This window comes from Phoenix dactylifera, unplaced genomic scaffold (genome assembly GCF_009389715.1).
Source record: "Phoenix dactylifera cultivar Barhee BC4 unplaced genomic scaffold, palm_55x_up_171113_PBpolish2nd_filt_p 000577F, whole genome shotgun sequence".
NCBI lineage: Eukaryota > Viridiplantae > Streptophyta > Magnoliopsida > Arecales > Arecaceae > Phoenix > Phoenix dactylifera.
Genome location: NW_024067979.1, coordinates 1 through 71,268, shown reverse-complemented (window position 1 = coordinate 71,268; position 71,268 = coordinate 1). Strand labels below are relative to the sequence as shown.

General features: G+C 42.7%; 4 protein-coding genes and 1 long non-coding RNA gene across 8 annotated transcripts; 1 reads left to right on the top strand and 4 right to left on the bottom strand.

Annotated features, from left to right (window-relative positions):
- Positions 1 to 5,313: 5,313 nt before the first annotated feature.
- Positions 5,314 to 6,975, bottom strand: LOC120106598 (flavonol 3-sulfotransferase-like). The gene has a single exon (XM_039119569.1). It carries the CDS (start codon positions 6,565 to 6,567, stop codon positions 5,497 to 5,499), a length of 1,071 nt encoding a protein of 356 aa, XP_038975497.1. The 5' UTR covers positions 6,568 to 6,975; the 3' UTR covers positions 5,314 to 5,496.
- Positions 6,976 to 9,591: 2,616 nt separating this feature from the next.
- LOC120106597 (flavonol sulfotransferase-like) lies at positions 9,592 to 11,039 on the bottom strand. The gene has a single exon (XM_039119568.1). The coding sequence runs from the start codon at positions 10,857 to 10,859 to the stop codon at positions 9,786 to 9,788; it is 1,074 nt and encodes a 357-aa protein (XP_038975496.1). The 5' UTR covers positions 10,860 to 11,039; the 3' UTR covers positions 9,592 to 9,785.
- Positions 11,040 to 23,484: 12,445 nt separating this feature from the next.
- Positions 23,485 to 24,817, bottom strand: LOC120106596 (flavonol 4'-sulfotransferase-like). 2 transcript variants are annotated; one of them, XM_039119567.1, is made up of 2 exons: positions 24,692 to 24,817; positions 23,485 to 24,652 (listed from the first exon to the last, which is right to left on the bottom strand). In XM_039119567.1, the coding sequence occupies exons 1-2, from the start codon at positions 24,812 to 24,814 to the stop codon at positions 23,666 to 23,668; spliced, it is 1,110 nt and encodes a 369-aa protein (XP_038975495.1). In that variant the 5' UTR covers positions 24,815 to 24,817; the 3' UTR covers positions 23,485 to 23,665. The 2 variants fall into 2 exon arrangements, with proteins under 2 accessions (XP_038975495.1, XP_038975494.1); XM_039119566.1 differs by having other exon boundaries at positions 23,485 to 24,817.
- Positions 24,818 to 35,548: 10,731 nt separating this feature from the next.
- LOC103707563 (uncharacterized ATP-dependent helicase YprA) lies at positions 35,549 to 59,646 on the top strand. Of its 2 annotated transcripts, none has more exons than XM_039119564.1 (24): positions 35,549 to 35,776; positions 36,029 to 36,754; positions 37,656 to 37,776; positions 37,881 to 37,978; positions 38,610 to 38,747; positions 38,962 to 39,030; positions 39,121 to 39,243; positions 39,338 to 39,487; positions 39,678 to 39,809; positions 39,905 to 39,984; positions 40,169 to 40,263; positions 40,375 to 40,442; positions 42,669 to 42,764; positions 42,905 to 42,975; positions 52,319 to 52,426; positions 52,573 to 52,648; positions 53,941 to 54,077; positions 54,169 to 54,328; positions 54,443 to 54,634; positions 54,729 to 54,845; positions 57,796 to 57,951; positions 58,735 to 58,905; positions 59,005 to 59,117; positions 59,467 to 59,646. In XM_039119564.1, the coding sequence occupies exons 1-24, from the start codon at positions 35,627 to 35,629 to the stop codon at positions 59,606 to 59,608; spliced, it is 3,489 nt and encodes a 1,162-aa protein (XP_038975492.1). In that variant the 5' UTR covers positions 35,549 to 35,626; the 3' UTR covers positions 59,609 to 59,646. The 2 variants fall into 2 exon arrangements, with proteins under 2 accessions (XP_038975492.1, XP_038975493.1); XM_039119565.1 differs by having other exon boundaries at positions 54,455 to 54,634; positions 59,467 to 59,645.
- LOC120106595 lies at positions 48,819 to 49,149 on the bottom strand. 2 transcript variants are annotated; one of them, XR_005508707.1, is made up of 3 exons: positions 49,108 to 49,149; positions 48,944 to 49,019; positions 48,819 to 48,855 (listed from the first exon to the last, which is right to left on the bottom strand). It is a non-coding gene; the product is annotated as an uncharacterized LOC120106595 (long non-coding RNA). The 2 variants fall into 2 exon arrangements; XR_005508706.1 differs by lacking the exon at positions 48,819 to 48,855 and having other exon boundaries at positions 48,928 to 49,019.
- Positions 59,647 to 71,268: the final 11,622 nt, after the last annotated feature.

The window sequence follows — 71,268 nt, the reverse complement described above, 5'->3', positions numbered from 1 at the left end:
TTCAGTTAGAAAACAATAACATATACTTAAATCTTGTATCACAGTTAGTACCTTATCTCAAACCTTTTTTGCTCCGTTTTTGCTCCATATTAGGAATTTAGTGTGTACGACGTTTTAGTACCTCACCTCAAACCTTGTACATCAATGTCGACATAACACCTTATTGTGTACCGTGTTAATTTAACTGTATGTGCAGACAATTTATCTGTATGCCAAAACAATTAAATTGTGTGCAGAGTAGAATTTACTGTGTGCACGGTTAATATAATTGTGTTCTGGAGTAAAATAACAGTCTTGAAACATTTGTTTTAAATCTTATGCAATTTTCAGAAGGGTACAATAGCGAGGGAAACAAGAACATATGCATACAGCACATAAATATAAGATGAGTGCATTTGTATTTGATAAGTTTTGATCAATGTTTGGACTGATGTCAAGTAGAAATAGATCTTAGACTAATGTGTTGTAAAAGATGAACGTAAATATGTGCATTTTTATTTTTTGTGTAATAAAATAATAGATAATATGATTATGTTGATTATGTTCAGATGATTGCCTTCCTTTTCTGCTTTTTGTCGTGCTCATTGCTAAAATGTCTATCATGATGACTTATTATAGGTTCTGAAAGAGTTTCATAAACTGTGCCGGCACAGTTGTAATATGGTTATGAGGCCATAAACAGAAACATAAGCAGGACATGCTTAAATATCTATCACACTTTCAGAAAATCAGTGTGCCAATTGAATTTATGTTCCTCCAATTTGGTAATTCTATTTGGAAATTTGTTTAAAATCGAAGGTTGTACTCCAAATGGTTGATAATCGAAAGTAGGTACATAACTTTTCATTATCAACGGGCACCAAACTGACGATAAAGAGTACCGACAAATCTAACAACTAAAGTGTATCGGAGTTTGAGAAGATTTAGCGTGCCATTTTGCTCCATCTCCACATTTCAATTAGGAAACATAAACATAGGCTTAAATCTTGTGCCAAAATAGTTCAAGTGCTTAAAAGCGTATCAGAGTTTCAGAAAAATGAGCGTGCTATTTTGGGAGTTCAGTTAGGTCCCATTATCATTTTGGATATCAATAATTATAGTTCCAGAATTTCAGAAATTGCAGCATGCCATTTTCCTTAAAAGCGTATTGGAGTTTCAAAATCCTCTGTGTGCCATTTTTGGGAATTATTCCATTGAAGCAATAACAAATACTTAAATCTTGTATTACAATTTCAGATATTATTGTTCCTATGCTTAAAAGTGTATCGGAGTTTCATAAAATTTAGCGTGCCATCTTATGCAACATTTTTTGAATATCACTTAACTGGGTGCACAGTTTAATTAACTATGTTCGCAGTTAATTTACCTGTGTTCGGAAACAAAGAAACTGTGTGCAGAGTAGAACTTATTGTGTGCATAATTGAAGTAACTGTGTTTCGGGGTAGAATAACAGTCTTCAAACTTTGCCAAACCTACTATTTCATCAAAATTAGGTGTTCACTGCTTCATTAAGAGATGTAGCAATGTAGATTTAGTGTTTACTCCGTTTTAGTACCCCATCGCAAACCACTTTCAACAATTTCAGAATGATACTTAACTGTGTGTGCAGTTTTATTAACTGTGTTCGCTGTTAATTTAACTGTGTTTCCCAACAAATAAACTGTGTGCATAGTTGAAATAACTATGTTTTGGGATAGAATAATGGTGTTCAAATATTACTAAACCTTCTACTCATCAAAAATAGGAGTTCACTGCTTCATTTTGGGATGTGCCAATCTAGATTGAGTGTTTATTCCCTTTTACTACCTCATCCCAACCACTTCTACAACAATTTCCTAATAACACTTAACTGTGTGCAAAGTTCTATTTACTATGTTCGCAGACAAAATAACTGTGTTCTGAAACAAATAAACTGTGTACAGTATCATAAACTATGTGCACAATTGAAATAACTGTGTTCCGGGGTAGAATAACGGTGATTAAACTTTGCCAAACCTTCTACTTATCAAGAATAGGAGTTCACTACTTCATTTTGGGATGTGCCAATCTAGATTTTGGCACGCTGCAATTTCTAAAATTTTGGAACTAAATGAATTTCCAAAATGACACGCTGCACACATTAAAGTTTACCGCAATAGTGTTGTAAGTGTGTGACGGCACATAGTTTAGTCACTTTTTGAGAATCTATAAGTTACATTTCAGCATCTGAGCAATGAGCATGATAGCAAGTAGAAAATTTGGCCAATCATCTCAACATAATCTAATTTTCTATTTAAATGTTATATGACACAAAAAAATGCAAATGCACTCATCTTACAATCAACTTTTACAACACATAGAAAACTATCTCTTCCTACTTAACTACATTCTGTACATAGATATTTTCTTATTCTTGCTATTCTTGTAGGCAAGAAGCCATATAAAATTTGGAGATCTTTGAGATCGGTTTGAAGTGGATGTGTCGTATGCATATGTTCTTGTTTCCCTTGCTATTGTACTCTTGTGAAGATTGCATTGGATTTAAAACAAATGTTTCAAGACTGTTATTTTACCCCGAAACACAGTTATATTAACCGTGCACACAGTAAATTCTACTCTATTCACAATTTAATTATTTTGGCATACAGATAAATTGTCTGCGCACATAGTTAAATTAACTGTGCACACAGTAAGGTGTTATCCCAACATTGATGTATAAGGTTTGAGGTGAGATACTAAAACGTCGTACACACTGAATTTCTAATATGGAGCAAAAATGGAGCAAAAAAGGTTTGAGACGAGGTACTAACTGTGATACAAGATTTAAGCATATGTTATTGTTTTTTAATTGAATTCTCAAGATGGAGGAAAATGGCACGCAGAGATAGTTTTACTGTGTGCACTGTATTCAAGCTTACTAACTTAATTACAATAGTGAGTTAACTTTATTTTTCTTTTCTTTTTTTTTTTCTTTTCTTCTTTTTTTTCCTTTTTTTTTTCTTTTTTTTCTTTTTTCTTCTCTTCTTTCCGAAGCTTCTTCTTCTTTCTTCTTTCTTCTCTTCCCTCCTTTCTTCTCCTCTCGCGAGGCTGGTGACGCCGGAAGAGTGCCGAATCGTTATTTATTTATTTAGTTATTTATTATTTTATTTTATTGGAATATATTTATTTATTATCTTAATTATTTATTTATTTATTCATTCATTCATATATATATTTTTATTTATTTATGCATTTATTTATTTTCTTTTTTTCCCTTTTTTTCTTTTCTTTTTCTTTTCTTTTTTCTTCTCTTCTTCCCGATGCCTCTTCTTCTTTCTTCTTTCTTCTCCTCCCTTCTTTCTTCTCCTCCCGCGAGGCCGGCGGCGCTGGAAGAGGGCCGAGGCCGGTGGTGGCTCGGTGACATGGCCGGTGGAGCACGGCCGAGATCCTTTCTCCTCCATATCATCTCGCGGGCGGCGATGGTGGAGAATAAGCGCGGGTGGAGGTCGAGTTCAAGAGAGGCGACGGCGGAGACGGCGGTGGAGAGGGAGTCGAACTTGGCCTGGAGGTCGGAGATCTGGTAGGCGGCGGCCGAGTGGGCGGAGGTTGCGGAGAGGAGGGCAAAGACGAGGGAAGCGAGGAGGTCGGGAGTGAGGGGGTGCGGGAGGAGGAGGGCGGCGGCGACGAGGAGGAAGATTAGGGGTGAGGCGGCGAACTGGAGGGCGCCGAGGCGGTGGACGGGGGAGCGGTCGTCGGCCACGGTGGGGGATAGGAAGGCATAATGGGGGAAGAAGAAGGTGAGTTTCAGTTTGGGGAGAAAAACTGGGTACTTTAAGGAGGGGTATTTTCGTCTCATAAAAATACTCTCAAGGACCGAGAATTAAACATACTAAAATTATTGGACTGGTTGTTATAAGACTAGTTAACAGGGATTTATTGTTATACTAGAGTCTTTTGAAAGGTGGGGAATTAATTTCTCCAAAATTAAAAGGAAATACGTGAAACCAGCTGTCTGGTGCCACACAGGAGGCCCTACCCACAACTTATTTAATAGAATTAGGTTGTGGCCTCTATCTGTTAGTTTATCTTAACTGCAATGATCTAGAGCACTGCATTTAGTATGTTAAGATTAAGATTTTCTAACATCCCCAGAAAATATGTTTGATATTGTGAAAATATAGTTAGGTCAGTGGGTTGGCCGGAAGAGGTTTGGGCCCAATAACCCGTGTATGCTTTGCACGTGATAGCGGAGAAGAAGACTCCGACTACAAGCCTTCTTCCCTCCCGACGCTGCAAGCTCCAGGAGTTTGAGGGCAAGTTGAACATGACTAAAATCCTAGGATCTCATCTATAAAAAAAACATCATCTTCCTCCTATGGACTCCACTACTGAAATTGCGAATAATCATGGTCGATTACCAAGCTTTTTGACGATTTTTTCCTTGGATTGCTGCCGGAGAAGATTGTTGGATCACCCTTTTGGCCTTGCCGAACTTAGGTAAAGCCTCAAGCTCCTCTTGTTCTTTTCTTTTTTCGATGTTCTAGAGCTTGATTTGGGCCGGCGAGTGCCTGATGGGCTTGAACAGGGTCTAAAAATATGGTACTTGTTGATGCCCCACCACCACCTGAAAATGTGGTATTGTTGATGCTCCATCATGGGCTAGAAACATAGTATTGTTGATGCTCGACAACGGGTGGAACGTAGTTATGGTAGTCCAAAGCTGAGAACCTAAATACTATTGTATTTGATCTATGTTAACTTGAGATAATTATTTGATGTGATTTGTTATATTTAAAGATGTGTGTTTGTTACGCTTGTTTTATGATTGTGGTATTTTGTGGCATGGATTCCATATAAGTAAAAATTAAGCCTGTTATATTTTTTTAGGATCTCACAATGCATAGTTTCGGTTGAGTTGAGGCGGATTTCGAGTTTCAAAGTTATTAGTTAATTTGTTTATTTTCCGATGCTGATGAACGTTTGAAATGTTTATAATCGAACAAGTTAGTTATTTGATCACGGTAGATTTATTTAGTTGTATTAATTGGCCATTAATTAGTGATTAAATTTGTAGAATTATTTGAAAATTGTTTATTTTAGATAGTGTATGATCTTTAGGATATTACTTTAGGATTCTTATGGCCATGTTACATAACTGAACCAAGTGATGGGTTCAACATCACCTAATTCGGTCAATATCTGCCTTTAACAATCATTTGCATTTTATAACTAAATATAATTATAATTTTATATTTTTGTTACTAAAATTTTTAGCCATGAAATCTATAATGATCGTCTATTTTTGATTACCAAAATTTTTTAACGATGAAAGTAAAAAATTTTAGCGCATGGGCATGCGGTGGGAGAACTAAAAGACAGTTTTTCACAGCTGTACCTTACAGACGGATCAAGGGTCAACAAAAGTTGACAGCAAGAGCCGGGCCCCAGGCGCTACGGCCATGACAAGCAACATGTGGGGGTTACGGGATTACAGCAGCTTATTAGATAATCTCAACTCTAAATCACACGCAACTGCGACTAGAATAGAGCTTGGTCATCACCATTGATGGCCGCCGATGCTTCCACAGCTACACCACCAAGGGTCAGACCGGACCCCTCAAGCTTTTGCTCAGTGATGCGGTCCAACTTCCGCGCCATCTCCGGACTCATGTGATTTCTCCAATCCCCCGCCTCTCCTTTCCTGAAGTAGGAATCATTAGTTAGGGGGAAATCGGGATGCAGTTTACCCGTCTTGTTGACCTCCAAGCTCTTCAGCTTGTCAAAGCTGCACAGCTTTATGACCTCCTCCACCACCCCTTCCTTCTCTTCCTCTGGAGAGAAGGGACACCCCATGAACTCGGCCAACCTCAGCACACTCCGCAGCGGATCCTCTAAGATCTCCTCGTACTTCAAGAACAGCACCTTCTCTGGCCTCCTCTGGCTCTCCTCCCAGTACTCGAGAACATGCTCCCAGACCGACCCATAGGGGCAACTTCCCTCGCAGAACATCTCGAAGGCCTTGGTAAATGGAATTGGCTCCATAGATTGCAGCCTCATCCTATTACTGAAGTACCACCGCGACACCAACACATCCTTGGGGTCCCGGCACACATATATGACCTTACAACATAAGCTCTTGATGGAGTCTGGCAGCAGAGGGTAAGGCAAGTGGGTGTTGAGGATGCGAGGGGATGGCATGGCATCTAGTTCTGAGGCTTGGCCTTTGGCGTAGGTTCTGTCCATGAAAGGGACGCAGTCGTGAGGATTTTGGCCAAGGAGAGGGTGGTGGTCAAAAGGGTATTGGGTTCGTGTCATGATGGCGTAGGTGAGGGCTTTAAGCCAGGTGGTGCCGGATTTGGGGTAGCTCAGCACGAAGAGGTCGTCGGGGCGAGCCTTGAAGTTTTGTTGCATGTCCATGATGCCGGGGAGAACGGGTTCGGGGATCCAAAAGCCTTGGAATTTTCGGGTGCGGACGGGTGCCCAGCCTTCCTCCAAGGGGAGGGCTGAGATGAGGTCGGCGTAGTTTGAAGGAGGTCTTGGATCCGCCACCTTTTTTTCTTGAGGCTCCATTGGAGTGGGGCTGTTGCAAAGAGGCAGTTGAGCAGCCATTGAAGGAAGGATACTATGTTATGCTATGCTCTCGATTGGGCTTCTTGCAGGGATTATGGCAGTGGTTCTCTGAGGGCTACCCGCGATGCAATATATAGGAGCAGATAAAAGCACCATTGAGTGCTGCGCATGTGGCCAGGTAGCAGGAAGAGTTGGGCGTTTGATGCGGACGCCAGTACCGAACCGCCTCTTACACGAGATTACGGGTCGTCATAGGAAGATGGTCCAGTCACTTTCGTTGTAGCTGGATTGATTTGATTTTATGTAATTTTATTTTAGTTGATTGGATTTATTTGCATATTGTTATTTTAGAACTTTTATGCAATTATTTTATTTGTAGGATCTTTTTGTTATTTTGTGACCCTATATATATGGATCCATACACTTAATTAGGGTTAATGGATGATTGAATAAAAAGCCTGCTTTTTTTTCTTCTTCTATCTCCTCCTTCCTCCCCTTCTCTTCTTCTTCTTCTTCTTTTTTCCTCTCTTTTTCATAGCCGTCCTGCATCAGCGATCACCCCCCGTTTCAGGCAGGAGGCCACTATAGTGACATGTGTAGCATATTACATCTGGCTATCAAGTAATGCTTAGATATTTGGAGAGAGCTGCCCTCCTTCTCCCTCCGAGGTTCGTTGAGCCCGATGCCAAGCAATTGAGATTCTTCAGGCACATCTGACTGGCGTACCACATGCTTAGCAGCATGTGGTACCCGACACATTTGATACATTCTCTTCAACACACACAAAAAAAAAAAAAAAAAAAAAAAAGGTAATGGGAGCAGATGATGCATATTCGATGGCTCGAGGGGAGGAATTAAGATGCTGCAGCCATTTCCTCTACTTTTTCCAGCGTGCCATGGAGTGAATTGTGCGCAGCCTGACCCGTGAACCACACCTACCCCAAGTATGCCGCCACCAACCTCCCGGACCACCATATTGATTTGACAAGTCTAATCTGAAATTTATATTAAAATAGTAAAGGAACATAGGGAGTGTGAGGGCTTTATATCACAACTTAAATATTCACCGATGCTCCAAGGGCACTAACTAAGATGTTGTTTGGAATGCGATCCCAAAATCAGCCGTTACTCAAAAGGTGATTAAATCATTATATTTGGTTGCACTCTTTTGATTTTATGGTAGTTTTTGCTGCTGAAAATTAGTCCGTCTTAGACACCATATGAGAGACACGGTGATGCCGGAGAACTCGCTACTTCGGTCGAAGATTTGTAGCGGACCAGTCTATCAGGATCCTGGTTGAATTAGCCATACTTCCACCTGAAACGCACAAATGAAAAAGCCCTCTTATTGAAGTGTGTTCTATGATTTTGCTACTTTTTGGGTGGCTTGGCCTATGAGTTCAATGCTGGATCTGGTGTGTTGTGGGGGGGGGGGAGGGGGCCTTGAATTTAGTCCCACATCGGCTAGAGCGGAAAGGTTCCGTGCCTTATAATGAGGAGGGCGAAGCCTTTTCCTCACGAGGGCCCTTTTGTGGGACAAAACCGTGAGGGCAATCCCCCCGTCAGCGCTGGACGCGCGGGCCGGAAACGTCTCCCTCCGTCAGCGCTGGACGCGCGGACCGGAGCGCCCAAAGCGGACAATACCTCGTGGGGGACGCGGTCTCTTTCTGCTCGGCTCGGTTGGGACTAAGGCTGTTGCCGGGGTGAAAATCCCGCAACAGATGGCGCTAGAAGGAGGGCCGCCTCCTCTCTCCATTGACTACCCTCCAGGACTGTGGGGGCCCGTTGGGGTAAAACCTGGCCGGAACCTTCCCGCTGGGGGGGCTATGTTGTGGGGGGAGGAGGCCTTGAATTTAGTCCCACATCGGCTAGAGCGGAAAGGTTCCGTGCCTTATAATGAGGAGGGCGAAGCCTTTTCCTCACGAGGGCCCTTTTGTGGGACAAAACCGTGAGGGCAATCCCCCCGTCAGCGCTGGACGCGCGGGCCGGAAACGTCTCCCTCCGTCAGCGCTGGACGCGCGGACCGGAGCGCCCAAAGCGGACAATACCTCGTGGGGGACGCGGTCTCTTTCTGCTCGGCTCGGTTGGGACTAAGGCTGTTGCCGGGGTGAAAATCCCGCAACATGGTGTAACCAATAATTTTTCATATCTCACACCCAGTTGAGAATCTTAAGAAGAAAACATCTTTTTTTTTTTTTTTGCTAAAAGCGGTGATTCATACTATACGGGTACGAATACACCTAGTAGAGTCTGCATACAAAATATCTCGGAATACACCAGGCAACTCATCCTCACCAACCCATAGGGAGCCGCCTGAGTGGCGCGCAACGTACGCCGCCACCCAGTCTGCCGCCCCGTTGGCCTCTTGATATACATGCACAGCTCGAAAGAGAACCCCCTCCCTCACCATCGACCATATGTCTCGGAGCAATGGATGTACTCCCCTATTGCCGTGAGGGCCCTTCCGGACCCAACTGATCACAGTGGCCGAGTCTCCCTCCAATAGAATGGAACTCGCCCGAAGAACAAATCGCGCATATCGCAACCCCATCCAAGCTGCACGCAGCTCTGCACCTGGGACCAAGATGTCGAAGATTTGACAGCCTCCTGCTGCCATCGTGCTGGAATCCGGGCCCTTGATGACAAATCCGGCTCCTCCCCTCCTGCCTCCATCCTGGACTGAGCCATCAAAATTGACCTTCAGGAAGCTCGGGGGTGGGGGCTCCCAGGTTAAAAACACCACATAAGGAGCTGCCAAAGCAGAATGGCGGCCCCAGATGTCCCGAGCTGTCAAAGGTCCATAGTCCGTATCTGCGTGAAAGAACGCCGCTGCCTGTGCTGCCCGCTCCATCACAAACCACGGAAACAGACTGATATCACCAAATGGTCGTAATAGTCGTACTTTTGGTGAAGAAAACGTCTTTCGATTGCTCTAAACTCATGACTTCTCCTCTCGTCTCTCACATTGCGTCAAATATATTGCTCTACTTGGGTAATAGTCAATGTTACGAAGACAGCAAAACTTTTGTTTTTTTGTTTTTTTGGTGATAAAGAACAGCAGAATTCAATGACGCAAGACAACCATTTTATTACAGCCTTCCAAACACGGCATAGCAGCAATCATCCCACGAGCTGTGGAATGGCCATAGTAGCTTCTAAATGCACATCGGGACTACAGAGAAGTTTAAAACACAATCACCAATCCATGAGCACCAACAAGTTATTGGTAACAACTAGTAGAGTCTTCTGAGGCACATCTATGAATGGCCTGCAGTAGCTTCTTCCGCTCCCGGACCTACTCCAGGGATGGTCAGACCGGAGCCCTCCAGCTTTTCCAGGACGATCTCATCCAACTTCTGAGCCATCTCCGGGCTCCCATAGTTCCTCCAATCGCCTGTTCCTCCTTTCCTGAAGAAGGAAGCGTTGCTTACCTTGTAAACCGCTGCTTCTTGAGACCCCTTCTTGTTCGCCTCCATGCTCTTGAGCTTCTCAAAGCTGCAGAGCGTTATGATCTCCTCCACCACGCCTCCCTTCTCCTCGTCCTCGGAGAACGGGCACCCGAGGAACTCCGCCAGCCTCTTCACGTTCGCCGCCGGCTCCTCCAGCATCTCCTCGTACTTCAAGAACAGCACCTTCTCGGGCCTTCTCAAACTCTCCTTCCAGTACTCCAGAGAATGGTCCCATATCGGGGAATAAGGGAACTTCCCCTCGCAGGCCATCTCGAAGAATCGGTCGAAGGGAAAGCCCTCCCTCCCTTTCTCGGCACTAGCCTTCTCGGCGAAGTGCCAAAGCGAGACGATGGCGTCCTTGGGGTCCCGGCAGATGTATATAATCCGGCAGCCGGAGCTGGTGATGGAGTCCGGCAGCAAGGAGTAAGGCATGTGGGTGGCGAGGACTCTCGGGGAGGGCAGAGCTTCGAGCTTGGAAGCCTGGCCGGCGGCGAAGAGATCGTCCATGAAGGGCACCACGTCGTGGGGGTTGAGGCTGTGGAGAGGGTGGCGATCCCAGGGGTAGTGGGCTCGGGTCATGGTTGCGAAGGCCAGGGCTTTGAGCCAGGTGGTGCCGGACTTTGGGAAGGACATGAGGAAGAGGTCGTCGGGGCGAGGCCTGAAGTGTTGGCGGATGGCCATGATGCCCGGGAGGTGGCCTTCCGGGAACCAGAACTCCAGGTACTTTCGGATGGGGATGAAGGTTTGCTTCACCGGGAGGGATGAGATGAGCTCATCGTAATCCCGGACAGGTGCAGCTGCTGGAGCTGTTGAATGGTTTTCTTTCTCCAGCAACGCTTCCACATGTTTGAATGGAATTGGAAAACAAGGCAAAGAAGACATGTTTGGAAACGTCTCTCAAATGTTGCCTTGATGAGAGCCTGATCATCTATTTATGCTCGTCTTAGACGGTGATTCTCTTGTTATATGTAAGGATGGGTCCAGGGTTTCTCTTTCTTTCTTTTGAGGTAAGAACTTGACGCTTTCGTGCTGTGCAGCAGCGGGTGAGATCCAAACCTGCACCAGCCCTCCGGAGTGATTATTCGGCACCGTAGAGGATTTGAACTCTACGATGTTTGATAGGGATACGTTGTTTGTTACAGGAATTAATGGTTCTAACTTTAAATACAAATTTTACATAAAGTCGATAAGTTCAGACTGCAGAACACACACTCTCGTTAAGCTAAGCTCAGGTGAAGGGCAAATGATATCCAAAATTCCCAAAGAACATATATATTGAACCCAGCAGTGTTAATTTCTGGTTCCATCTACATAACCAACGTAATCGGTGGATATGAGGATGGACTCCATCTGCTGTTTCTAAACCAAGTAGTTGGTGCCTTGGTGATGTTTGTAATTGGGAGAAGGGGATGGTTGTAGTGGAAAACAGGTGCATGTGGCTGTAGCCTGGAGAAACTCTGATACCATAAGAAGCCAGAATTTAAAAAGGCTATCACATTTGTTGTTGCAGAATTCAAGATGGAGCTTAATTGTTTTTTTTTTGTTTTAGGGATATGCTGTTTTTTTTTTTTTTGGGTACATCGTGTAGGTACAATCCACAAAAATAAAAAAGAGAGTAGATAATGCAAAAAAAAAAAAAAAAAAGCAGACACGTGGTTCTCCATGTGGCTACTATTTTCAATGCAAAACTACACACGCACCAAAGGAAAGGTACAACGTGGCACGTGCAAGTTGTCAGTTATCACGATAAAAAGCCAAGAAAATGCCCATAAAGTTGACGGGTGCTGTGTACATTTGTGAATAATATAGTGACGTGTGTTGGAGTTATCCACCGTCTCGTTTCTTTCATGCGATGATGTGTGTGGTGGGCTCGTCCTATTAATTTTGTTTGGCAAAAGAAAAAGAAATTCAAATGGTTGCCCTTGAAATTCTGAGGAATGCGCTGACGGTGAGACCACCAACTTAATTACATAACCCGAGCAGGTCGAGGCACTCCAGAAAGCTCTTTTTTTTTAAAAAAAAGAGGACTAAAAAGTTATATCAATAGTAATTTATAGTGATATTAAATGGACGGATCTGCCATAGTTTTATATTTTTATTATAGGACGGAGCTTATTATAGTTTCTTATTTTCCATCCATAATGAGATTTACCAAAATATCACATTTTTAGCCCACGACGAAATCTGCCGTAGTAATAAGATAAGCCCAAAGTCTTTGTATATTCAATCCAGTTCACATCTACGTATTAATTCCTTTTCATTATTATATTTCTTTTCATGCCAGGGCAATCAATATAATATAGTTAGTCCATAATGCCATGCATCTTTTGATTCAATTAGTGAAATTGTTTGAGGCTGGCTTGGTGGGATGATGCAAAATTACTTTGCTCAACCACCCACCGAATGCCAGACTACTACGTCATCTCGTCTGGTTCGAAGAGTTTGAAGGAGGGACCAAAGAGAGATTTGATAAAAACTGGACATCAATTATTTTTAACCTACTGATTCTACTTAATTATAGAAGCATTTATATTTTTTATAAAGCTAGTGCCAACAAATTTGGAGCACTATGCGCTTTTTTATATAGAAACAACATTATAAGTTCTCAAATTCATGCTTCGAAGACTTTTATGCAGCACCTAAGTTAAGATACACCGTTTCAGTATTGGAGCCTATACCGCTAATACGTTAATGCTATACTAGTATAGTACTGCATCGATTCGGCATACCGAAAATTAATACGCCATCCATATTATATACAGGTACCTAGCCGATATGATATTGTATATTCTAGATCATCCAATTAGGTACAATATGGTATACAATAACTTTAACCGGACTATAATCTGTAATTTTATAAGGACAATCTTAATAATTGATAATTTAAGATGGTCCTTGTTGGAACGGTAGGATTGTTTTATTGTGGCCCAAAATAAATGATCGGTCATTTTTGTTAACTTTAATAATTTATAAATTATATTTATTATATTGCCTTTTTTTACTATCCTAGTGTCCCTCAGAGTTGTTTGAAATGTCGCATCCTCAGTATAATTTAGTAAAAATAGGTAAAAGGTCATTTCACGAGATCAAATGGCGCATATTATAACACGAAGGCTTTGTAACGGACAACAGGACAATTATAAAGAAGTGGTCTCACTTCTGATGACTTCGCCATGCACAACGAAAAAGACGGTAGACCCAAGTGGAGTGCATGATTCGAAATATATATTTATTGTCCCAATCTCGTGATGGATCAAGCAATTATTATCCAACAGCTCATTTGCTAACAAGTCCCGTTCATGTCTCAATGTATTTGGTCCATTTTTATGGACGAGAGACACGCACGACGACCTGCAAATCTTCACATATATTTTGCCTGCGTGTCAAAATTAATGACATGGGCCAAACCGCTCATGACATGATGAATTTTCTATTTGAATATGTATTGAGCATCATTACATCCATATCATAATTGGTTTTTTTAGCAGATACAAATACAGGTATTGATATGGTTCGGACGCTAAAAGTTTTATTCATAATTAGAATATAAATCAGCCTCCAAAGTGATTTACACGCCTATTGCTTATCAACAACTTTATAATCATTTTGTGATCTTGATGAAATGATGGTGGCTTCACCGATTTCCTAAAAGAAAATGACATCACAACAAGCATGTAGGGCTGGGCCAGGTTCGAATGGTCTAAAATGGTTTGGACCACCTGGAGAGCTATCATAAATAAATTTCTTTGAAAGAAAGATAGAGACGAGCATGGACCCATGATTGCCAAACTATCTTGGTCCTCATGCTCTCCTGCTGGCATTTATGCATGGTAACCCACCATAGCATAATCATAATTTCGGAAGCCAACCCCGACTTCCAAATTGCAGTCTCCTTTGAGATTGTCATTATTTGCATTTGTCTCCTTCTGGAGCAGTTGCGACCTTTACTGGAAGAGATGGGAGGTTGCCATCATCATAATCCTCCAGGGTCGACTTGCAGTAGAGTTGTCCACCCTTTTTTCTTGTTTTAATTAAAAAAAAACTACTATGATATTAAATGGAAGTGAACCACTGGAGGGAGAGGGGTAAGGAACAATCCATGATCACCCATACTCCTTTTGTTCTTTTTACTAGATAGTTGTGTTGATGATGATCATGCCTTGCAAATTAAATCGCTCATAAATAATGAGATGAGCCAAGAGATTTTGGTAAGGATACCATAGATTTAATGCTATTCCAACTTGTTCTATTGATGCTTTCCTTTGGAATATTAAATATAGCCCTTCTAAAAGTAACCAATATAGTGGGGTTGTTATGAGGTCTTATATTACTTATTAGATAAGGTTGGCCAATATGTTTCAAAGTATTTTTTGGAGTCCCAGAATAATTTTTATAAGAGTTTCTACCTGAGGCCATGAGCGTATACAAACAGCTGCCCCAAAGAGATCTATGACAGCTGGAGCAATTGTGTTTCCTACCTAGCAGATTTTACGCTTCCTTATATGATATATTTTTCTTGGCATCCACCACCTCTTGTTTCATCAAGATTAACTTTGATAGTAGTGTTTAAAATAGAGATGATTTTGGTGGAGCTAGCTTGGTAACAAGAAGTGTAAGTGATGCACTAGTTTCAGCAGGTTGTGTCAGATCATTCGAGACTATGGTTCGGATGCCAAAGTTACATGCTGCATGGAAAGGTTTGATATATGTTAAAAAATGGTTGAGAGCTTCTCATATGTTAAATAATGGTTGAGAGCTTCTCAAATTATTATTGAGGAGGACTCTTTCATGGTTATTAGGCGGTTATCAAGATCATTTACCACAGACACCAAATTTCACTCTCTGTTACGGAATTGCTGGAGAATGGGAGCTACTCTATGTTCGTATGAGTTGTCACATGTTTATAGAGAAATAAATAGTACTACGGACTGGATAGCGTCATATATGGTCAACCATATAGGAGTTATATTGGGGACTTCTATAACAGATGTTTCTTCTGAATTCTTGTATATTTTATATTCTGATTAATTCCCACCGATGTATTTGGATTAGATTGTTATAATAATGTTGCAACGACGCAGTGTTTAAAACCCTGCATATTCTTGTAGACCGGGATTGCCAGGTCTCGATCGGATCGCTATAGTAAGCCTGGCTGGAGTGGCATTAGATGGAGGGTTCCAATTAAGCGGACGTGAGAAATTATTCCCTCCCTTATCCCTTCTCTTCTTTCTATTTCTTTATCCCAAGCAGCAGCAAGTTTATATGTCTGAACCTTCTAAACTTATCCTCCTACCAAGCATTCTAGGATGTGAACTGTCCGCAAGTTTATTCTTCATATTGAATTATATGCTTTGATCTTTTTTGAGAATAAAAGTTTTATTTTGTCCTTTGCAAGTATGGTTGGAACTAGGTTGAGCTGGAGAAAGATTTCCTCATGCCCAGGTCTAGGCTCGAGAAAACATTTTGGACTCCAAGCCTAGCTGGCACGGGTAGTGTTTCCAGACTCGAACACAAAGTTGATTCAAGCCCAGCATGGAGCATGGATGGGTCTGACCCAGAGCCCGATTGGCCCAACATGGTTCCAACAACATTAACTTTTCTTTTTAAAAAAATATGTCAAAGCATCGCCCTATCATGAAGTCATAGCACAAAAGCCAGTTATTAAGTGGAGGACTGGCCTGAACTTCTGAACCCATGTTGTACTCACGGAGTGGCTTCTACTTAATAACCCGTGGCCTATATCCTACTTGACCCTAAAATCCTTAATTGGGGACCCGTACGACTAGTAAGGCCATGACATACATCAGGCCCGGCTCTGAAATCACCCATTATGTTCTCGTAATCTAACAAGCTTAAGTATTGGATCGAGGATTAGACCCATGTGGCACTCCTTTAATTAGCAGATACTGGGGAAACAAGAGAGTGGGAGAAGATAAATATAAGAGAGAAGGAGGGGAGAGAGAGAGAGAGAGAGAAGGCGTTCAGACGAATAGTAAGGGGAGATGACTCGGCCACAGTGATTGAATGGATCCAGGGGGCTCGACCGGGATGGGGTCGGACCACCCCCTAACCAGAGATATTTGGAAGATAGCTAGTGATGGGGTGGCCTTGCAGGCCAAACATGTATATAGAGAGGCAAACGAGGCCGCGAACTAGGTTGCTGCTTATGCAGCCAACCACGCGGGAGATATACTGTGGACGACTGAGGTAGAGTTGCCTAGGGCACTCCGGAGCATTTTGTTTTCTATTAGATGTGTTCGTACCCGAGTGATATGAACTGCTTGCTTAAGCCAAAAAAAAAAAAAATTAGCAGGGAGAGAGAGAGAGGGGGGGGGGGGGGGGGAGAGGTTAAGAAAAAAAAGGAAGAGAGAGAGCCGAAGCAAGAGGGGTGGGGCTTAGGGCTGAACCTTGGCTCATCAGGCATGTAAGGATCCATATTTTTGGGCCTGGACCGGTCAATGGGCCACAACACGTGCTTGGCACATGTGCCAGGGAGTCTTCTACTTCTTCGGTTCGATTCCTCCTTCGATTCCGCCGAAGGTCACTTTCAACTCAATTCACAAGCCTGATCTAGCTGCCGGTGTTCTAAATCTAGAACAGAATTAATGAGAGCAATGTATCTCCAGTCTTATCCCTTAGTTTTTATTTATTTATAATAGTTCGGTAGGAACACAGAATGTTGTTGGACATACATATCCCCATAACTGACATGCTACGTTATTTACCTTGTGAATCTGGAAAAAGCAAAGAAACCCCTAATTTCATCTATTAATCCTGACCTGTTGCTTCCCAAACAACGCACGTTGGATTAGGTAAGGCCAGGTTTTTAACCTGGTTATTATACCCCGTCCAACTACTTGGTCCTCCTCCTTTTTGGTGACGCTGGCGGTTAGTCTTTTCAAGGCTCTTGGTGTTTTTGTTTTCGTTTTTTTTTTCCCCAACAGAACGACAAGTTTATGGCAAGAGGTCAATAAATTTCGGCACCATATACATCTTATCATGCTAATAGATATCAATAGCAAAGAAAAGAAGTTTTAGACTGATTTTAACTCCTAAGACAAGGAATATGAGCAGCCATTATTCCCACAAGCGGCCTTGCACATCGGTGGGTAGCCTTTACCTCCAAACCTTATTAATTTGGTACTAACCATTTTCCATATAGTTTCTTATGATTTTATAATTTTTTATTTTTAACTTTATTTTTCCCGAGAGAACGGGAGGATGGAATGCTTGCAAAAACAATACTATTTTATCAAAAGAAGTCGACGGGTACCAAACATGCCCAACAATGCTAAAGTAGGCATGCAGAAAGGAAGAAAAACTTTAGTTATAAAGGCATGCAAATCGCATTGTCCTTAAAGGCATGCAAACCGGGCCCCCCCAACGCAGCCGGGCCCACGAGGCCGGGCGCCGGGGTCGCAGGCCGGTGGGGGCGGGCCGGGGCGCGATCCGCGACGCGGGCGTGGCCCACGCGGTCGGCGCAACCCGCGCTGTTGGCGCGCTTTGCGCCAGCAGCACGCCGGGTTCTGGGGACGCGCCGGGCGGTGCTGGGGTTGAACGGGCCCAGGATACGCTGGGCCCGTGCGATGATGCGCGCGGCCGATGGCCGCGCGGTCTGCTGGGGAATCGCGGGCGCTGGGCCCTCAGGCCCAGCCCGCGGTTGGCTCTTTGGGCCACGCCATATTAGGCCCACAGGCCCACTCAGATACGGGCCTGGGGGGTCAGACTGGACTTGCGCTGCAGGGCCAGAGCGAGGAACCAGCTGGGCCTTTTCGGTTTAGGCGTCCTCATCAGGGAGCAGATTTGGAGATGGGTCCCCCCGCACACGACGATCATGCTCTTCTCACCTTGGGTGTGACGAGTGGGGTTCCGCCTGGGGACGTGCGGGTGGGCACTGACCATGATGGAGTCTTCCGGTTTGGCCCTTGGCCTCCGGTTAGAGATGAGCAGCGGGAGGATGCATCCAGTGGGAGCGGGGCCAGGGACCACATCGTGCCGCTTTCGCAGGGGTGTCAGGCCGAACCGATGGTAACGGGAGGGGGCACGGACCACACGATTGCTGTGCAGCGTATTAGGTCGGCAGTCATGCAGGTCGTATCTGCTGAGCAGCGGGAGGGCCCAGGTAGCACGCTTGAGGCTGGCCCCGCGGCCCAGGCGGAGGATGGGTCAGAGGCCGACTACGTGGACTGTGATCCATGAGGATCCTAGCCTGGAATTGTAGTGGGGCGGCCAAGCCGTCCTTCATGTCATCCTTCAAACGGTTAGTGCAAGTTCATTGTCCGGAGATCTGCTTCATCAGCGAGACCCGGCTATCTGGTGAGGGGCTTGTACGCTTGAGACGGCGCTTAGGGAGGGACTGGGAGTCATACGCAGTCGATTCTCGAGGGCTGTCGGGAGGTATCCTGCTACTGTGGAGGCGAGGGGTGGCGACCTTTGATGTCTTCCACAACTGCCCCCAACAGGTAGTTATGGTTGTTTCGGCACCGGATGTTGCCCCATGGGTTTTGTGTGGGGTGTATGCGAGCACGGATTATAGGGTCAGGAGAGTCCTCTGGCAGGAGATTACCAGCCTTACAGCTCAGGGTGTCCCGACAGTTGTAGTTGGCGACTTTAATTGCATATTGAGTTCGAGCGACAAGAGGGGCGGGGCAGCCTTTATGGATAGAGCGGACAGGAGGGAGTTTCGCGATTTTGTGTCGCGTACTGGCCTAGTGGACTTAGGGTTCTCTGGACCTCAGTTTACTTGGTGCAATAATCAGCTCGGCAGTGCTAGGGTTTGGGAGCATCTAGATAGGGCCTTTGCGTCCTCGGACTGGATCCTCCGTTTTCCTACCTGCAGAGTTAGTCACCTACCTCGGATCGCCTCAGACCATTGCCCCTGCTGATTTCCACATCATCGGGACCTAGTCATCATAGCCCCTTTCGCTTTGAGAAGATTTGGCTATCATACCCCCAGTCCTGGGATATTGTCCGTGAGGCATGGCGCATCCCGGTGCGTGGAGACGCTATGCACCGGGTGTCGCGCAAACTAGAATTGGCCAAGAGGCGTCTTCGGCGGTGGAACCGTGAGACTGTGGGTGATATCTTCCGGAGAGTAGAGGGGGTAGAGACTGCGATCTCTGAATTGCAGCGGAAAGAAGATCTAGAAGGTGAGCTCTCGGTGGATGACATGGGTGATCTCCGGGGGCTTCTAGCGACCCACCACTCACTACTACGGCAGCACGAGATCTTCTGGCGACAGAAATCTCGAGTTCAGTGGGTACATGAGGGTGACCGCAATACTAGTTTCTTCCACCGGTCTACGATTATCCGGAGGCAGCGGAGCACTATCCACTCGCTGCGAGACGGGTCTGGACATCGGGTGGAAGGTGAGCCTGCCATTCGCCAGGTTTTATTGGACTTCTTCCGTGATAGATGGACGGCGGATGAGGAGTCCGGCGACAGAGACCATCCCATGAGGATGGATGCGAGAATCGAGGATACTGAGAACGCAGCCCTGGTCCGACCAGTGTCCGCTCAGGAGGTTCAGGAGGCAGTCTGGGCTTTGGCTCCAGACAAGGCTCCGGGTCCGGACGGGTTCCCCCCGTTCTTTTTCCGACAGTATTGGGGTATCATTCGGACAGCAGTGGTAGAGGCTATTCAGTGCTTCTTCTCTCAGGAGATGATGCCGGATGACTGGAAGGCTACCTTCATCACGCTCATTCCGAAGCGTCAGGAGGCGGCGGAGCCCGGCCATTTCAGACCCATTAGTTTGTGCACAACCTTGTATAAGGTTGTGGCCAGAATAATGGTCCGTAGGATGAAGCCCTTACTGCCTGGCATTATCAGTCAGGAACATGGGGCTTTTATAGCTGGCAGAAACATCTCCCATAATGTTCTGTTGGCCCAGGAGATGATGTGGGATCTGCAGCGAGCATCGAAGCGACGTAGCTTGATGGCTATTAAGCTGGATATGGAGAGAGCTTACGACAGGATCGGATGGAGATTTCTTCAGCAGGTACTCGAGGCGTACGGCTTCCACAGACAGTGGATCGGTTGGATCATGGGGTGTGTCGGGGGGCCAAGGTTTTCTATCTTGGTCAACGGCACACCTTCCCCTTTCTTCGAGTCCACCATGGGGCTGCGCCAGGGATGCCCTCTATCGCCTTATTTGTTTATTCTTTGTGCTGACATTTTGTCTCGTGATTTGCAGAGGGTGTGTGCCCGTAGAGAGCTCGAGGCCTATGTCCCCGCCCCGGAGGCTAGTCCTCTTTTCCACTTACTTTTCGCTGATGATTGCCTTCTTTTGGCCAGGGCGCGGGTTTCTGATGCACGGGTCCTTCGGAGGGTAGTGGCGGACTATTGCGCGGCGTCAGGTCAGAGAATTAATTTCTACAAGTCAGCAGTCCACTTCAGCCCGAGCACGGAGAGCAGGGTCAGACAGGAGATCCGAGGGATTCTACAGATACCTCAGCAGGAGGAGACATTGACCTATCTGGGAGTTCCTATCACAGGCCGCAGACTGCGGGTGGCAAAGTGCTCCTACCTAGTGCAGCGGGTGGAGAGCAGGTTGGAGGGATGGAGAGCGGCCTCCCTGTCTATGATGGGGAGACTGACCTTGATCAGATTAGTGTTGGGGTCCATGCCAGTATACCTCATGGCCAACACCGTGGTTCCGAAGACGACCTTGCTGAGGGTCGCGCGACTGCTGCGATGTTTCCTGTGGGGGTCATACGGCGGAGGCCACGGGGTGCACTTGGTGGCCTGGGAGCATGTCTGCCGGCCTACCAGTGAGGGTGGCCTCGGGGTGCAGTCCCTACTGGAGCGGCGCGAGCTTTTCATTGCTCGGCATGCAGCTCGGTTCTTGTTACAGCCACACGGGCTGTGGAGTCAGGTGATGGCGGCCAGATATGGCCGTGGGGGCTCAGAGGCGGCACGGAGAGCGCGACGAGTCTCCTTCATGTGGTGTGAGATTGGGAGGTATTTGCCGACGGTGTCAGCAAATACCAGGTGGCTGATTGGCGATGGGCGGAGTATTGATGTGACTGCGGACCCATGGGTGGATACTGTTCCACTGAGGTGCTGGCCGACCATGATCGATGCTGAGGCAGTGGAGGGGTTGCGGGTCTCCGATCTTCTTGCCCCAGGAGAGTCAGCATGGGATGACGCTAGGCTATGTCAGCTGTTCGGAGGATATCTAGCTGAGAGGATCCGGTCCCTTCCGGTGCCAGGTTGCGGGGGGCATGATGTCAGGGTTTGGGGCACCTCTTGCCGGTTCAGTGTCAGTCTGGGAGACCTCGCCGATGTTATCCTGCAGGAGCATGAGCCGGGGCAGGACTATGCTTGGATCTAGAGGTCTGGGCTTCACCCGAGGGCGGCACTCTTCTTATGGAAGGTGGCATGAGACCGCCTTCCGACGAGAGCAGTGCTGAGCAGGCGAGGTTGGGAGATCCCTGCGGAGTGCGGGACATGTAGTGTTGAGGAGTCGACCGACCACGTGCTCTTCCAGTGTATGTGGGCGAGGTCGGCATGGCTGTGGGCAGGGTTCCCACAGGAGATTTGGTGTGGGAGGCCTCAGTTTGTACAGATGATGCAGCAGTGGCTGGCCCGGCCTCGGACATGTCAGGAGGCTATTCGAGCGACCTGCACAGCACATCAGATCTGGCTGGCGAGGAACGCCCGCACCTTCGGTGAGCGCAGGGTGTCATCGAGGTTCGTTGCGGAGTTCGCGCGAGTCCAGGCATTGGAGATCAGACTTTCTTCAGATAGACCTCTGATAGCTCGGGACACCTGGGGTTCCCTCTCTGCTCCGGCAGCTCCTCAGCAGGTGTTTTTCACCTGGGAACCCCCACCCCCGAGCTTCCTCAAGGTCAACTTCGATGGATCGATCATGGATGGAGGCGCGCGAGGAGGTGCGGATTTTGTGATACGGGATCCGCACTCCAGAGTGGTGGCAGCAGGAGGCTGTCAGTTTTTCGGTATGTCGGTTCCCGGGGCAGAGCTACGAGCCGCCTGGGTGGGTCTTTGTTATGCGAGGCAGGTACTGCAGGCTGGCGCGATTGTCTTGGAGGGCGACTCAGCCACAGTTATCAGTTGGATCCAGGAGGAGCTGAGGGGTGGGGGCTCAGACCATCCCTTGGTTCGGGATATAGGGACGATGTGTGGGCTTGGGGTGGTCATCCAGGCCAAATATGTATTCAGAGAAGCTAATGGGGCAGCCGACTGGGTGGCTGCCTTCGCGGCTCATCATTCAGGGTACACTTTTTGGGTGGGGGAGGGGGAGCTGCCACTGGCTCTCCGTGAGTTAGTCTTTTTTGACTTTATTGGGTGTATTCGTACACGTACTGTATGAAAACCCGTTTTTAGCAAAAAAAAAAAAAAAAAAAAAGGAGGTAGATAGGCATGCAGAAAGAAAGAAAAACTTAGTTATAAAGGCATGCAAATCGCATTGTCCTTAAAGGTAGATAGGCATGCAGAAAGAAAGAAAAACTTAGTTATAAAGGCATGCAAATCGCATTGTCCTTAAAGGTAGATTTTGCATTCTCTGGATCAGCGACTCGATGCAAAGGATTTCAACACGTTTACCCTCCAGGATTCAACTATAGCGGCACATTTGCAAGGACATGCTCTCGAGTACAAAAGTTAGATTGAATTGCTTTCGGTAAATCTTTGCTTCAAGAATAAATATATGGCTATATTTTTCAGAAAAAGAAGAGGGAGAGAAATAGAAAGGGCATTTCGAGAGAAAAAAGTATAGAGAGAATCATATTTCCGAATAAAGGGAAATCACTTATTGAGAGAAGAGTTTTTATGATAGCCTAGTTAACTGAACCACGATAGCGAACATCCAATAAAAATAGCGACCATTCATATGTGCAATGGCAATAATTCCAATAGATATAGGCATATAATTGCGAGTTCTAGTCTTCTAGATGGACAAGAACAAAAATATTCAAGATATTTTGAAACATCCAAAACATCTCAGGTATTTAGAAGTAATGTTATGTTTTCAGCTATACCATTTTTTTTATTTTTTCGGTTCTATTGCGAATGGTATAGAATATAGGAGAAATGCGGGTGGTGGGGGCCTAGCCATGTGACATGACTGTATGGGCTCTAGAACAGTGCCTTAATATAATACATGAGGTATCGGCACACGACAAGAATGCCATTCCTTTGCAATGGAAGTTATAAACCCCTAGCTAATAAATTTCTCAAGAGAGGAGTGCAAACCATCTAGTATTGCGAAATAACTTTAACTTATTTTTGCGCAAATCCTTTACAACCTTTTGAAGAATTCCATTCAAGGAAAGATTAAGTGAAAGTTCTTTTTTATCTTCACCTTCCTTCCAATTATAATCCCAAAATTAGACGAACATGCAAAAGCAGATATATAAAATGTTTTTTATGTTTTTTTTTCCTTCCCTGCACCGCCTCTGCTCATTTAGGTTGGGGCATGAAGTTAGGATTTTTTTTTTTCAATAGAAAAAGAAGAAGAGGAGGTTGCAGAAGAAGATCGGTAAATTTATAAAAAAAGAAAAAAGATTGGTAAGTTCCATGGAATTTCATTGAGATCATAAAATATGATGAAGGCATACTTTGCTTTTAATCTTTTCTAAGAAAAGATTAACGAAGTTTACAAGGACGCATTTGGAAGAAAAATCACATCCCACGAGCTGTGGAATCGCCCGCTGCAGCTTCTAATCCCCCTAAGCTTGGGAGCTCCAACCGGTCAAACCAGATCCCTGAAGCTTTTCCTCGATGATGACGTCCAACCTCCGAGCCATCTCCAGACTCATATGATTCCTCCAATCGCCCTTGGTTCCTTTCCTGAAGAACGAGGATTTGGCAACTGGATAAATCGGCCCGTGTTTCCCGTCCTTATTCACCTCCAAGCTCTTCATGTTCTCAATGCTGCACAACCTTACAATCTCCTCCACCATCCCTCCCTCCTGCTCCTCTTCGGAGAACGGACACCCCACGAACTCCGCCAACCTCTTCACGTTCGCCACCGGATCCTCCAACAACCCCTCATACCTGAGGAACAACACCTTCTCGGTCCTCTTTAAGCTCTCCCTCCAATACTCCAACGAATGGTCCCATATGGGCCCAAACGGAACCTTCCCCTCGCAGAAAGTCTCAAAGGCTTCCATAAATGGAATTTTCTTCATCTGCGGAGATCTCGACCTCTCCACGATGAAGTGCCAATAGGAGACCAAGGCATCCTTGGGGTCCCGGGCAATATAGATAATCCTGCAGCCGGAGCCCGCGACCGAGTCCGGGAGCCAGGAGTAAGGCATGTGGGTGGCGAGGATCCTCGGTGAAGGCAAGGCTTCAACTTTGGAGGCTTGGCCGATGGCGAAGAGTTCATCCATGTAAGCAACGCAGTCGTGAGGGTTCAGGCTTAGGAGAGGGTGGCGAGCCAGAGGGTACTGTTTTCGGGTCATGGTGGCGAAGGCGAGGGCTTTCAGCCAGGTGGTGCCGGATTTGGGGAAGGATATAAGGAAGAGGTCGTCGGGACGTGCCTTGAAGCGCTGCTGGATGGCCATGGCGCCCAGGAGAAAGCCCTCCGGGTACCAGAAGCCTTGGTATTTTCTGGAAGGAACCCATCCTTTCTCCAGTGGGAGAGTTGAGATGAAGTTATCGTAATCTTCAATACGCCGTGGAGAAGGGTGGTCCTCCTGTTCTTCTATAACCTTGAACGGAGAAGGGTGGTCCTCCTGTTCTTCTATAACCTTGAACGGAATGGGGGCACAAGAGCGAGGGGGATAAGTGGCCATGGCAGGATGGAGGAAGCTCCAATGCTGATCTTCTGCTCTTATAAGCAATAACTTCTGATACAATAATTCTGTCGCCATGTTCATGATGTGACCGCTAGCCAGACGTTTTTTTTTTTTTTTTTCCAGAACAAATTGGAAGCAAGCGTCACGGCTGATTTTTTTTTTTTCTTTTTCTTGCAGGTTGTCCTCAAGAGCTATATGAATTATCATTTCCACCAAAAATATTAAAAAAAATGTTACGGCTGACGGCTGCTGACCTGCAGAACAGTCCTGTAGATTTGGTTTAGATTTTTTTTTATTCTTAAAACAAAAAAAATGTTTTTGATACCACAGGCTTCTGTTTTCGATCCCACAGGCTTCTGTTTTCGATCGCCTCTCCATTAAGAACTGCATCTTAGATTTGAAAACGGCTCGTGCACTGAACCTTCGCATAAGCTGTACTAAAGCTCCCACGGAGGAAAACGTGGTCCAGCCAACTTGATGTCAAACAGCGCTGACCCAGTGTGCCCAGAACGGTTGATGGTTAAAGTCTAATGAAAGTGTTCGGCAATGGCTAAGATCCTACCAGGGCATGTGCCGGCAAAAGGGATCTTGTTTGTCTCCTTTAGATTGGTCAGAGCTGACCCAAAGTGAGCTAATCTAAACCCAAGTACATTGAATTATATTCAATGACCTGGGTACATCTCTTATAAATCTGATCTACATTCATTGGAAGTTGGACCGCATCGCCGAGCAAAAGCCTGAGGGGTCCGGTCTGACCCTCATTGGTGTGGATGTGGAAGCGGTGGCCACTAATGGTGATGTCCATGCACGAGTCCAATTGCAGTTGCTTGTGATCTTTTTATTTTTCTGATGTTTAGAGTGAGATTGCACAAGAAGTTGCTGCAATCCTGTAACCCCGGCATGTTGCTTGTCTTGGCAGTAGCATCTCTATCTGCTCTTACTGTCAACCTCCTCCTTCCTCTTTTCTTCTTCTTCTTCTTTTTGTTCTTTTTTGTAAAAACGGTAACTCATATAGCTCTAACGTGAATATATTCTGTCAGATCAGAAGAAAATAAAAAATATAATGAAGGCGGGAGCTTTATTGTGAAAGTCCAGCAGATCTTTTCGGAATGCCGTGTAACATAAAGTGTAACTGCCGTCTGTTACTCGACTTGTCTTTGTGATGCTTTTGTCTCACGCCGTTAATGCTGCACTTATTTGTTTTATTTAGAATAATTGCTAGAGTATAAATAACAGTGGGTCATATGGCAGCGAATTAATAGGTTGAAATGGGCCAAATCTCATTCCAGCTGACTCTATTCGCCTATGAATTTGAAAGAGTGAAAAAAATAATTATTTAAATAAATCATAGAAATTTCACTAAATAACCAAGAAGTTTCTAGTCTTCAAAATGGAGCCCAACTGTTGCTTGTCCAACATTGCCAGTCCATTTATACCGCCATTTCTGGTACCACTATAAATGGCTCAAAGCATTAAAAATCTTGATTGTAGAAATCTCTTCATTTATTAGCCGGATAGGAAAGAGGAAACTAGATTTCCAACATCCAGAAGAAACGCTCGAAAAATCATAGCCAATTCGTGCATTGCTACCTCATAAATTTCAATTTAATTAGATTCTTCTACGTTGCTTCTATTGTAAAATATATATCTTTTAAAAATTCGACCACAATAAAAATTTTTAACTTATCTTTTTTAATTAAAAGCCTCATTTACTCAAACCTTTTTTTTGTTGGATCTCCTGCAAATTATTCATTGCAGAATAATGTTGGAGTTGCATTTGATTTGGGTTCGAATGCTAACTTATACAATCAATTGAATTTGATTTTACTAGTGAATGCCTGTCTAAAATAGTTGTTTTCATATTCCTTTTATTTAGCATTTCTAATTCATGAAATATAATGTTTTAATACACGAGCATACACTAGTGTAGCTAGTGTAAAAAAACCATGAAATTTAGATATTATTGGAATGGTGAAATGAAATATTATCAAGAAATTTTAAGAAGTCGACCGCTTCATCTATATTTGAAATTTATTGTTCTTTTTTTTTTGCTGAGGCGGGTGCTTCATACAGTGCGTGTACGAATACACCTAATAAAATCAAAATACAATAACTTACGGAGTGCCAGTGGCAGCTCCCCCTCCCCCGACCAAAGGGCGTACTCCGAGTGGTGGGCCGCATAGACGGCCAGCCAATCAGCCGCTCCATTGGCTTTCCGAAATACATGTTTGGCCTGGATGGCCCCCCATCTCTCATCATCCTGACTATATCGCGGATCAAGGGGTGGTCTGTGCTCTCACCCCTCGACCCCCTTTGGATCCACCCAATGACAGTGGTGAGTCGCCCTCCAAAATAATTGAGCTGGCCCGCATCACCGCCCATGCATGTCGAAGATCCGCCCAGGCTGCATGCAGCTCTGCTCTCGGAATCGATGTATCGAACAACTGGCAGCCGCCTGCGGCCACTACCCTGGAGTGTGGGTCCCGTATGACAAAACCTACACCGCCTCGCATGCCGCCATCCAGCACAGACCCATCAAAGTTGACCTTGAGGAAGCTCAGGGGTGGGGGCTCCCCGGTGAAAAACACCATCTGAGGAGCTGCCGGAGCAAGGGGGAACCCCAGGTGTCCCGAGCTGTCAAAGGTCTGTCTAAAGAAGGGATGGGCTTGATCTCTATGGCCTATACTCGAGTAAGCTCTGCTACAAACCTCGGTGACACCCTGCGCTCGCTGAGAGTACGAGCATTCCTTGCTAGCCAAATCTGATGTGCTGTGCAAGTCGCTCTGATGCCCTCCACACGAGTCCGCGAACTAGCTAGCCACTGCCGTGTCACCCTAAGGAACTGTAGCCGCGCACTCCGGGCCTCCTGCGGGATCCCTGTCCACTGCCATGTCGACCTCGCCTATGTATAATAGAAAAGCACGTGGTCCACCAACTCCTCAGCTCTGCACATCCCGCACTTCATGGGAATCCCCCAGCCATGCCTGCTCAACACTGCTCTCGTTGGAAGGCGATCCCATAATACCTTTCACAAAAAGAGAGCTGCCCTCGGGTGGAGGTCAGACCTCCAGATCCAAGTGCAATCCGAACCCGGCTCGTGCTCCGACTGAAAAATGCGGGAGAGGTCTCCCAGTCTAACACTGGCCTGGCTCGAGGTGCCCCATACTCTAACATCCGGCCCCCCACCTCCTGGTAGCGGGAGGGACCGAATCCTCGCAACTAGGTGTACCCCGAACAACAGCCGTAGTCTGGCCTCGTCCCACTTTGCCCCTCCTGGTACTAGGAGGTCGCACACCCGTAGCCCCTCCACTACCTCTGTATCAACCATGGTCGGCCAACAGCTCAGGAGAAGGGTGTCCACCCACGAATCACTGGTCACGTCAATACTTCGGCCATCGCCGATCAACTACCTGGTGTGTGCCGCTACTGACGGTAGGTACATCTCGATCTCGCACCACATGAAGGAGACTCGATGGCCAGTCCGTGCTACCTCTGAGACCCTTCGACTATATCTGGCTGCCATCACCTGACTCTAGAGGCCGTATGGCTTGGGAACATAAACCAAGCCGCATGCCGAGCAATGAACGCCTCGCGCCTCTCTATGAGGGAACCCCTAGACCACCCTCACTAGTAGGAAGGCAAATCTGTTCCCAAGCCACCAGGTGCACTCCATGGCCTCCACTATATGACCCTCACAGGAAGCTTCGAAGAAGGCGCTCGATCCTCAACAGGAACGTCTTCGGTACCATTGTGTTGGCCATAAGGTACACCGGTATGGATCCTAGCACTGATCTGACCAAAGTCACTCTCTCCATTATGGATAGGGAGGACGCCCTCCATCCCTCCAGCCTGCTTTGGACCCTCTGCACCAAGCCCGAGCACTCGACCACTCGTAGCCTCCGGCCAGTGATAGGGACGCCTAGGTAGGTCAGCGTCCCCTCCTGATCCGGTATCTGCAATATCCCTCTGATCTCCTGTCTGACTCTGCTCTCTGTGCTGCGGCTGAAGGAGATGGCAGACTTGAGGAAGTTCACTCTCTGACCGGATGCCGCGCAGTAGTCTGCCACCACCCTGCAAAGGACCCGTGCCTCTAGAATCCATGCCCTAGCCAAGAGAAGACAATCATCAGCAAAAAGTAAGTGGGAGATAGGTTGAGCCTCTGGTGCTGGAACATAGGCCTCCATCTTCCGGCTGGCACACACTCCCTGCAAAGCACGGAATAAAATATCAGCACATATAATAAACAAACAAGGGGATAAGGGACATCATTATCGTAACCCCATGGTGGACTTGAAGAAAGCTGATGGAGTGCCGTTGACCAAGATAGAATACTTTGGCCCCCGGACACACCCCATAACCTATCCAATCCACTGCCTGTGGAAGCCGTGCGCCTCCAGTGCCCGCTGAAGAAAACTCCACCTGACCCTATCATAAGCCCGCTCCATGTCCAGCTTGACTGCCATCAGGCTGTGCCGCTTCGATGCTCGCCGAAGATCCCACATAATTTTCTGGGCTAACATAACATTGTAAGAAATAATTCTACCAGCTACAAAGGCCCCCTGCTCCTGGCTGATGATGCCAGGCAAAAGGGGCTTCATCCTGCCCACCATAATTCTTGCCACAACCTTGTATAAGGTTGTGCACAAGCTAATGGGCCTAAAGTGACAAGGCTCAGCCGCATCCTAACGCTTAGGTATAAGCGTGATGAAGGTGGCCTTTCAATCCTCAGGCATCGCTGCTTGGGTGAAGAAGCACTGAATGGCCTCCACCACCGCTGGTCGGATAATACCCCAATACTGCTGGAAGAAAAAAGAGGGGAAACCATAAGGTCCTGGGGCCTTGTCAACTGCCAAGGCCCAGACTGCCTCCTGCACCTCCTGTGTCGACACCGACCGGATCAAGGATGCACTCTCAACATCACCAATACCCAAGTCCACCCCTAGAGGGTGGTGACCATCACTGGCCTCCTCATTCTCTGTCCATCTAGTGCGGAAAAAATCAAGCAAGACCTGTCCACCCGATGGCCAGACCCATCACGCTGAGAGTGGATCATGCTCCGCCATCTCCGGATAATCGTCGTCCGATGAAAGAAGCTAGTATTACGATCACCCTTGCTTTCCCAGTGCACATGAGATTTTTGTCTCCAGAAAACCTCATGTTGCCGTGGCAACGAATGGTGAGTCGCAAGTAGGCCCCGAAGATCGGCCATATCGTCCTCCGGAAGCACGCCTCCTAGGTCTTCCTTCTTTTACAGCTTAGCGATCGAGGTCTCTACCCCCTCCAATCGCCGAAAAATGTTGCCCACAACCTCGCGGTTCCAACGGCGAAAATGCCTCTTGGTCAACTCAAGTTTGCGCGAGACCCATTGCATGGCATCCCCATGCACCGGGATCCGCCACGCGTCGTGGACAATATCCCAAGACTGGGGGTAAGACAGCCAAACCTTCTCAAAACGAAAGAAGCTGTGATGGGTGGGACCCAATAAGGTAGAAAGTAGCAGGTGGTCCGAGGCAATCCGAGGTAGGTGACTGACCCGGCAAGTAGGGAATCGAAGGATCCAATCTGGAGACACAAAGGCCCTATTTAATCTCTCCCAAACCCTAGCACTGCCTAGCTGATTATTGCACTAGGTAAACTGTGGTCCGAAAAAACCTAAGTCTACCAAGCCGTTCCGTGACACAAAATCACGGAACTCCCTCCTGTCCACTCTATTTGTGAAGGCAGCACCCCCTCGCTTCTCATTCTCACTCTGGATACGATTGAAGTCACCAATCACTACCGTCGGGATATTCTGGGCGGTCAGGTTGGTGATCTCTTGCCAAAGAACTCTCCTAACCCTATGATCCGTACTCGCGTACATGCCACACAGCACCCATGGGGCAACATCAGGTCTCGACACGACCATGACTACCTGTTGGGGGCAGTTGTAGAAGACATCAACTATCGCCACTCCACGCCTCCACAGGACCAAAATGCCTCCCGACAGCCCTCGGGAGTCGACTGCATAGGTCTCCTAGTCCCTCTCTAGGCGCCACCTCAAACGTCTGAGCCCCTCGCTAGATAATCGGGTCTCACAGAGGAAACAGATCTCTGGACAATGGACCTGCACTAACCATTTGAAAGAAGACATGAAGGACATCTTGGCCGCCCCCCTACAATTTTAAGCGAGAATCATCATGGATCACAGTCCGCATAGTCGGCCTCAGACTCATCCTCTTCTAGAGTCACAGGAACATCCTCAAGCTCGACGCCCAGGGTGCCTCGCTCCTCCTCCACATCGCCAGTTGTGGATACGACCCCCATAACTACCACCCTGACACGCTGCATGGCAATAGAATGGTCCGTACCCCCTCCTGGTAACAGTGCCTCGGCCATGCTCCCCTCCAAGTGTGGGGTGGGGTGGTCCCCTGCCACGCACCTGCATGGGGTGGTGTCCTCCAGCACGCCCGAGGTTGGGGGTGGAGGGCCAAAATGAACGACCCCATCTAGGCCAGCACCCAACATGGGGAGGTCTTGGCTAGCAGCCGGGGGGATCCTCAGCCACGAGTCCAGCTCCTGACCGGGTGGGCTATACTGGAAAGGCCCTGCGAGTGCCTCAGGGCCCCTGACCAGGGTCCGCTCTTCCTGGGCCAAAAGGTCCGGCTCAGTCAGAGCCCCTAGCCCCAAGGCTGATTGGGCCAGTGGGCCCACCGCAGCCTGGGCGCGCGGGTTGCCCATACCCTGGCCTTGTGGGCCCCCGATAGAGTGGGCTTGCGGGCCATCCCCATGGCCCAGCACCAACAGGGCCTGCGGCCCTGTCGCGAGATGGGCCCGCTGGCCCTGCACAACCAAGGGCCTCGCGCCCCGCGATCGGGGCGCGACCCCATCCTCACGCGCGCCCCCGATGCGGGCTGAGGGCTCAACATCGTGCGCGTCCCCGATGCGGGGCGCACCACTCGGGGCGCGCCGTCAGCGCGGGGCGCGCCCTGGACTGCTCCAGTCGGCCCACGGCCCCGACGCCCGACCCTCTGGGCTCGAGCGCGCTGGGACGGCAGTCGATTGGCATGCTGGGCCAATTGGATCACCGGGCCTGAGCCCCCTTGTGGGCCAAGGCTGCTGGGGGCCTAGGCTTTTTTTGGGTTGGGCCTCGGGCCACGCCCACCCCACTCGGCCCCAGGTCGGCCAGCAGAGGGGGTGAGTCACCCTGCCGGCTTGGCCCTGGGTCCCCCAACTCGGTTGAGCTGTCTCCTGGCTCGCCGACCAGGGCAACTCGACAGTAGCCGATGGAAGGTTCCGGAAGCAACCCTTCCCCTCCACCGGCCAGCAGCGACCGGAGACGCGCAACCATCGGTGTCCGCCGGCGAGGTCGGGCGGGCCGCCGGGGATGGCAGCCGGGACGAGAACGACCCAGGCCCTCGATCAGTGCCGGTCGTCTCCCCCGGCCACGGCTGATGGTTCTCCCGCAGGATTCTCCTCTGCGTCGCCACCATCCAAGGGCCGTAGACTGGCCCTTGGTTCTCCTCCCCAACAGCCGGAGGCGGCTCATCTGACTCGCCCCTCGAGTCCACCGCCCCTGAAGACGAGCCCTCCGTAGCTTGGTCAGTCGCCGGAAGACGATAAGTCGCCTCCCCATGGCCCATTCGCCCGCAGCGGGGGCAGAGCGCCGTCATGTTTTCGAAAACAAAGGGCTGTCGTCGCACCTTCGTCTTCCCTTGGATCAGAACCCCCGGTAACAGGGGTTCAGTGACATCGACCGCCACCTTTATTCGAGCAAAATCCATCGACCCCTGTTGCTCGGTGATCCCGTCCACCACTATCGGCCGGCCCGCCCGAGCCGCAATGTGGAGAATGGTCGAGGTCGACCAGTACTCTGGCGGCAGGCAGGGCAGACGAAGCCATACCTGGGCCGTCTTCACAATGCCGTCGTCGGGCTCGAAATCCAGGACCTATGGGCTCATGGTGAGAAGCTACCCCGCCACCACCCACGGGCCCTCGCTCAGGGCTCGGTCCCGGTCCTCCATCAATCAGAACCTCAGGGCAAGGTGGGCTCCGCGAGCGGGACGGCCACCACATCCTTCAGTTTGGCCCGGGTAGCCACATCTTTGGCCACCCACTCCGCCGAGAGACGGCGGCCGAAACTGCGAGCCACCAGCGCCCGCCCTTCCCATTCTTGTCAGGCCGCTGCTATCGGTTCCTCCAGAAATCGGAGGACGTCCGGGAAGCGACGGCTCAGCCGTTCCACCTCCGCGGCCGTGGGCCACTGAGTAACCCACGGCCCCGGCCGCGACCAAGCGCCAGAGCTCTCTCCCCGCGTTCGTGACCGTGTGCCTTACCAGGTCCTCTCGCCGCTCCATCCGTCGTCTTCCCCATCGTCTGCTTCCCCTTTCGATCCAAAGTGCCTGAAAGAAAGGGGGTTAGCCAAAACATAGCGGATCGGAGTTACCTTGCCGGCAAGGGCCAACCACCGGGATATCTCCTGCTCACGAAGGCGCACCAGCCGGATCGCAAGCTGCCAGAGGCCCGACCACTTGCCCCCCGGCTCCAGATCCCAGGTGGCCCGACCCTTGCTTCCTCCACGGCACCCGAGCTGATCGCCGGATGAGCCGAGGATCCTCACATAGCGTTATTCGAGGAATTTCACACTGCCTCGCCCGTCGTGGGTGCCATCGGTCGGCTGGAGCATAGGCAATTTTCCTGCCGGCCGGCTAGCCGTTAACTTTCTTTCACTGCACCGAAGCTTCGCGTTCTAACTGGCCGTTAACTTTCCGATTAATTTATTGTTCTTCATGGCAGATATCTTCTAGAGATTTTTATATGACATTTTATTTATAAAAAATGTAAGTATCTTACATCATGGAAGGTAAGATTGGATGGAAGGCAACGACATCAGAGCCTCAGAGGAGCGATTCCAGATAATTCCGTTGCCCCGTTCATGATGTGACCGCTGGCCCGACATTTTTTTGTTTGGTGCGGAATAAGTTTAAAGCAAGCGTCACGGCTGCTTCCCACCAACCTCCCTCAGCTGCTGAGTGCTGACCCACAAAACCGTCCTTTTCCTCCGCAGATTTGGCTTAGATTTTTTTTTTTTTTTAATTTACAACAGCTGCGCATATAGCTGAGTACAACCAGCTGAATTTAAAAATAAAATAAAATAAATTAACGCAGAGAAAGAGGGACAACTGTTGCACTCGGCAAGAAGACCACTTCAAATTGTTGGGCCGTAGACCATCCAATCAAAAAGATTTATTTATCCTTCGATACACGTAAACAATTTAAAAGAAGCCCAAATTTGACCAGACCGTAGATACCACGAAGTAGGTGACCATCTTTATATCAATTTTTATCCCGTAGTGTAATTTCTCTTAAGGCATACGCTACCCGCAGCATATACATGCCTCGAAGATTTTTGATCCTTCAGAAAAAAAAAGGTTTTTGATCGCATTAGATCGATCTCCACTAAGAACCTGCATCTAATGGTCGATTTAGATTTGACAACGGCTCGTGCACTGAACTTTCGCATAAGCTGTACTGGAGCTCCCACGGAGGAAAACGTGGTCCAACCAACTTGACGTCAAACAGAGAAAGAGGGACAACTGTCGCGCTCGGCAAGAAAACCACTTCAAATTGTTGAGCCATAAAAGAAGCAATCCAATTAAAAAGATTTATTTATCCTTCAATACACGTAAACAATTTAAAAGGAGCCCAAATTTGACCGATACCATGAAGTAGGTGACCACCTTCATACCAATTTTTATCCCGTAGTGTAATTTCTCTTGAGGCATACGCTACCCGCAGCGAATACATGCCTCGAAGATTTTTGATCCTTAGAAGAAAAAAAAAAGGTTTTTGATCGCATCAGATCGATCCCCACTAAGAACTGCATCTAATGGTCGATTTAGATTTGACAACGGCTCGTGCACTGAACTTTCGCATAAGCTGTACTGGAGCTCCCACGGAGGAAAACGTGGTCCAGCCAACTTGACGTCAAACAGCGCTGACCCAGTGTGCCCAAAACGGTTGACGGTTAGGGCTCGTTTAGTTCGCGGAAAAAGAAGGGGGGAAAGTGTGGTCAACGGAAAAGTAATGAGATGCCTCTTGTTTGGTTGGAGTTTTCAAAGGAGAGAGAAGGAAAAGTTGTATTCCCATAGGAATGTGATTCCCACATTTCATGGAAAAGTCTTTCCCATGAGAAACATGGGAAAGTTACTTTCCCATGAGGCGGGAATCACTCTATTTTTACTTTTTTCCAAAAAGTCCCTTCAGCATTAAAGAAGCATTAAAGAGGTATTAAAAACCTAATTTTTATTAAGGGCATAATAGGAATTATATATAACTTTCCTAGAAAAGTGGATAGCCAACCAAACATAAGCACCTTGAAAATTTGTCACTTTCCCATGGTCAACCAAACATGCCAAAAGTACTTTCCTAGGCATCCTCTTCCTAGGAATTTGTTTCCCAGAAATCATATTCCTAGGAAGGAAAATGCTTCCCGCGAACCAAACGAGCCCTTAAAGTGTATCGAAAGTGTTCATAGAGAGAGTAGAGGCGGTCAAGTCCAAGTGGAGTGGAGGGCCGGCATTAAATCCGGTTCAACGGAGGGCAAAGTGGGAATTTCCTCACCATAGCTGGTTTCACAAGCCCCGGACCGGACCTCATCCTGGTTTCTAACAATTCGGGTACGTCGTTTGGGGAGCGGATCGCAAAACAGATCAACATCAGGCCACCATCCCAGTTCGAGAAACTGTCCCTCCTTCGGATGCCGCCACGTGTCCTTCCCCGCCAAAACATTCTAGGGTTTTAAAAGCCCCAACACTCCGACGAACCGCCCCCCTCCCTCTCTCTCTGTCGGCAACAAGAGAGACCCCCGAAAAATTCCTTCGGCCGAGCGAGGAGTTTAGGACGGCTGAGATGGAGAAGGAGATCGAAATCCGAAGCCTTAACGGGGAATCTATGATCGTCTCGATCGCCGGGCACAGTTCGATCGGTGAATTGAAGGCTCTGTTGAAGGAATCGTTCCTCCCGGCGAAGAATTCCCCAAACTTTCATCTCTTCTTCAAGGTAGGAGTCCAGTGCCGAATCTCAGTATTTTCCATCAGCTGTCATCTCCAAGTTATCCTCTCTTGATCAAAATTTGATTTCTTTTAAAGGTTATAAAGCAACTTGTTTCTTGACTACACCAAAAATCTCTCTCTCTCTCTCTCTCTCAAGACTTAGACTCGGAGAAAAATGCTGTTATTTTAATATAAGATGGACTTAATTTATTAATATTTTGCGTTTGGATTCATGATTGCTGTCGATTTGGTGATGAAGGGTGAAAAACTGAGATTGGAAAGCCGTATTGAGAACCATCAGATTGAGCATGGTGAATTCATGGTTCTTGTTCCATTTACGAAGAAAACCCAGCGATTTTCAGTAGAACCCGATCCCCCCGGGGCTCAAACTGGCCCTTCAAAATCTTCACGTGAGAGCATGGTGTCTTCTGCTGCTGAGTCGGCTTGGCTTGATATAATGAATGATCTTTCATCTCTATCTGATGTCGCCGGACTTGATGGAGCTCCAAGTAATTTCAGTCTGTCAAACAAGTTGGGTGGTGGGAAGGAGGAGGCCTTGAAAGTTGAAGGTTCGAGCAAGCTTTCCTTAAACACAAAACGCAAGAGAGAACCAGAAAATGATCACGTGCTTCGGGATATATTACGCTCCGATTTTAAGAATGTGTTCGAGCAACAGACCAGTGATAGGATAAGCCAATTTGTGGAATCCGCGAGCTGCTTATCAAGTCCTACTATGGGTAGCTGCTTGTTGTTTGAAGAACTCTTTACAACATCCAAGGAAACAGGGCAGTGTGTGTGTCCATCGTGGTTGAAGAGAGTATTGAAGAACTTCACTTTTCTGAACATCTTTTATGCCTTTTTTCACATTCAAGGTAAATGCATGACTTGGGATTGTATAGAGGAGGCACTGAAGAATCGTCGTAGCTTTGGACTCGATGATATATGCATTTCAGATGTGGAGAACCTCTCACTACTTTGTCCCAAGGTAAATCTTTTTATAATCAGGGCAATCATGCTGGTGAAATATAACTGGGTCCCGTGATTTGGTTTTTGGTTTGGTTACCTGGAAGGCAGAATTTAAAATTGCAGTTATTATCGCTAAGCTGGAGTTTAGCATATTGTAAAGATTTTGTTTCATATGTCTTTTTGGTCAACTATCGACCAATGGGTATCCTAAAGTACAGGGGACCTAGATCAGGTCATGCGAACCAGTGAATCTGAAATCACGGGGAAAAAGAAGTCAGACTTTAAATCAGAAGAAAAAAATGAAACAGAAGGAAAAGCAAGAACAGGATGTAATAGAAGTAGCAATCATATCCATGGCTTAGAAGAATCAAACTTTTGATCAAAATTGATTCTTAAAGATAAATTGGTTTGCGTAAAAAAGGTCATCTAAATCATCACTCGAGAATCATATATCTTCGAAGGACATGAAAACAGACTATAAGTTGTTGGCTAAAAGAGATTGGTCTCTTTTTTAACTGAAAATTGGTCTAGGACTTTCAGATATTCTCAAAATTCCATCATATATCAAATAAGGATTTTTATTGTGTTACCTTTGACTCTTGCTTAGGCCTAGCCAACCTTCTTGAGCGATCCTAGAAATCATGGAATGAATACCAATTTCATTTATTAACTTTATCTGTGCTGAATCATTTGCTTCTGTGCATCTGAATTGTTCTTGAACATCATTTTATCTTATCATTTCTAATTCTATATTCTACTTTCATTCTGTATGTCAGAATGGAATAATATGTCAGAAATTCTTTTTTATTCTGTTTTTACCGATGTTCTGAAATGCAATTTGTCCTCTTCTTTGTATAATACATGTACAGATCACTTTGCATACTCTTGTTTGAAAAATATGATGTATCTCCACTTGCCAGGTAGTAGTAATTCTGGGTTTACAAGAAAATATGGTAACCAAGTTGGGCTCTGCAATTGTTATTGGTAATCCTTCGACAGATTTATTAGATCAAAGTGAACTGACAAAAATGCTCCGAACTGGTATGATTTACCTATATTTTTGTTGTTTTCCCTTTTGTCTCATTTTCTAGGTTCACATGTTAGTCTATAAGTGGTTAACTTCTCCTCATTGATTATTTTCACAGCTAGAAAGAAAACACCAACCTCAGCAGTTATTAATGCTACGGAGAAACGGGAGGTTGCTTTCAAAACTGAATTATGGAGGGCTATTAAGTGTTGCATGGTATGCTTAGTCCAGATACAAGCTTGGTTCACTTACTCTAGGATCTAGAGCTCTGTTAGACAGACAAGGATTTTTGTGATGCTTAAAAGAGAAAAATCTTTTGGCAGTCATGGCATTATAAGTTCTTACTACAACTTTTGTTGGTAAAGTCAATTCAAAAGAGAAAAATGAATGTGGAGGCGAAAAAGAAGATATATTGTTAAATTTTCTTTTCTATCACTGATGTATTAGTTAAATTTACAATGCTGATTACTGCCTCTGTATTTTCTCCATGCACATCTGCAATATGCTTAATTTACAACATAAGTTCATGCAAGTTGTATAGATTTTGAGGTTGAGGAAGGCTTATTGATTATGGTAATAGTAGCATGAATATTTGGCTTATTTACCTAGGTCCAAAATATGGGAACAGTTGGTTTGCCAGTCCGATGTTTATTCAGTGGCAAACTTGTTGCTTCCTTGTTAAATTCCTGATGAGACTAGATGTCTGAACTTTTTCCCTTGAATACCTTGCTTGAATATTTCTCTGGCAGATCCAAGATGCTTGGCGGAATTATTGGCTTAGCAGTTTTTGTTAGTAGATTGAGGCTTTTCTAGTTCATGATTTGATGTGGACCTTCTGTTATTTCAGGAAAAGAACCTGTCAAAAACTAGCTTCCCTTTCATGTTGTCCCTAGAAGATCTTATATTGATGAAGGATGGTTTTGGTGTTTCAGAAGGTAGTGAAGTGAGGCCAGTGAAGACGAGATCATTGGCATCAGTATGTCATGTATGTTTCTCTTTTGTTCCTCTTCTTGATATCATCCTCTTGTTCATTTAACTGCAAATCATCATAAATTAAATAAAATCTTAAGTAACATCCTTTAAAATAATATCAATCTTTTAATAGAGATACTTTGAATTTTTTGTTGCTTACATGTCAGCATCTGATAACTTTATTGATAAGATTGCTGTGATCTGATCATTGAATTATCAATCAACAGAGTTTGAACCCCATGGAAGCTGCTGAAATGATTGAACATCTTAGACAAGGCATCGGAAAGCATGGACAGGTTTCTTCCTACATGCCTATGCTTCAAGTTCAGAAAATGTGATAGAAGAGCAACCTGAATAGTATGTTCTTGATGTCTTGTTCTCTGCAGATTGTGCATGTGCAAGAAATAGATGCAAAAGAGGCAGTGTATGTGGAACTTCCCAATGATCTGTCGGAAACATTAAAGTGTGCATTAAATAGGGTTGGAATATCCAGGTTATACAGCCACCAGGTGCCACTAGTTTTCTGTTATTTTCTTCTTTTTTTTTATTCTTGGAGTCCATATTTTCTAGTGGTTTTTGACCTTCTGTAATAATAATTTACAGGCTGAAGCTATGCAAGCTTCACTTTCTGGGAAGAATATTGTGGTGGCAACATCAACTTCTAGTGGAAAATCTCTGTGCTACAATGTTCCAGTTCTTGAATCACTCTCTCAGAATCTACTCTCATGTGCTATATACATCTTTCCAACAAAGGTCGTCTCTTTAAATTTCTTGCTTACTATTTAAGTGCAGTATCCAGTTCTTTTCCTCCTTTTTGGGGTACTATTTACAGAATTACCAGAATGTTTCACCTTTCTATTTTATTATGTACATTTTTAATTTTTATTTTGGTTCTTGTTGAGCATTCGCATAACCAGAAATAAATGGTTGTTCTTGCATGTAGGCTTTAGCTCAAGATCAGCTTAAAGCTTTATTAGAGATGACAAGGGGCCTGGATATGGACTTGACTGTTGGTGTATATGATGGTGATACATCTCAAGAACATCGTATTTGGATCAAGGATAATGCAAGATTGGTATTTGTGGAGACTTCGGAGTTCTGTACATTTTGCATTTCTTATGTTGCGTAGCTTCACTAACATGCCACACAATTATATTTTTATTTCTGTAGTTGATTACAAATCCAGATATGCTGCACATGTCAATCTTGCCGTATCATGGACGGTTTCAGCGGATTTTATCAAATCTCAGGTAGTGGGTGGGCATTTTTTGTAACTTCTTAGCGCACTTCAATTTTTCATATTAGTTCATTTTTAGCCTCCAATGGTTTTATTCAGATATTGTAATTACGAAAAACATACAGAGAATGTTGTTGAACAATTGTTTAAAGTACCCCATTATTGCAATTGCTTTCTCAGACAAGTTTTGAAATCAGGTATATAGTGATTGATGAAACTCATTCATATAAAGGAGCATTTGGTTGCCATATGGCTCTTATCTTAAGGAGACTCCGTCGAATTTGTTTCCATGGTACATTTTGTTTGATGGTTTTCAGATGATACAATGGTTGGATTGTATTTTTGCCTCCTTTAATATTAATTAGAAAATTAACAATGGTAATTTTTTATTCTGTGCTTGCAGCATATGGTAGTGATCCTGCCTTCATATTTTGTACTGCTACCTCTGCAAACCCACGAGAGCATGCTATGGTAGGCCAACAAATTACAGATTAGAACCTTTGCCTTACTTAGTATGTTGTTACACAATTGAAGTACTTTGCATGCCATTAGTGCTAACAAGAGTAGGAACTGGATCATTGGTGGTGTTGTTTAATTTGAAGATATTGTTAAGATAATGCAATTATAGATTGTAAGGGTTCTCCTTCTAACATTTTTTTTTTGGTGAAAAATTCTCCCTAATATGTTGGCTAGTGAATGCCATCAATTTAAACCTTCGACCTGGTTGTTGTTGTGATTATTTTAAAACATTTTAAGAGAAGCCCATGAAGTAGAAGATTAGCTCCATAAAAGAATATCAGAGGAAAGTTGCATGACTGTGTTTAATTATTTCTGGAATAACTTTCAATATTAGATGGTTGTTTACTGCCTTGAGCCGAGTGCTCTACTTGTTGAGCATATGTGATCCCTTAGATGGGCTACATCATGTTATTACAAACTGACGTGATGTATCTTACTTTAATCTCATTGTTCTTTATCTTGTTACTTTAATATATTTTGTTTAACAAAAATCTTGAACAATAAAACATTTGATGGAAAATGGTACAATCATCAGGGAAATGGGTGTCATATGGCAACCACAGATATGGGTCAAAGCATAGCCAATTTCCAAAATCCCAATGCCTCAACATACTGATGAAACCATGTTAGCAGGTAGGAAAACTAAGAGCAAAATTAAATTTTAAAAATTATGGGTGTAATCAAGGTCCGCCGTACCGGTACCGGTCGGCGTATCGGTGGCCGGCCGGACCGGTACGGTACCGGTCCGGTTCGGTACGTACCGGTTGGTACCGGTCCCGTACCGGCCGGTACGCGGTGGTTTCAAAAACCACAGCGCGCAGCGCTGTGGTTCTAAAAAAAAAAAATCGTACCGGTGCGAACCGGCCGGTACGGGCTCCGAACCGGCCGGTACGGGTCCGAACCGGCCGGTACGCACCCGTACCGGCCGGTTCGGATAAAAAACCGGAAAATACCGGTTTTTTATCCGTTCCGGTACCGGTCCACGGCCGGACCGGTACGTACCGGCCCGTACCGGCCGGTACGGGCCGGTACGGCATTCCATGGGTGTAATTAATCAATAGGCATTTGAGACTTGAAACTATTTCTTTATATTATGTTAAATGAAAACTAGAAGCAAAAGATAAATCATAAGACCAAAGATTTAGTTCTGCAATAGGTTCAGGTATCCTTGTGTTACATCACAATTAATTTGCTGTGACCATTAAGAAAATCGACTAATCAAGCAATTATAAAGCATATATTAAGAAAGATAACCAATAATAATTTGAAGAATGACATTTTCCCAACTCATCACCAGCACAATATCAGGAGTATAAATAACCATAACTTTTAAGAAAATGGGGCCATTACGTTGAGAGAAAGAGGGAAGATTCTCATTTTGTTTTCCAGTAAATGTTTTTACAGACCATAAAACCAATCTAAGCTCAATCTAAGTGAAGTTGAAACTGATATAATCTCAACACTTCTAAATTAGAACTTCTAAAGGAACTCCTTACCAAAGTTGTTCTTCTAACTCATGCAAATTAAAGGACTATCACATGATTTACCAGACATGTCATATGAGAAATTTAATACAAGGGACCCTTGTTTAAGAATATCCAACCTAAATTAGATCCCAAATGAGTAAAATGTTTGCTACTGTACTTGCCTCCCTAGGATTGTTGTGCTTGAGTTAGTGTACAACAACACTCTCTTGCCTTGATTAAGTAGTTCAATGAAGTGTTATCATGAATGATGATTGGTGCATCAACTTGTTTACTTCCAAATACCACATTTTCCTGAAATTTATGATCATCAAGATTTGAAATTGGGTTTTCTTGAACTAGTTTAATACCTTCTCAATTTGAATAGTCTAATATTTGGTCCAGTCTTGCAAATGCTGATTCTTTATTGCAATTAGCATTAGTCTTATTCACACACAATCACACTGCAAGGAACAGCTTGTAGCTTGGTAGCTATGTTGTTGAGGTAGACAATAATTGGTTATGTTGTTTATTGGGGAATCTTGTAATTATATCGAGGTATCTTCTGTTTTGAAAAACCAAAGTTACTTTTGGGGTGTAACTTTAGATATTACTTTCCTTTGCCAAATTTTGCAAATTATTTAATAACTGTGATTATATGAAGGATGCCTCAATTTATTTCAAGAAGTTTTCCTTTTATTTGTTCGTGTGTTAGGAGCTTGCCAATTTGCAGAACTTAGACTTGATACAAAATGATGGAAGTCCTTGCAGTCAAAAACACTTTCTTTTATGGAATCCTCCATTACGTTTGGTAAGTGTGGTTTTCTTACCTATACCAGTGATAATAAAATATGAAGTTCTCTTGTAAAATTTACAATGCTCTTAGCTTAAAAATTTATATTTTATAATGTTTCTGATATTCAATAAATGTTGTTATTTTGCTTTACTTAGGGACCTAAGGCTCCAAGCAGCAGGAATGATAGCAAAAATGTGAAGTCAGATGTAATGACCAGGCGTTCAAGGTTGATTCATTCTTTACTCGTTGATGATCTACCATTCCTCTAATTTCTTCTAGTTTCATCAGTCCATGTCCTTAATGGAGAATCTCTCTTGCTAGTCATCATGCAGTTGATTGTTTTGCTTCCTTGGAGGTTCTCACATTATTTGTGAAAAATGATTGGTGCCTCCCCAACCATCTCCCGACTCCTCTTTCTTCTGTTTTATACTGGAATTCCCCCCTTTTTCCCCTTGTAGCAAGGGAAAAACTTCTATAGCTCAGAATAAGTTATGGCTGATAATGTTCACATGAAAAAATAGAGAGGTTCATTGTATACTAGTTATCACATGAAAACTTTGACGCTTGGATCCTTCTCTGCTTCTTATGATGGGTTTCCACAAAACAGTTTAGCCATGAACGTTGAAGCACTAAAAAGAACATCCTAAGGCCTGAATAACAAGGTTTTCAGTGGAATAAGACTTTTGCTCTGATTTAGATGATACTCTGTAAGGCACACACACACAGACATATTTGTATAATATTATGTTATATGATATTATATCATATGGTATCATATCATATCATATTGTACAATATTATATAGCATTGTGTCATATATATTGGGTGGGGGAGAGAGAGCTTTTTTTTTTTCAATATCTATAGTGGTTGTTATCTAAGAAAATAAAAACAGTAACACTTCAGGTGAAATGGCGAAATTTGAAAGGGTGGTTTACAACTTCGAACTTTTAGATGAAGCCACATTATTTACATGTAATCTTCCTTTGTAAAGAAACATTGAAGATTGATGATTTAGAGCACTTGGTTCTCTGTTTGATGGATTAATGTAAATTAATTGTGAAGTCAATGCTTGCTTAATGCCTCAATTTCAATATACATCATCATGCTTTAATAGACAGAAGCTCATGCCAATAAGGAAAATTACATCAATAAATGTGATGTAGGAAAAGGAGAGGAAGGCCTAAGACAACATCGATGGAGGTTATGAGAAAAAAATATGGAAAAGCTTGAAATTGCATTTGAGGTTGCCTGTTATAGGATTGCTTGGAGAATAAGGATCCATTAAGCCAACCCTGAATGGTTGGGAGAAGGTTGTTTGTTTATGTTGATGGTTATGGTTTGATGCTATGATGGGTAGAAGAAAACCATTGTGTGATTTGTCATAATAGTCAACTCAAAAGTTTCGAAAGTTACTCTTGCCCACCTACAACTTCCGGTTCATTGTGTTACATGATGCCTTGGCTCGAGATTCAATACTATTCTAGAGATTGTCATTGGATTCTAAGCAAGTCATATGATACCTTGTAACTAAGCGGATAATAGTTGATGGGGTAGTGCCCTTAAAGATGCAATGGTGGCTACAAATTTCACTGATGTTTTGAAAAATCTGCGAATTATTCATAGCTCATAGTCTAACCAAAGAATTTGATGAGTAATTTGTTAACCCCCAATGTATCACGAATTTATCATGAATGTATCATTAAATTCTGGATTTTGGCGAATAGGTCATAAATCTTTCAATTCATGAATAATTGTGAATCTTTAAAGTTTATTCATTTGAGCTGATACTCGCTCTGGAAAGGTTCACGGCCAAGCTTTTTGCTTTTGAGGCATGAAGTGGGTGCAGTCAGGGAGAAACAATTGGGAGAATGGAGAAAGTGGTGTTTGACTTAGTTAAAATAATAATTTTATAAAAGAGTATTAAATGCTACTCTTTCACTCTTTTTGGTAGAAGACTAAGGCCCTGTTTGGGGGAGCTTTTGGAGGGCCAGAAAGCACTTTCTGGCCCTCCAAAAGTACTTTTAGATAAAAAATGATGTTTGGTCAAATTTTCGGAAAGCTGTTTCAGCTTTTGCGGGAAGCTGAAAACAGCTTTTAGGGAGAAGCTCCAATTTGGAACTTTTCGAAAACGCTGTTTTCAGCTTTGTCGGAAAGCTATTTTTTGGACCAAAATACCCCTATTTAAATCACACTTTTTTTTTCCAAAATCCTCATTCCGCTTCTTCCTCTCTCACCCATCCTTTCCCTCTCTATCTTCTTCTTCCTCTCAACGCCGCCGCCTCTGTTCCTTCTTCCTCTTCTTTTTTTTCTTTTTTTTTCTTTTGGAAGCTCATGGCTGCCCACGGTGGCAGCCACCATGCCGGCCACCACCCATGGCCGGCGATCCCTCTATATTTCAATGAAATAAAATAATAAATAAATAAATAAATAAATAAATAATGAGTGAGTGGCAAATAATCTGATCTAAATAAATAAATAAATAAATAAAAATATTAGTAGTTATTTAACCAATTTTATCACCTAGCTAGAAAATTTGTTAGAGAGATAAATAGTCATTAGAAGGATGAAAAATTAATTTACACTAATAATTATAATATTTTATATATTTATTATTGTATTATACTATAAATATAATATTATATTACATTATATCATAATACATTGATATGTTATGTTAAATAATTTAATATTATATTAAAGTATTATTCTATAATACATAATGTTATAGTACTATATTGTAATAATATTATATTATATTACATTAATATTATACTATATCATATATTTATGTATTAATACATGTTATATTTTATTATGCTCTGTTGTATAATACTGGTAATGTCCTTTATGGTCATTTTGTCACACGAAAGTACTTTCTTAGGCCCCGTTTGGGGGAGCTGTTGGCAGTAGAGCTTTTGGAAGTAGAACTGTTGGAAGTAGAGCTTTCTGAAGCAAAGCGTTTATAAAAAGTTGTTTGCTGTTTGGTAACTAAATTTCTAAAGTGTTGTGGCACTTTAACTTGTGTTTTGTAAACAAACTGAGAAAGTACTTTTGTATGACAAAATTACCATAAAGAACATTGCATAGTATTATACAACAGAGCATAATAAAATATAACATATATTAATATATAAATATATGATATAGTATAATATTACTATAATATAATATAATATAATATTATTACAATATAGTAATATAACAATGTATACTATAACATAATAATTTAATATAATATTAAATTATTTAACATAACATATCAATGTATTATGATATAATGTAATATAATATTATATTTACAGTACAATACAATAATAAGGTACAAAATATTATAATTATTAGCATACATTAATTTTTCATAATATAACATAATATTAAATTATTTAACATAACATATTAATGTATGATGATATAATATTATATTTATAGTATAATACAATAGTAAAGATATAAAATATTATAATTATTAGCGTAAATTAATTTTTCATAATATAACATAATATTAAATTATTTAACATAATATTTTAATTTATTATGATATAATGCAATATAATATTATATTTATAGTATAATACATTAATAAAGGTGTAAAATATTATAATTATTAACGCAAATTAATTTTTCATAATATAATATAATATTAAATTATTTAACATAACATATTAATGTATTATGATATAATATAATATAATATAATATTTATAGTATAATACAATAATAAAGGTGTAAAATATTATAATTATTAGTGTAAATTAATTTTTCATAATATAACATAATATTAAATTATTTAATATAACATATTAATTTATTATGATATAATATAATATTATATTATATTTATAGTATAATACAATAATAAATGTACAAAATATTATAAAAGGACAAAGTATGTAATTATTATATTTTATTATGGGTATTTTGGTCAAAAAATAGCTTTTTCGAAAAGCTCCAAAATGGGGCTTCTTCCAAAAGCTGTTTTTAGCTTTCTGAAAAAGCTAAAACAGCTTTCCGAAATTTTTACCAAACATCCTTTTTCATCAAAAGTGCTTTTAGAGGGGCAGAAAGTACTTTTTGGTCCTCCAAAAGCTCCCTCAAACGGGGCCTAAGTCTTTCCCTTCTACTTTGTCTTCACCACCGTTTTTACTTTTTCCTCTTTTCTCATCCTCCTCCTTTCCCCAGTCCACACCTTTATCTTACCCTTTTATTTTTTCTTAAAATATCCTATATTATTTAAATTAGGATGAATTATATATAAATATTATATAGTGTAATATATATTATATAGTGTAATATATATTATATAAATAGTATAAATGTGTGAGTGTGAATATATATTATAAATATTAGCCTAAATTTTATTAGTATAATAAATTTTTGCTGTTTTTTTCTGAGTGTACTAGATTTTTTCTGAATACCGGATTTCTTAACCTTGCTGAACTATTCCCGAACACTGAACTTGTGACTCTGGATGTAACCAGGCTTGCAAGTTCCAATTAAAGCTTTCTTGTTTAGGGTCCGACAAGGTCATATATCTAGTTTGATCCCACACGAAATATTTTGTAGTTTGGCTAGTATGAAAGAGGGAATATCTGTATAGTGGCACATGTAAGCATTGTTGATAAAAGAATAATCTGAGTTACTTAATTTAAGATGTATACACATTAACAAATGCAGATTTGAAGGTACAAGATTTGCATATGCACGTGTTCATGTAGAAATACATATTTCTTTGTACCTATACATACAAGGTCGAGACCAAGGTCCGCCGTACCGGTCCGGCTCGGCGTACCGGTCGCCGGCCGGACCGGTACGGTACCGGCCGGGCTCCGCGAGCCAGACTTTTTTTTTTTTAATGTTGTCTCTGTTGGATCTTAAATTAAATGAAAATTGATGTTTTTTTATTACTTTTTTCATGATTTTTGATATTTTCATATTTAAATTTAGGGTTGAAATTTGAAACATATATGATGCATCATTGCATGTTATGTTTTCCTCCTGTTCGAAATGATAAAATCATACACATAAAATATCTTCGAATTAAGATACAATCATTTACATACATTTAAAGTACTCTAGGATATCTAAAATCGGGACGAGTGCCGATGGCTCTCGTAGATATCTGGATCATAAGTATAATCAGGAGGAGGCAAATCAACCCAATCAGAAGGAACACGCGCCAGGTTATAAAAACTGTCGGATCTCTCGCTCACGCTCTGGCTTTGAGAGGTGTCCTCTGATTGTGTAGGGGCCCATCCAAATATGGCGGAAGCAAAATCCAATGCACCATATCCGTATTCGTCAGGCTGAGGCTGTGGATAATAGAATCCGTATCCGTATGTCCTCGGATCTGCAGTCGTATCCTGTCTTCCTGAACGACCTCGAGGAGCCCGTCTTCTATATCCAATAATATCCTCACGATCTCTATCAGGTGGTCGACCGTGGTCCGTATCCTGTGTAGCACCCATAAATTGGGACTCACCGGTGAAATAAAGACCACCCTCCGGCTGTGTCTCATGAGTACCATACTGTCCTCCGCTCCCTCCATGGCTAGAAGATCCATCACCACCAGAACCTTCATCGCTGCTAGTCCAAGTCTCTTCCTCGACACTCTCCATTGGGATTCTTTGTTTTCCTTTCCTGGCCCTCTCTGTCTGGCTCCCCTGTGCCTGCGGCTGATCAGCTCTGGGGGTGCGTGGATTATTGCGCTCAGCCCATTGCTCTGGATCGACCCCAGCTTCGGTGGCTATGAAGGTAGCTGGTCGTGGAGGCGATCCTGGCTCGTCAAGCTCGGGCTCCTGCTGCTGGCCTACAAGCCAGCCGAGTAGTGGATCATCGTCATCAGCGATGAAGGACCCGTAAATCGGATCTGTATACTTGAGCTCCACTTTCTCCTGGATGCACTTTAGCCTCAACCGCAAATTGTAATGCACATAAACAAGGTCGTTGAGGCGCTTTTGCGTCAAACGGTTTTTTTGTTTGCTGTGGATAAGGGCGAAGGTGGACCAATTGCGCTCACATCCACTAGAGGAGACTGTTTGGGAGAGGATCCGGATAGCTATCCGCTTTAGATTTCTCGCGGATCCGCCAAAATGCACCCACCATTCAGCTGCAAAAATATTTATGAAGATTACATATATGATAGTTCCATAATAGTAACTAACACCAGGTGAATGTTTTGCTGATGTGTCACGTACCTGGATTCATATTGTGTTTGCTGACGACAGCCGCTCGTTGGCCAAAACTGTAGCTGCCCTCTCTAAATAATTTGCTCTGTGAAAAATAAGCATAAGAAAACCATGTTAATAATTGAAGATGCTGATATACTTACACATGCTAGTAATTACTAAATCATAATTACCTCTTCAAGACATAGGGCCGCTTTTTCTGGATCTGCCTCCATCTTGTAAATCACATTACGCAAAGCATCCAGAAGTGTTTCATCCATACCAATTCCATCTATGCTGTACTGAAACCGGGGGTTTAGGTAGTATGCTGCACATATACGAGACTATCTTAGCATAATTATATAATTATATCCATCACTATAATTGTCACTATAATTATATCTTAGTTTACCTGCTAGATGTAATTCCGTACCCATTTGCGCTCCCCACCGTTGCTCAATGATGTTGATGTATGACCGGCCATGTGCTGGATCTGCCTCCATAATCTGATCCTTTGCCTTGACCATCATGTGATACAAAAACCCCATCTGGGGGTAGATCTCGCTATCTACGGCCCGCAGCACTTCATATAATGGTTTGATAGCCTTGACTATTGTAGTAGCCCGCTGCCAGAATGGCTGTCTCGTCACCAAGTCTTCTATCTTGCTTCCTTCAGTGCCGGCATAAGAATATCTACTATCATACCACTCGGGACTGGCAAACATCTGACGTAGGGCTCCTCTCTTCTCGAGTATGCTATCAAGTGCGATGAAGTTGGTAGCAAACCGTGTGACTCCTGGTCTCAGAATCTCTTCCCCTGCATACTTTCTCATCAATGAAAGAACCCAGTTATGGTTATAAATATACCTCGTAATGCGTTGGGCTGTCTCCACCGTTTGTTGCACCCTACGGATCTTTCCAATGTCCATCAACATAAGATCGATACAATGTGCAGCACATGGGGTCCAGAAAATATGTGGCCGCCGCTCCATCAAGACCTGCCCGGCAGCCTTATATTGCGGCCCATTATCAGTGACGACCTGCACGACATTCTCCTCTCCTACCAGATCAATCACATCCTCCATAAGTTTCAGCATGTACGAGGTGTTGTGCACAGAAGCCGAAGCATCAATCGACTTGTGGAAGAAGGTCTTAGCATCACAGTATGTCAGGAAGTTGATGATGCTCCGCCTGGTCGGACCGGTCCAACCATCGCACATGATGGTTAGTCCATATATGGGCCACTTGCTCTTGTAGGAGTCAATCCAATTCTCCAGCTCCTCCTTATTGTTGTCAAGAAGCTCACCGTATATATCCTTCGGGCCTGGAGGAGCTACACCGGGACCGGCAGCTTGTATGGCGGCAATGGCAGACCTGTAGTATGTATTGTCTGCCACATTCGCTGGGATGTGGCTGAAGTGAAACCAGGATCCAATAGCTTGCCACATAGTTTTCTTCTTATCCTTCATCCACATTGTGTCTACCCTCTGCTGCCTTGAATCTCTACTGGGGAGAGCATGCGGATCTACATCATGAATTGTCGCTCCTTCTGCAACTCCTCTAGATGACTTCTTTCGGCTACCAAAACCACCCAGCATAGATGCAATCCGGCCACGTTCTTTGCCGACGCCCTCCCTTACTGAAGTTGTCCTCAAGAACTCTGGATCTTGTCTAGTGCTTCGAGAACCGCCGCAGAGGGCCCTCGTATGCAGAGGGCCCAAATCGAGCCCTATGCCTGGCCACCTCCTCCTGCTGCCACTGATCATCCAGGCTTGCATGCATGGCCGCCTGAATATCTGCCTCCTCCTCATCTAGATCCTCGACCTCCTCTGGCTCCCTTGAGTGATAGGAAGGTGGCTCTGCCGCTTGGCGATCGACCTCCGCCCTCTTCTTGGAAGCCATCTCCTTCGCTTCTTTGGCCTCAGCAAGATTCTGCCTCATCAGCACACGAATCTCGTTAGGACAATTTCGGCACGTAGCAACCTCACCGGAATTTCCGGCTAAGTGTTGCTTCAACCTGGTTACCCCTCCTCCCTTGAAAACCTTGTCGCAAAACTTGCATTGAAACTGGTGTCGTTGCCCCTCACTTCAAAGTCTTCGCCCATAAGACCAGCCAATATCACGCTTTGCAGGGTTCGTTTTTCTTGATGGCTCCATTTCTATCATAAAAGGACAACTTATCAAAAAATTAAGCTAATAAAGTAAATTTTTGCATTATCTTATTATTTAAGTAATTTATAAACTATTTTTTTTAAGTAAATTATTAACAAAATTAATGAAATAATATAGGATAAAAAAACCGCACCTTAAATAGTCTCCGCTGGATTTTTTGGGCAGGACCTCCTCCTCGCTATCTCTCAAATCTTTCCGTCTCCGCACCTTAAATAGAACCTCTCAAGTCTCAACCTCAAATTGTTTGGGAAAGAAGTGAGCCTCGTTCGGTTTTTATAACCGAACGAGAGGCTTAAGATCGTGCTGTTAATCCCAGATTAACAGAAAATCCCAGCTTAATATCGTTAAATTGGTACGGAAAGAAGTGGCCGGTCGGCCACTTCCTTGGTTTTTAATGGGAAGGAGTGGCCTCCGGCCACTCCTTTTCCCATTAAAAAAGGGAAAAAGCTGTGGCCTATCGGCCACAGCAATTTTTTATTTTTTTTTTCTTTGAAAGAAGTGGCCGGTTGGCCACTTCCTTCTTAAAACCACGCGCGGCGCGTGGTTTTTGAAACCACGCGCCGCGGTGGTTTTTGAAACCACGCGCCGCGGTGGTTTTGGGAACCACAGCGCCTCGCTGTGGTTCCCCAAAAAAAAAAAAAAAAAGTGAAAGAAGTGGCCCACGGGCCACTTCTCCCTTAAAACCACGCGGCGCGTGGTTTTTGAAACCACGCGCCGCGCGTGGTTTTTGAAACCACAGCGCGAAGCTGTGGTTTCTTAAAAAAAAAAAAAAACACCCGTACCGGTGCGAACCGGCCGGTTCGCACCGATACGAGTCCCGTACCGGCGGGTACGGGGTCCGTACCGGCCGGTACACAGATGAAAACCGGATATACCGGTTTTCATCTGTCTCCGGTACCGGTCAAGCACCGGACCGGTTTGTACCGGCCCGTACCGGCCGGTACGGACCGGTACGGCTTTCCTTGGTCGAGACCTTATTCATAAACTCCAAATCAGCTATGAATATTGGTTCTTCAAGTTTCATTAAGACTAACCTTGTTCTTGGTATGCGGGGTAACAAGTCGTAACTGACCATCCCTTCTGTGTTAAATTGATGAAGGCTGACATTATGGGATTGCTTATAGCTGGTGCAAGCACATAGGCTGGTTTTATATTTTAGTGAATAATATATGATGACTGTTTTGTTCATTATAGAACCAAAAATTTTATTAATTGTCATGTTTTTGTTTCCAGCTCAATTATGGAAGTTTCTTATCTCTTTGCCGAAATGGTTCAGCATGGGCTTCGCTGCATTGCCTTTTGTAAGACGAGGAAACTCTGCGAACTAGTTCTTTGTTACACGTAAGTCACTTAAATATTTATAAGAAATACTTCTAGGTATATGTGATTAATAGGACATAATTTTTTGAAAATATTATTCTGTTACTGTATTAGATTTTTGTGCTTCTTTATAGATTCAATATGTTTTTTTTTTGTAATTATGATAGGCGTGAAATTCTTCAGGAGATTGCATGTGATCTGGTTGGTTCTATATCTGTATATCGTGCTGGCTACACTCCTCAGGTTATTCCACTCTTTCATGTCACTATAATACATTACCATGTTAAGGGATTATTTAGATTGCATCCATATAGATTTGCATGTACTCTAGGATTGCTTTCTTCATCTCATTCCATCTCAAACCCCCTCCTCTTATTTGAAGTTCAATACTCCTGTCAATAGGCATTAGATGGTAAGACATCTAGCTTAATGTACCTTAGGTTGGGACTGCATATTAACTTCAGGATACTTAATGTTTCCTCTTGAGTGAAGCCCATCGAGGGTATCTTTTCTTATAAAGCATTCATAGTGCAAGGCAAAGGAGATATAATATGTAATGATCAAATAGGAATGTATACAAAAGAAGAGGATTAACCATGGATATATACAAAACCAAGTGCATAATTGTATACATACACCTAAAAGAGAAAGAAAGGAATGGGGTATACTGCAGTGTTTCATTCAAGTACTATAACTAAATTTCTGCTCAGTTTGCACTATTGCACACCTAAACCCTAGATGACTTGTATGGCAAAGTAGAAGGATCATGTGAGAGATGGTATTCATTGTGAACATTGTCTCCATGCTTTGAAGAACTTCTGTTTTGCATTGCCATCTTTCCATTGTTAGGAACCTTGATAGGGTCCATATCAAGGTTCACTGTTTTGGTATCGAACCCTATATTGAGATCATTCTATTATAGTGTCAGTACACTGTACGGTCGTACCGAGTGTTGGTAGAGTACAAGATTGTGTACCAGTTCAGTACCAGTATGGCATGGTACGTCTGGTATGGTATGGTACTAACCGGTACAACAAACTTTGGTCCATATCAATTCGCTGATTGATCAAAGGATTGAGATTGCTTAAGCTTTTATTGTTTAGCATTGTGAGTGGGATGTTAGATGTATATCTTGTCATGATGAAGATATTTATTCATGATGTTGAGGATCTGAGTTTAGCGGTGCGGATTCGTATGAAGCATCACTGTGTCCTCTTGGAAAGGTCTTTGTGCAGTCAATGAAGATTGTACAAATTGACTAACCTCTATTGCCCATAATTTGCATGTGCGGGAAGAAGTGGGGGGGGGGGGTGCTAATATACCTCATTAATGCGAATTATTTAGATTATGCTTTGTCTACTTAATGCTGGTTAAAATCAAAATCTACACAATATTTATGAAAATCTAACTTATCTGTTATGTATATGTAGCAGTGTTTTTTCTCACTTTCATTTTCTCCTTTCTTGATTAGTGGTTCATATTTCACCAAATCCTTGACTATGGTTTGCTGGGTTGTGGAATAAATGATAGAGCAGGAGAGAAGAAGAATAGAAGCTGAACTTTTTGAGGGGAAACTTCATGGTGTTGCTGCGACAAATGCTCTTGAACTTGGGATTGATGTAGGACATATTGATGCAACTTTGCATCTTGGTTTTCCTGGTAGTGTTGCTAGGTGGAGAGTTAACTGATATCTTGCATTATGTATGTATGCTCCCTATCAGCTTGATGATGTTTATTTGTTCCTTTCCCCCCTTAATTTGTAGCTTGTGGCAACAAGCCGGGAGATCTGGAAGAAGAGCAAGGCCATCACTGGCAGTCTATGTTGCACTTGAAGGGCCACTTGATCAGTACTTCATGAAGTTTCCACATAAGCTTTTTGGGAGCCCAATTGAGCATTGCCAAGTTGATGCTCATAACCAGAAGGTTCATTTAAACATGCTTGCTTCTTTAATTTAAGGAGAAAACATTTTTTTTTTTAAATTCTATCGGGGGATTTATGTAAATGGATAAAAGTTTGCCATGTGTTTATTTTTGAAGTGCGTATTACAGGTGCTAGAACAGCATATTGCCTGTGCTGCTTATGAACTCCCATTGTGTTTACAATATGATGAAAAATATTTTGGTTCTGGTCTGGACTGTGCAATAACAGCTCTCAAGCTTAAAGGATACTTAAGTAATGATCACCTAGGTGTTTCTTCTTCCAAAGTATGGAATTATATTGGACCTGAGGTGTGTGTGTTTTGGTCTACATGCCTTTTTCCTCTGGTATATAGAAATGAGAAGTAATAGTTACTTATTTAACCTTTTATTTCCATTTTTCCAGGAAAGGCCATCACATGCAGTTAGCATACGTGCGATAGAAACTGATAGATACAAAGTGGTCGACATGTTAAACAACGAAGTGCTTGAGGAAATTGAGGAAAGCAGGGCTTTTTATCAGGTAATTTGCAGTCAATGCTCTTCCAAGCTGCAGTGCTGTTAATTTGCAGTGGTTTGATATTTGTAATCAGCAGGTTGCATAAAATGAACTGTAGAATTTTATTATTTTATTTGCTTTAGGATGTTTTACCATATTATTATTTACAGAAGTTCAAGTTTTTCTGTGCCACTCTTTTATTTTTAAAAATATATAACAAGAATCTACTGTATTTTATTTTTGCTCTTGCTTGAAAAAAATATCTAATATGTATGATTTGGATTAAGACTGTGTTGCATGCACATGAATATGAGAATTAGATTTGGACACGTGTCCAAGTGCCTAACTCAGCAAGAGGGGAAAGGAAAGATGTGGGGATACGCAGGATAACATATAAATTTAATTAAATTATATATTTATATGTATTTAAAGTTTAAACATTATCTATTTAAACATTAAAAGGAAAATGATAAAAGATATTATTTGTTAAGATCTTTCAATATACATGTTTCTCATTCCAACTTTCCTCTAAATCATGCAACAATTATTTTGTAAAGTTGTTTCAATACCTATAAACAAATCTTGAAAAAGAACAACTAATGTCAAATTAGAGGATCAAACTCATTGTTGGAAGAGTTCAACTTTCTTCCAATCTTTTAAAGTGACTGCCAAAGAACTTTATAAGTATCCAAGTATCCGATATTTATCTGTCTCAAATATGCATCTGATACGGATCATCGGAGCTGGATGCGAGTGCCCAAGTAACACCGGTTAAAAAGGGAGAAAAAAAAAAGAAGAGATGAATTGTATGATTTAGAGGGTAGTTTGTAGTTTGAATATACTTGTACTGTAGAATACTAGAATTCATCTCTCATTTGGGCTTTTGTACCTCAATGTTAGCTGGCAGTTACATATCTTGTAAAAAGGATGATCACTTCACATGAGTTGTTGATATCTTATATTTTCTTAGTTTTCAAGTGCTTCTTTGTTGATACTTTGAATGTGTTTTGCTACCTATCTTTAATGAATTTAAGATTTCCTATTTAAGATTCTTTTAATCTATCAATATTTTTTGTACAGGGCAAAAAAGTAAATTCTTTACATATGTGTATTTCATACATGCAATTACAACCATGTGGATATTCAATTCTATAAAGGGTAGGCATATTGGTGTCTAATTCAAGTGAGATTATTATATTTCCTGTTATAACTGACCATGGATTAAGTGCCAATTTGCATGGGATAGCACAAAACAATATGGATTGTGCCAGTGCTAGTATCAAGTTAGCAAATTACCTCCTTGTGATATTTCAATCCTTCCAATCAGTTGTATTACAACATATCAAAGTACCGAACCGGTGCCGCCGGCCAACCGGTCCGGGCTCCGGTATCGGCACGACGAATCTTGGTTCTAAGCTACTATTTTTATTTAGCGACAAGTCTCCATCTTCTTAAGCTATCATAGTCTATACATCCTTGGACATGTTATTCGTTAAATAATAATTAAGGCCCTAATTAGATGCACAAAAATGCCACGACATTGACCAATTTTTGTTCCTTGCAAATAGTTCCTATACAAGTGTTTGGATACATGTTTTAAGGTATGAAAAATACTCCAAAACAGACCCCATACTAAAGTATTTTCATACTTCACTAAAGCCAATCTCACTTATAGCATTTATCTTGTCCAATCCCCCAGCTTATGTGCCTTATTTGCTATTGTTTCCGAATCCCTATTGTGCTTACCCCTAGTCCATTACCACAATGTTGACGATACTAGCCACAGCAACAACACTGGCGGTCTCCACTGATCATGGTGATGGCGCGGACGACAATCATGCCCCTGGCCTTTCTCTCCCATTTTTCTATCCAGGCCACCTCCAAATGATCCCTAGCCATTCGGTTCGTGCCCCATCTTTGCCAGCCCATACCCCTTTGCTAGCTAGATCCTTCATCCCGCTTCCCAAATTCGGTTAACCAAATTCACCTGGTCTCTTGGAGGATCTCAACACACATTTGGCGACCCATCTCCAATTCCCACTTCCCCATTCCCCATACTGTCGCCGCCGCCACCACCGTAATCATGGTGATGCAAGTAGCAGTGATGGCGGCGGTGATTATTGTGGCTATGGTGGTGGCTGTCTTGGTGACATGGTGGTGATTGTGGTTGTCCCATTGTGGTGGTGGTTATATTGATGATGATGGCGATGATTGCAGTTCCAGTGGCCATGGTAATGGTGCCCAAATAGTTGTGGTGGTCACAGTGATGGTGGTGGTGATTGTGATGGTTGTCTAGGTGATGGTGGTGGGCATGATGATTGCAGTAATGACGGTGGTGGTGATCCTTGTATTGTGGTGGTCATGATCGTGATGGTGATGATGGTGCCCATGGTGGCAGCGATGGTGTTGGCAATTGTAATGGTGGTGATGAAGATGGCAATGGTAATGGTGGTTGTGGTCACATGGACACTGGTGGTGATTGATGTGGCCAAAGGTTAGGCTGTTAGGGTTCATATTGTCTGGAATACAGTGGGTTGGCAACCAATTCTTGTGGGAGGAAAAAACTTTTCTTGATTTTCTTTTGATCCTAGCCAAACAGCTATAAATCTAATATCCCAGAGTAAAAGTTTTGCATCGTACTGGCATGATTTATATTAGAGAAGTTTTGTTCTCTAGAAGTTCTTTCAAATTACCGAATAGGACCTAAGATGTTCAAGCATAAGGTCCTGAAGGCAATTAGTGGCCCACGACATAGTCCTAGCTTAATTCTTTAGAAACTTTGATAATTGTATGTGATTGCTTCATGATTCCTGGAGGGTGCATGCTCTCTCTAGCATTTCTATACATTAGCCATTTGTATTTTCTTTCTATAATTATAATGTGATGCAGATTTTATATAGTGAATGTTGCTTCTTGTTCTTTATAGATCAAATCAGTATATGAGACACCCTACCCTTTTTTTTCACCTATTCAGGTATATGAAGGTGCTGTTTACATGCATCAAGGCGTCACCCATCTTGTGAAAGAATTAGACTCATCAAGAAAGATTGCTTTTTGCCAAAAAGCTGATTTGAAGTATTATACAAAGACACGTGACTACACAGACATTATTGTTACTGGAGATGACCTTGTATGTATAGCTATTAAACCTTTTAGAATGCAATTTATTTTCATTCATTAATTGACAATGCTGTCTTTTCCCCAAGAACTACCTTTCAGTTCATCTTTATGAATATCCCATCCTTGTTTTTGATGATTGAATGGTTTTTCCCAAGTTCAGTTGATTTCAGTCATATGACTGTCATCTATGTACGCCATTGTTTTTTTTCCTTTTTTATTTAGTGAAGTTTTCCTCAATTTAGAATTTAATGGTTATGTAGACTCCTTTTTTTTCTTTCCTTTTCTACTATATATTTTTTAAATTGTCTGAAAGTAAGAGTTTGAGATGTAGAAGTTTTTTTTCTTTTCTTTAGCCTTTTCTTCTTTTGGCACTTCTAAACTTTAAAGACTGGAAATGGATTTTCAAGTTTTTGAGCTTGACTCATCACTGAGATTGTCAAGGTTCTAGAATCAGGTCTTACAAAGATCCATGGTGTGGTGATAGCCCATTTGTGTGCGAACCTCTTGGGTATCCTTTATATCCTAATAGTGAACATTACGGGTCAGTTTTTGATGATGCTTTCTGCAGGGTGGATTTAAATCTTGCAGTTGTCATTTGAAAATAATCAAAATAGTGGAGATTATCACTACCTTATCTCCTAGCTGTATAAATAGTCGTAGATTGCCCATACGTATCTAGGTTATCGAGTATTGCAGGATTTATTATTGCTAATTTGCTGTTTGGAATGACACTCTTAAATTGACTCTAAAATTATAAAAAACAATTGATTGTTCTTTTCTTTGTTGTCTTTAGGGTTATCCACCAGTGAGGGCATCAGAATTTGAGAAACTAAGAACAACTGCCCAAGCAAATGCTTGCAAAGTAACAACCAAATGGTTTGGCTTTTATCGCATATGGAGAGCAAGTAACAGGATATTTGACAGAGTTGAGCTTTCTTTACCTTCATATTCCTTTGAATCCCAGGTTAGTGGTACAAATCATTTTATTTTTAATTTTTTCGTACTCTGACTTTTCAAGCTTTTGCTCAATTTTTGGGTACCATTCTTTCAAATGGTTATGCAGGCAGCTTGGATACGGATTCCTCCGTCAGTAAAGACAGCTGTGGAGATGCAGAACCTTCCATTTCGTGCAGGGATGCATGCTGCTTCCCATGCTCTCCTCAACGTAGTTCCATTGTAAGTTCTTGTCACTTTGTTGTCTAGAGCCAGTTCGATTGTTTAATACTAGCAGGGTGATCGATAAGCTGTAAATTTATCAGATGGTTGGCCTAAATTAGGCCACTTGCCCTTGATAAGATGAGTTGCTGGTTCTCTTTTTTCCAGTGCATCCCTCAGACTGTAGGAACTGACAGCTTGCCGGGTTTCTTCTACTAATTATGAATAGAACTTTCATTTTTAAATATTAATTTAGGAACATACAAGTTCTACATTTGCATATATGCTGCAGTTTATTATTTAAGCTTGCATTTTGTCTGATATGCGCTATACCATATGAATGTAATGGCTATGCATATTTTATATGTAGGCATATGATGTGCAACACTTCCGACTTGGGTACTGAGTGTGCAAATCCCCATGAAACTCGTGCTATTCCTGAAAGAATTTTGTTGTATGATCAACATCCTGGAGGTATTGGTATTACAGCACAGGTAAATATTGAAGTCTAAGTCCCGATAATATGAATGCTATCTGAGGATGATAGTGTTATTTTGATGATTAACAAGCAATTATCTAGAGCTTGCTATAAGTTAAATTGATACTTCATTTATAAGTTCATTACTCTCAGTATATTTGTTTAATTGAAAATATATATATGGTCTTGTTCATTTGGATGGATCTAATCTTGAGAATGCAGCAAAGTGTGAATTGAGTCGACCCATAGGTTGATTGGGTCGACCCCGGGACTTAAAAGAATCATCTGGCACACTCCTGCAAAAACAGCACAAATGAACAGTGAGTTGGGTCGACCCAAGGTAGGCATGAGTCGACCCAACCTCCAAAGAACCTCAAAATGCAAAGGAAAAATGCTCTCTGGATTTACTGAGAGGGTCGACCCACACAGTGGTTGAGTCGACCCAAGCTTGAGTCGACCCAAACCCTGAGAGGGTCGACCCAAAGGCAAGACAGAAAGACAGACAGAAAATGGTTCTCTGAAATTACTGAGAGGGTCGACCCAAGAAGAAGTTGAGTCGACCCAAGTGAACTTTGAGTCGACCCAAACCCTGAGAGGGTCGACCCAAATGGAAGACAGAAAGACAGACAGAAAATGGCTCTCTGGAATTACTGAGAGGGTCGACCCAAGAAGAAGTTGAGTCGACCCAAGTGAACTTTGAGTCGACCCAAAGAATGGTTGGGTCGACCCAAGTGAAGGAAGTTTGAAATTCATGTTTCTGTGTTCTCTGAGAGGGTCGACCCAAGGAATGTTTGAGTCGACCCAAGGCCAAGTTGGGTCGACCCAAGGACAGGTTGAGCCGACCCAAACACGGGCTGAACAGTAACGGCTAGTTCTGCAGATGTACTTTTTGTCCTTCCCAAGGCATGTAACGGCTAGTTTTTCAAATCTGACCAATGGGGCTTGTCCAAGGAAGGTTGAAAACTATTTAAAGGGGCACTATTCATAAGAATAAATAACTTTTGAGTGGGAAATCAAAGTATACACAAGAAAACCAAAGAGCCCTAATCTTCTTCATCAAGAGCTTCATTCAAAAATCAAAGAAAGGGATTGAGCAGATTCAAAGAGGCATCAAGAGCTCCTTCCCCCATTGAAGAGTGAAGCTTCCTTGACAAAGAAGAGCCAAGCGACTTCAAAGCGATAATTTCTTTCTAACTCTTCTTCATTGCTCATATTGTTCTATATGCTCATTTAGGAGTTTAAATCTTTTCTTCTCATTTGTTTGAATACTTTGTAAAGGTTCGTTGGTGAGCCCGCAAAACCAACAAAGGTTTTTGGTAAACCCGGAAAACCAAAGTTGTAAAGGTTCGTTGGTGAGCCCGCAAAACCAACAAAGGTTTTTGGTAAACCCGGAAAACCAAAGTTGTATAGGTTCGTTGGTGATCCCGTAAAACCAACAAGGTTTTTGGATTGTGAGCCCGGAAAACAATCCAACTGTAATCCGCGAGATTATAGTGAATTCCCAAGGGTACGCTTGGGGAGTGGACGTAGGTGCTAAGGAGAGCACCGAACCACTATATATTGTTGTATTTAGATTGTGTTTGTGCTTTCATTCTCTCTTGCTTTACTTTCTATTCTTGCATTAGTTTAACTCACTCTAATAACCTAAGTAAGCATCCATCGCAGTTAACTAAGAAAGTTTTAAAAGCACTAAAGTAAAGAAGAAACCAATTCACCCCCCCCTCTTGGCTTGTCACCTTGGGCAACAAGTGGTATCAGAGCAAGGTGCTCTAATAGTACTCATTGATCTAACAATCAAGAGTTAAAGATCATGACAACCCAAGTGGGATGTGCAATGAGTGAGGGACAATCCACAAATAGACCTCCTCTATTTAATGGCACAAACTACACATATTGGAAAGCCAGAATGAGGATATTCATTCAAGCTTCAGATTATGAACTATGGCAAATCATCACTAGAGGACCTCACACACCCACACTTAACATAGAGGGCACTATCATACCCAAACCAGAAATGGATTGGAATGAAAATGATAGAAGATTAGCACAGTTAAATGCAAAAGCTGTAAATATACTTTACTGCTCTTTAGATGTAAATGAATTTAATAGAATATCCACTTGCACCACCGCCAAAGAAATTTGGGATAGACTTGAGGTCACACATGAAGGGACCAATCAAGTTAAGGAGTCTAAGATAAACATATTAGTACACAAGTATGAACTGTTTAAAATGGAATCTACTGAGTCCATAACTGATATGTTTACTCGTTTTACTGATATTATAAATGGGCTTAAGAGTTTAGGAAAGTCTTATTCTAACTCTGATTTGGTGCGTAAAATTCTCAGGTCTCTACCAAGGAATTGGGAGGCCAAGGTAACCGCTATTCAAGAAGCAAAGGACCTCAACACACTGCAGTTAGAGGAGCTTCTAGGATCACTCATGACCTATGAGTTGACAATGAGGCAAAATTCAGAAGATGAGGTCAAGAGGAGAAAGCCTATTGCCCTAAAGACTACCACCCCTAGACAACAAACTGAATCGGAAGATTCAAATGATGATGAAGATATTGATGAAGAAGGGATGGCAGTGCTTGGGAGAAAATTCAGAAAATTCATGAGAGGTAAGAAGAGATTCCATAAAAAGAAGCCCTTCATTAAAGGTAACTCAAGCAAAGAAAAGGGTAAGGACAAAGAAAAGGAGAAAGAAACTCCCATTTGCTATGAGTGTAACAAACCCGGGCATTATAAGATAGATTGCCCAGATTTGAAGTGGATGGCAAGAAAATTGAAAAAGAAGAATTTTATGGCCGATTGGAGTGAGAGTGAGGAATCAAGTTCGGAGGACGAAGATCATCAAGACACGGCCCAAATATGTCATATGGCCAATGACGATGAGGTGTGTCTTGCAGCTGACAAAGTTGAAAAACGTTGGTATCTAGATAGCGGGTGTTCAAGACACATGACTGGTGACGAAGATCAATTTGTCACCTTGGAACCAAAGAATGGTGGAGTAGTAACCTATGGAGACAATGGTAAAGGGTATATCATTGGAAAGGGTAAAATTTTCATTGCTCCATCTGTTTTTATAGAAAATGTCTTATTAGTTAAAGGTTTGAAACATAATCTTCTTAGCATAAGTCAGTTTTGTGATAAAGGATTTAAAGTTACATTTGAAGCATCTGTATGTATAATCACAAATCCTAAAGATAATAGTATTGTACTTGTAGGACAAAGGCAAAGGAATATTTATTTAGTAGATCTTCAAGAATTAGGCAAGAAAAATGGTTTATGCTTAATTACTAATGAAGAAAAGAAAAATGAAACTAGTTGGCTTTGGCATCGAAGACTAGGACATGCTAGTATGGAATTAATATCAAAACTAGTTAAGAAGGAGTTAATAAAAGATGTGCCAAAATTGACTTTTGAAAAAGACAAAATATGTGGACCATGTTCATTGGGAAAACAAACTAAGTCATCCTTCAAATCGAAAAATGTAGTCTCAACAACTAGACCATTTGAACTCATACATATGGATTTATTTGGACCTACTAGAACTACAAGTCTAGGAGGGAAGAAGTATGGACTAGTTATTGTAGATGATTTTTCAAGGTACACATGGGTTTTATTTTTGGCACATAAGAATGAAGCATTTTCAGAATTTTTGAAACTATACAATAAAATCATAAATGAAAAGAAACTCACATTGGTAGCAATTCGAAGTGATCATGGCACGGAATTTGAAAATCAACACTTCGAGGAATTCTGCACTAAAAATGGAATATCACATCAATTTTCAGCACCTAGAACGCCTCAACAAAATGGGGTTGTTGAAAGGAAAAATAGGACATTGGCAGAAATGGCACGCACAATGTTGTGCGAGTCAAATCTTCCAAAGTACTTTTGGGCTGAAGCTATAAACACTTCTTGCCATATTCTAAATCGAGTCTTAATACGACCTATAACTAAGAAAACTCCTTATGAACTTTGGAACAATAGGAAACCAACTGCAAAATATTTTAAAGTATTTGGATGTAGATGTTTTATCTTAAATAATGGCAAGGAGGACTTAAGTAAATTTGATGCCAAGTCAGATGAAGGTATCTTCTTAGGATACTCCACATCTAGCAAGGCATACAGAGTATTCAACAAAAGAACCTTAGTAGTGGAAGAGTCGGTCAATATTATATTTGATGAGTCTGATAGTGAGTCTGCTAGGAAAGAAAGTATTGTTGATGATGATACAGGAATTATAGACTTTGAAAAGTTGAATATAGATGACGTGCCAAATCAAGATAAGGGAGAAGATTGCCTGCCACCACAACCCCAAGACGTGCCAAAAGAATGGAGGTATGCACATGGACATCCCAAAGACTTAATTATTGGTGATCCATCTCAAGGGGTAAGAACTCGATCTTCTCTTAGGAATTTAAATGATTATCTTGCTTTTGTTTCACAATTAGAACCTAAAACTTATGAAGAAGCTGAAAAAGATACTAACTGGATAAATGCCATGCAAGAGGAATTAAATCAATTTAAAAGAAGTAATGTATGGACATTAACTGAAAGACCAAAGCATAATTCAGTAATTGGAACAAAATGGGTATTTAGAAATAAATTAGATGAAAATGGAGTAGTTATAAGAAATAAGGCTAGACTTGTAGCTAAAGGATACAATCAGGAAGAAGGAATAGATTATGATGAGACGTTTGCTCCTGTAGCTAGATTAGAAGCTATAAGATTACTTCTAGCATTTGCATGCTTTATGGACTTTAAATTATATCAAATGGATGTGAAGAGTGCATTTTTAAATGGTATTATTGAAGAGGAAGTATATGTAGAACAACCTCCAGGATTTGAAAATCATGAATTACCAAATCATGTGTTTAAATTGCATAAGGCATTATATGGATTAAAGCAAGCACCTAGGGCTTGGTATGATAGACTAAGTAAGTTTCTCATTGATAATGACTTTTGTAGAGGAAATGTAGATAAAACTCTATTTCTCAAAAGAAAGGACAAAAATCTACTAGTGGTACAAATATATGTAGATGACATAATCTTTGGTGCCACTAACGATACTCTATGCAAAGAATTTGCTGATTTAATGCATGGAGAATTTGAGATGAGTTTGATGGGAGAATTAAGCTTCTTTTTAGGATTACAAATCAAACAAACCAAAGAAGGTATTTTCATTCATCAAACTAAGTATACAAGGGAAATACTGAAGAAGTTTGGTAATGAAAATCATAAGGGAATTGGCACTCCAATGAATCCCACTAATAAGCTAGACAAGGATGAAAAAGGGAAAAGTGTAGATATTAAGCTCTATAGAGGACTAATTGGATCCTTGCTCTATCTTACGGCTAGTAGACCCGACATTGTATTTAGTGTAGGGATATGTGCTAGATATCAATCGGATCCTAAGGAGTCACATTTAAGTGCAGTTAAGAGGATCCTTAGATATTTAAGAGGAACCACCACCATTGGATTATGGTATTCGAGAGACTCATGTCTAGATTTGCTCGCATACTCAGATGCAGATTTTGCCGGATGCAAATTAGATAGAAAGAGCACAAGTGGCACATGCCAATTCTTAGGAAACAATTTAGTATCATGGTTTAGTAAAAAGCAGAATTCAGTAGCACTATCCACAGCCGAAGCTGAATACATAGCTGCTGGTAGCTGTTGTGCTCAAGTATTATGGCTCAAGCAACAACTAGAGGACTATGGTGTTAAACTAGAAAATATTCCTATTAAGTGTGACAATACGAGTGCTATCAATCTCACTAAAAATCCAGTTCAGCACTCTAAGGCCAAACACATAGAAATAAGGTACCATTTCATTAGGGATCATGTGCAAAATGGAAATGTATGCATTGAGCATATATGCACGGAAAAACAATTGGCCGATATATTCACAAAACCACTGAGTGAAGATAGATTCTGTATGCTCAGAAGGGAATTAGGTATATGTGATCCTTTTATTGAATGAATATGAAAGGAAGTTAGTAGTCTCATGATACATTCTTCTAACTTCAAAAATCCCATGAAACATGAGTCAAATTTATTGTCTATAAATTTCTCACTCATGTATCAATGTCCCATAAGGAGCTTATAAGGATTAAAAGCGAGGAAAACTTTTTAGAAGCAAAAAGGGAGAGAAAACCAAGTTCTGCACTTGGGTCGACCCAACCCAGAACAAGGGTCGACCCAACGTTGAGTCGACCCAAGAAAATTCTTGAGTCGACCCAACGTCGGGACCCCACTGTTAAAAGGGGGCCCGAGAGCTCATCTAGGGCACTGTTTGCCCTTTGTCTTCTTCCGAAAATCCTTGTCCCCACTCTCCAATCTCCACTAGACTCCTCCAAACAGTAGATTTCTTTAAGATCTTGGAGAAATGGGTCCCAAACGAGCCGTAGCCAAAAGATCCGGAAGAGTGAGCCGAGTCCAACAAGAGGAAAGGCGCCCTACCGAGCCTTCTCCCGTGTCTCCACCGCGTGAGGCACGTGCGGAGGTCCCTCCTCCTCCTTCCCCCTCAGTGCTCCTTGCAAGATTTGCGGGGAGGCCGGTTACTACCGGAAGAAGGATCCATTCGGAGTTTTTCAACCAAGAAGGATTTCGAATTTGGGAATGGATCCAAAGACAAGAATGGGAGTATCTTTGCTCCCTTGATGTGGTGATATACCCCGGGTTAGTCCAAGAATTCTACGCCTTCCTCAAGACTGGTATGGGAGGGCTTGTTTCAGATGTTAGAGGGGTTCGGATCCGTGTATCCGAGGAGAGCTTGAGTGAGCTTCTACACCTACCTTGCACGGGAGCTATTCCGGAAAGATCAGATAACAAAATGAGAGCTCTTCAGCTGATCATGGAAAATGAGAACTTCGATTTCTCTCAGAAGGTAATAGCTAGTTCTCTTTCCGCCGAGATGAGGTTGTTGCTTAATATGATAAATAGAATTTTATTTCCGAAGACCGGGAGATTCGATCTCATCTCAGAACGAGATCTTGCAGTTATGGAGTGCATGATTAGGGGGATTCCCCTAAATCTTCCGGCCATGATATTGAGGCAAATGAGAAAGGTAATAAGCAGCAACAGGGTATCATTGCCTTATGGCATGATACTTACATTGATCTTCCGTCAGCACGGGTTACCTCTCGAGGAGGAAGCATTCAAGAATCTGCAACCCACAGACACGTACACTGCACGGTCACTCATACGCATGGGTTATGAGAAAGTGAACGGGCAGTGGATACATACTGGTGCAGGCATTCAGGGTGAAGCACCAGAGGGAGAGGCACCAGAGGGTGAGGATGAGGAGCCTATGGATCATCCTACTGCACCCTCAGAGGCTGGACCATCGTCATCTGCTCCTCCGACAGATACGGATGACTTCTGGAGCAGGATGACAGAGCTCATGTCAGCTCAGGCGAGGACTATTACTGACGGGCTCACGAGCCGATTAGACGCCCGGTTGGATGTCATGTCTGCTGATATCAGTGATCTGAGGCAGCAGATTGGAGCACTCCGGAGAGAGAGGGAGACACATGGACCATCTGTGCCACAGGCTGCTGAGTCAGAGATATCGGCACAGAGTCATCCAGCTCGACGTGCTCCACGCCAGACTCAGTCTCACCAGGCTCGACCTCCCCTCGCCACGTATGCTAGGAGGATGAGGACTAGATCCCAGCCATTAGATTCCCCCTAGGCTGATCTTAGTATCTATGTTTAGAGCCTAGGCTAGAAATCTAGTTCTCATATGTATCTTGCTTTTTCTCATATGTATTTTGCTTTTGCCTTATATCTTTAAATCTTGATTGAGGAACATTGTACTTATCTTTATTTTGGGCATTATTGTATGAAAATGTTCCTATTTTGATCAATGAAGTCTGAAGTTTGTTCTTTATTGCATCTTTTCTCATATATATGTTTTTTGATGATAACAAAAAGGGGGAGAAGAGAAGGAAAGAGTATATAAAGGAAACGAGAAGAAAAGAGTATATAAAGGGGGAGAAGAAAAGATAGAGTATTCACTTCGAGAAAAGAAAGAGTATTTCATTTGACAAGTTGAGAAAGAGTGAGTAAAGAAGTTATGAAAAGAAAAGAGAAATAAATGGGCAAACAAATTGAAAATCATATAAGAAAGCTTATATATCTAAGGGGGAGCAATTTGTAACAATGAAAACCATCAAATCAAAAATTTCTATCATAATTCAGAATTTGGCACATATAAATTCAAAATTTGGCACGCTCCTCTCTCACCCCGATACATAAGCTGAAACTCATATTTTATCTCAAATTTTTGAAGTTTCATTGCTAATGAATTATAAATGAAAGGGGGAGCCATTCAAAAAGTCAAATTGGCAAATTTTGAATAATATAGGGGGAGATTTTACTTATATATATGAAAAGCTGAAATTCAGAAATTCAATCCCTTTTATAAACTGATTTTAAAGACAAGTATCAATAGGCTTATACTCTTTATTTTGTAATCATCAAAAAGGGGGAGATTGAGGATGATAGTGTTATTTTGATGATTAACAAGCAATTATCTAGAGCTTGCTATAAGTTAAATTGATACTTCATTTATAAGTTCATTACTCTCAGTATATTTGTTTAATTGAAAATATATATATGGTCTTGTTCATTTGGATGGATCTAATCTTGAGAATGCAGCAAAGTGTGAATTGAGTCGACCCATAGGTTGATTGGGTCGACCCCGGGACTTAAAGGAATCATCTGGCACACTCCTGCAAAAACAGCACAAATGAACAGTGAGTTGGGTCGACCCAAGGTAGGCATGAGTCGACCCAACCTCCAAAGAACCTCAAAATGCAAAGGAAAAATGCTCTCTGGATTTACTGAGAGGGTCGACCCACACAGTGGTTGAGTCGACCCAAGCTTGAGTCGACCCAAACCCTGAGAGGGTCGACCCAAAGGCAAGACAGAAAGACAGACAGAAAATGGTTCTCTGAAATTACTGAGAGGGTCGACCCAAGAAGAAGTTGAGTCGACCCAAGTGAACTTTGAGTCGACCCAAACCCTGAGAGGGTCGACCCAAATGGAAGACAGAAAGACAGACAGAAAATGGCTCTCTGGAATTACTGAGAGGGTCGACCCAAGAAGAAGTTGAGTCGACCCAAGTGAACTTTGAGTCGACCCAAAGAATGGTTGGGTCGACCCAAGTGAAGGAAGTTTGAAATTCATGTTTCTGTGTTCTCTGAGAGGGTCGACCCAAGGAATGTTTGAGTCGACCCAAGGCCAAGTTGGGTCGACCCAAGGACAGGTTGAGCCGACCCAAACACGGGCTGAACAGTAACGGCTAGTTCTGCAGATGTACTTTTTGTCCTTCCCAAGGCATGTAACGGCTAGTTTTTCAAATCTGACCAATGGGGCTTGTCCAAGGAAGGTTGAAAACTATTTAAAGGGGCACTATTCATAAGAATAAATAACTTTTGAGTGGGAAATCAAAGTATACACAAGAAAACCAAAGAGCCCTAATCTTCTTCATCAAGAGCTTCATTCAAAAATCAAAGAAAGGGATTGAGCAGATTCAAAGAGGCATCAAGAGCTCCTTCCCCCATTGAAGAGTGAAGCTTCCTTGACAAAGAAGAGCCAAGCGACTTCAAAGCGATAATTTCTTTCTAACTCTTCTTCATTGCTCATATTGTTCTATATGCTCATTTAGGAGTTTAAATCTTTTCTTCTCATTTGTTTGAATACTTTGTAAAGGTTCGTTGGTGAGCCCGCAAAACCAACAAAGATTTTTGGTAAACCCGGAAAACCAAAGTTGTAAGGTTCGTTGGTGAGCCCGCAAAACCAACAAAGGTTTTTGGTAAACCCGGAAAACCAAAGTTGTATAGGTTCGTTGGTGATCCCGTAAAACCAACAAGGTTTTTGGATTGTGAGCCCGGAAAACAATCCAACTGTAATCCGCGAGATTATAGTGAATTCCCAAGGGTACGCTTGGGGAGTGGACGTAGGTGCTAAGGAGAGCACCGAACCACTATATATTGTTGTATTTGGATTGTGTTTGTGCTTTCATTCTCTCTTGCTTTACTTTCTATTCTTGCATTAGTTTAACTCACTCTAATAACCTAAGTAAGCATCCATCGCAGTTAACTAAGAAAGTTTTAAAAGCACTAAAGTAAAGAAGAAACCAATTCACCCCCCCCCTCTTGGCTTGTCACCTTGGGCAACACTATCTTAGAAAGGTTTAGGTGTTGCCATCATCGCATTTTTAAATTTTTAGGTGCTTGTTTAAGAATCTTGTGGTGGGTGAGTGGGGCGCGGATTATTGCTTAATTCCAATTTCTTACTTTGACATTGGGCAATGTCAATGTTTAGAATAAAGTTTTAAACCCGTCCACCAGTCAAGACATACATACGCGTGCACGCTCATGTATGTATTTATGCAAACAGGCATTTAGCGGTCCCACATGGTCATATGTGCTCATTCCAACCCCTCTAAATGCGTGTGGCCACATACACATGCAAGCAGGCATGAAACATGCATAGGTACTCACAACACTATCACTGCTCACTCATGCATACAACTCCATGTATGTATTTGCACAGACAAACCCACACTTGCATGGCTGTCTTCATACGCATGCCCAGTTCCTAGATCAACCACTTGTGCATATATTTCTTATTGAGAGATCCAAAAACAAAATTTTGAAAGTCTTCTTATTATGAGTTAAGTGGCCAGAAAATAATGGTCTTAATTTAGCTAGATTGAATAAAGCTACATGATATGTTATATGAACTGAAATCACTATTGATCATGACAGATTCAGCTCACTGCTTGTAAACGTACGGACTAGAGTTCAACATGTTTGAATGTAACGGAGAATCGTCTATTAATAAGAAATATAAGGGCACTTGTATTAGGCACAAATATAGAAATTAGGAAATTTTATTTTATAGGAAAATTAGAAAAAATTATTTTTATGTGGACTCTAGAATTAGAATTTTATGATGACTCTAGTATTTTATTTTTGTGCGGACTTAGATATAAATCCATTGTTATGTTAATTGGGAACACAGTTTTTACATTATTGAGTTTCGAGAATATAGAATATTGAGTTGCTGTCTCCCTTTGCCTTCTTCTGCGACTCTTTCCTTTTCTTCTTTTTCTTCTCTCTCCTTCTGTCCTGCATCAATTGATCTGATGGTGATGTTAAATTTGTTAGTTACTTTTGGAAGACACTTGGTAATTTGATGTTTTCCTCTGTATTCCACCCCCAAACTGATGATCAAACTGAAACACTTAATTATAGTTTGAGTGATTTGCTTAGATGTCTGGTTGGAGACAAATAGGGTAATTGGGATTTGGTGCTATCTACTACTGAATTCGCTTATCATCTTTGTTCATAGGTCAACGATTAACAGCCTAACTGAGTGTGTTTATGGATATCAACCCCATACCCTTATTGATCTTGTTCCTTTGCCTGATACCCATGTTTCTGAATTTGCAGAAAATTTTGCCCAACATATGCATGATTCATATATAGAGATTAGGCACAAAATTGTAATGATTAATGCAGATTATAAACTTGCTGCTGATATTGCATCATAAGGCTAAGTAGTTTAATGTAGGGCATATTATCATGGTTCACATTCATCTAGAATGTTTGCCTAAAAGTTCTTTCAAGAAATTGCATGCCCAAGTCATTGGCCCATTTTCCATTATTA

Excerpts from the sequence above, each read along its gene's own strand:
- LOC120106598 (XM_039119569.1), bottom strand. The coding sequence starts at position 6,567 with ATGGCTGCTCAACTGCCTCTTTGCAACAGCCCCACTCCAATGGAGCCT.
- LOC120106596 (XM_039119566.1), bottom strand. The coding sequence starts at position 24,814 with ATGGCGACAGAATTATTGTATCAGAAGTTATTGCTTATAAGAGCAGAA.
- LOC103707563 (XM_039119564.1), top strand. The coding sequence starts at position 35,627 with ATGGAGAAGGAGATCGAAATCCGAAGCCTTAACGGGGAATCTATGATC. Across the intron at positions 54,078-54,168 it reads TTTCCTGGTAGTGTTGCTAG|CTTGTGGCAACAAGCCGGGA; the intron begins GTGGAGAGTTAA and ends CTTAATTTGTAG. Across the intron at positions 54,635-54,728 it reads GGAATTATATTGGACCTGAG|GAAAGGCCATCACATGCAGT; the intron begins GTGTGTGTGTTT and ends CCATTTTTCCAG.
- LOC120106597 (XM_039119568.1), bottom strand. The coding sequence starts at position 10,859 with ATGTCTTCTTTGCCTTGTTTTCCAATTCCATTCAAACATGTGGAAGCG.